This window comes from Crinia signifera, chromosome 2 (assembly GCF_055691185.1).
Source record: "Crinia signifera chromosome 2, ASM5569118v1, whole genome shotgun sequence".
Classification (NCBI taxonomy): domain Eukaryota; kingdom Metazoa; phylum Chordata; class Amphibia; order Anura; family Myobatrachidae; genus Crinia; species Crinia signifera.
This window is the reverse complement of record NC_139218.1, coordinates 94,058,661-94,128,566: the sequence shown is the minus strand read 5'-3', so window position 1 is coordinate 94,128,566 and position 69,906 is coordinate 94,058,661. Positions and strand designations below refer to the sequence as shown.

General features: G+C 42.4%; 2 pseudogenes; one reads left to right on the top strand and one right to left on the bottom strand.

Annotated features, from left to right (window-relative positions):
- Positions 1 to 23,069: 23,069 nt before the first annotated feature.
- LOC146061794 (5S ribosomal RNA) lies at positions 23,070 to 23,189 on the bottom strand (annotated as a pseudogene).
- Positions 23,190 to 26,144: 2,955 nt separating this feature from the next.
- On the top strand, positions 26,145 to 26,265 carry LOC146060795 (5S ribosomal RNA; annotated as a pseudogene).
- Positions 26,266 to 69,906: the final 43,641 nt, after the last annotated feature.

The window sequence follows — 69,906 nt, the reverse complement described above, 5'->3', positions numbered from 1 at the left end:
CCGTTGATCAATACAAAGTGGGCACACTGCACTCACCCTGTTAGTCAGTTGGATGTTAGGCACTGCTCTGCCTTAAGGGTTTCCCAGACTCTTTTGGTTCATAGATAATGTTTGGTCGATGGGCATGAGCGCTGCATGTATTTGTTTGAAGTTATGAGTGTTTGAAGTTATGAGTGTAAGAAGTCGAAGAATAAGACTGAGATGAAGATTTGTCACGTTATAGTGTACAATTTACTCAATAAATCGTGAAATAAATATGTGTACATAGAAGTACAATCCAGAAATGAAAGTAGAATTAAAAAATAAATTCTGATTCAAACTGATAATTGTTTGGATGGGGTGGGCTGTGAAACAAATCTATAGGTGAAGGTGGTATGGATATTGTGGGCATAATTAGTGTTTTATACACCCACAGGGGGTCCCCAGTTGATGAGAAATTTTCACTTCAGTGTCACCATAGGGGTATTTCCAATTGGGGTTCAGGTGGTCTTTTAGGGGTCCCTTTACAATCCCGTTGGTCTCTTCTCCTGGAGCCTACGGTCTCCCTCAGTGATTGACTATCATTAAGGGAGACCGTAGGCTCAAGGAGGAGAGACCTACGGGATTGTAAAGGGACCCTAAAAGACCACCTGGACCCCAATTGGGAATCCCGCTATGGTGACACTGTGACCATGACACTGTACTGAAAATCCCATCAATTGAGGACCCCCTGTAGGTGTACCAAACACCAATTATGCCCACAATATCCATACCCCCCACCTATAGATTTGTTTCAAAACCCACCCCCATCCAAACAATTATCAGTTTGAATCAGAACTTATTTTATAATCCTACTGTCATTTTTTAATTGTACTTCTATGTACACGTATATATTTTTTCACAATTTATCGAGTAAATTGTACACTTTAACATGGCAAATCTTTATCTCAGTCTTATTCTTCAACTTATTACACTCCAAACCTTATCAATGCACCCATTTATGATTGCGATGGCTGGATCGGTGTATTGGCCCGTGGGTGTAGGGAAGAATTTGGCCCATTGCACCCGTTCCCAGTGGTGCATTGCAGTGGTGAGGTTAGCGTGCATCGCGTCATGATGTCATGTGGCCAGGCCCGCGGACCTGCTCCCACACTCAGTGGCTACCCCACTGTTTGGTAGAGATGCCCGGTGCATGTGCTTTACAGATCTCCAGACCTCAGAGACTGTTGCAGGCAGGATCGGTGAGGGGAGCGTCACTGGCAGGGAGCGTTGAATTTTTAATTAATTATGGCACGGTAAGTAATGCCCACCCCGGTCTCCACGCACTCAGTGCCTGTAATTACACACCCTAGAAACTGTACCATTGAAAGTATAGAAATGGAGGTGTGGCCACGTCCCTTTCTGATTTTGTACCAATTTCTGACCCTCCGGTGTTGGAAGGTAGGTCATAGGTGCTAAATCTCAGGAGAGGATGTGGAATTCATCAACACATACAAGTTATCAACTCAGGAGCGTTGTGTTTCAAACAACAACACCACACCTGATTTCATTGCCATCATTGAGTATCAATGCAAACACATTCTAACATTATGGTGGAATCTATAACAAATTACAATCTTAGGTCTTTGGCACAGCATACTGTAAGATGACATTTTTCAGCAATTTTGGAAATAAAAAAACCCCAAGGTTTTCCCGGGCAACGCCGGGCGGGTCAGCTAGTATATATATATATATATATATATATATATATATATATATATATATATATATATATATATATATATATATATATATATATATTGTAATAATAAGTAGTGTTGGCTTTTAATTAATTTTTAATTTTATTGATTATACAGATGGAGCCTCTCTCAGTCAATGACGGTTCTCACCAGAATGTCCCCACTGGAGAGCACTGGCTGAGAGGGACTTACACACATGTGCATCCCAGTCACTCAGTGGCTGGACAGCGGAACCTTGTTCACATTTCCACTTCAAGAAGACGGGGAAGGTTAGGGGGTGGTACGGGGGAGCAACAGCGACTGACTGGGACTGGTGGCGAGGCGTCGGGGACCGACGGGGAGCTCCGTTGGAATGAGCACTGTTTTAGCACTGTTCTTATTTTGTGCTATTTACCTTTGCATAATAACTAAACTTAAAGTGCAATAGAATTTGCTGCGCTATATAAAAAACTGTTTATAAATACATTTCTTGATCATCTTCTCTCAATTTAACAGGCTATATTGCATGTTTATTCCTTTCAGGATATTACGCAATTGTTACACTTTCCAACATAGCCACGCCCATGAAATGCTCGTTGTCCATGTCCACCCCGAAACATCCCCTGGCTGCCAATCAATGTGCGAACATCCTGTTGAGTGAAAATCTCACCGAAGGCATTCACAGCAGGGTTTTGCACATTTGCATTAGTGCCTTTGTGCATGTGCAGACCCCACCATCAAAGACGGAGCACAATTTGGACCTTAAGTGCAGGTGTGTAACAGCTCCTCTGTTTCCTACTAAAATATGATTTACATGCTAATAATAATGCACATACCTTAAGTGAGCACATTACCAAAATTGGCCATCTCCAGTGGAAGTAATATTGGGGCAGATGTATTATTGTGCCCTTTTCGACTGCAAAATAATGGGTCCTGCTTCTCCTGCATACTTATGTGAAGTGGGCACCCATAGCAGCCAAATGTATTAACCCCCTAGCAGCCGAAAAGAGGAGCCGAGATGCCCAGCATTAATGGCTCTACTTATCGGTGCCCCCTCTGGCCTGTGCATGCACATTTCTTTTTAAAGTCCCCCTCCCCGATTGGCTGCCCGGGCATGAACAAGATTTCGCTTTTATGACGAGATCTTGTGCGCAGCCTGGAGCCAGCAGCAGTGCTAGCATTGTCCCCGCACTAGGGATAGGACAACGCTATCACTGAGCTGGCAAAGCAGCCGGGTGATTTATGCCTGTTAATACAGTACAATTATAGGGGTGGGGGATTGTAGGGGACAGCGCCGCCGAGCAGTACTCAGTGAGCTGTCCCTAGCACACGTTAGGTATGCTTTTAGTATATCTGCAAAAAATTAATACCCCCCCCCCCAGTTAGCTAGCGTTAAGTGCAGAAATGCACCTAATGCTATTTCAAACTGTACGTCTGCCCCATTATCACCTAATTACCTTATTAAATATTTTTATTGGACTATAACCTCTTTAAAAAATTACACTATATACAATAATATGCTATGTCAGTTTTATGTCTGTTTTTTTAAATAATGTTTACTATCTTTATCCAGTAGCAAAAGCATCTACGCCAATACTGTCACATAAAATTGTTGATGTTTAACTCTCTCTTTTTGTTAAGAAATAGGATCAAATCCATGGAGACAAACCCATTGATCAGCTATTCAGGTGGGATACACATGAAGCAGGAGGTAACACTGAAGTGTTGCACCTTGGAACTTGAGAGACCTTTAGGGATTCTTACTGTGCTGCATCAATGTCATCCAAAACACAAATTCTATCTGAGATGATTTGCTCTCAGAGGAAATCTGAATCATCTTCTTTTCAATGGTGAAACTAAATCCCTACTTTTGTTATAAAGAATATATTTAAAAACTCATAGGGCCTTATTCTACTTGGTGCGTTTGGACCGTCTGCCGTCGGATCAGGGTTTTTTTTGTTCTGCGCATGCGTACCTTTCGCAATGCGCAGGCGTGGCGACTTCACAACGCTCACGGACGGGTCTTTCCGTGCTAAAAAACCTGTCCGCAAGAGTACGGTCATTGTGGGCGGCATAGGGGCGTGTTGAGGGGGGGGCGAAATAATGAGGAAAACTGGGCGTAAACATTGGCGTACACAGGGGTGTGCACCAAAAATTTTCGGTGCTACAACCGCTCGATCGGCGAATGCACCGTGCATTTCGGACAGAAAACAGGCGGACGCCAACGATACCTCCAGACCACCCCTAGAGATACCGTATGAGAGCGGACGCCTGGGTCTGCTAATTAACGCTGATTACTACTCAAACTCATACACCTGAATGTAATAAAAAATGCTGCAGCCTATTAAGTGAAAACCATTATTTCACTACCTGCAAGCCACACACAGCCCACAAACACATTGAAAGCATATCTTTCTACACTTCTCTACATGTAAAGGTTGGTTTAGTTTTAGGTAAGATTCAATTTAAGACCTGCTTATATATGTCAAGGTAGTTAGTTTATAACCATCTACACACATTCAGTAAGTGTTTTTATATACTTTAAACAGCAGGACACTCAATCTACAGAAGTCGACATGTGTCAACATTTTCACTCTAACACCAACATAACTTTATTTAAAAGTAAAAGCAATGTGGGGACACATAGATAGTGATTAAAATGCAACATTAGAACATAATAAATATACATGTAATGAGGGTAAAAATGTATTTTTATTAGGGTGTTCATTAAGGTAGACAATTGAGGTAAAGAAAGCAATAATTGAATAGCAATTAGAATAATTCATTTAATTGCCTTAATCATAGTTGAAAGGCTAGATTAGCAGGGCCATATATGTGAAGGGTATGCCAGCATGCACGGACGTACGCTCACTCTCACGATCGGTGACATACGCTGAGTTTTCCATTGAAAACAGGCGAGACCCGTCCGTGCACGATGGCGTATGCTCAGATAGCCGCAAGATGTCAGTGGGAAAACGGCCGAGAGACGTCCGTAAACGGTGGCGTACACTCTGTTGTACGCCAGTTATCAGTGTCTAAGAGGAGATCCGTCCGTGTCCGTTGGCGTACGCTCAAGTGTATGCCACTCCCCTTTGTCGTTGTTTGTGACCGCCTGTATGCGGATGTTTTGTGGGCGGACTTACACTCACCATCCGCGTACGGGAAACATACGGTGAAACGGACCGTACATACGTTTGGCCGACCGAACCAGAATAAGGCCCATAGTGTAGTAATTCCACATTAGAATATATGGAAATATATATTATATGCTATAATGTAATGTTATAAAGAGTATGAGTTATTTTTCATTATCCAAATGGATTCACCAGACACACTTTCATTGCTCCTGTAACTTCTCTCTTTTGCAACTCACCTGTGAGGAATTTGGCTGACAATATTCTTGCATGAAATGGGGCTCCTGGTAATAAGAACTCACAGTGTTTCCTCTCCACTAATATTTTTCCCTGTCCTCCTACAGTATTCCGCCAATATTTACTTATTTCTTCTCTAACTCACACATCATATAATACTCCCTGATTCTAGTATTCCTATAAGGCAGGGCTGGGACATTGGACAGGGAGCAAGAAGCAGAGGCATAATGGGTCATGGGGGCTCTAGATCAAATCTGTGGCTTCAGTCTCACTTTATAGCTTTCTCATACCCTTAAAATGCTATTGGTTTATCAGTCTCCTACTCTATAGTACCCTCTGTTTATCTATATCTTCTCCGCTTCCTGTTTCTTTTATCCATCCTTTATGTGATGCAATGATAGCAACTCCCTCCTAGTGAGGTACGTGTGTTTTAGAGAACTGACTGGTATGATTTGCAAACTGTTCATTCCTGGGGCAGGTGGTTCCTCAAACTCAACTCAGTAAATCTCACAATAAATCTAAAAAAAAAAAATATTCAATTTATTTACCAGGAACTTTTCTACTGTTTCTGGTACTTTAAGCACAAATCCACAGTAATAATACAGTACACACTTTAACACAACAACATATACAACATATAAATATGTAAGAATACCAATACTTTATATTTGCTACACTCTTAGGTAAATGTAATGTAATAAGTTACCACACTGAGGTTGACCCTTAAACAACCTTCAATAGTAGGCTATGCATTCACTCTTTTGTATATAGAAACAATTTACTTTAAAGCTCTAAAGTTATTTGATCTAAATAACCCATAGAATAATAGGCCCTACACACATAGCGATGTGCTTCTACAGTGCTGACGCTCAGCACACAGCGCTGATAGCCCACACACAGTACGAGCTGTCAGTGCTGTATGCTGAGCGAGTAAACGAACAACCAGCAAGATTGATGGTCACTGACCATCAATCTTGGCCAGCAACAGCTACGTGCGGGGATGCGCATTGCTGTTGCTATAGCCCCTACACAAGGGGTGGGGAACTTCAGGCACGGGGACCGTATGCACCCCCCGTAGGCTGTCTGAGTGGCCTGCCAACCCGCCCAGTTGGTTTGCTGGGAGTCAAGTACAGGGAAAATCTCGCAATAGGTTGGTAGTTCTCCTGAAATTCCTCTTAATCAACAGCAGCCGGAGACTGTCAGTCCTACTCAGTGGCAGCCGCCGGAGCGTGGGATGGCTGCAGCAGGACAATTTATAAGAGAAATGTTTACATATGGCCCCCAAAAGATTTTTTCCCCACACAAACAGCCCTTTGGCACAAAAAAGGTCTCCCACTCCTGCCCTACACACACACCGATGAACAGGCATTTTCAAAACAACTTTGCCAAACTAAGCAAAGTTGCTTAGAAAATGCCTTAATATCAGCAAATGTGCAGGCCCCATTAGTCTATGCACATGGCCATATACGTTGGTGCGCTTGCAGTTATTTTTGTAATATTTTCCAGAAATAATAATCAGTTTATTAGAGAACGCTTTCTGAGATTCATGTCATATGGAAGGTGACCGTTTACTTAGAGCAATCCCACCCTGCTAACTGTCTACACTCCCTTATGTAGTTACTGTCAAATGGGTAGTTCATTTTCTCTGAGCACCTCAGTTAATGTTATTATATAAATAGCGATGCTGGTTCTCCTAGCCATGTGAGAGTGCTATGGTCTCCCTGCAGTCTCTCTGTGCTGTGGTTACACTGGTAGTCACCAGAGGCGCTGGAACGTTTTTAGGTTGGGGGGGGCAAGATATAATCTCATTTTGGCGCCCCCTAAATTGCTGTATGTTACCCCCGGGCACTATACACACTGGCAGCGGCATATATGCATGGGCATTATACACAGGGCAGCGGCATATATGCGTGGGCATTATACACAAGGCAGCGGCATTTACGTATGGGCATTATACACAGGGCAGCGGCATATACACGTGGGCATTATACACCGGGCAGCGGCATATACATGTGGCCAGAGACACCAGGACTGACATTAATCCAGGGGTTGTCATTTACTCGTAAAAAGTGGAAAAAGTGTCAGTGTCACCCCCAAACAGATTTATGTGATTTTGTCTGATTATGATAATCAGACATAATTACATAAACCTGTTTGGGTGTGAATCCAGGGGTAAATGACAACCCCTGGATGTGTCAGTCACTGGGGAAGGGAGGGTGAGAGAAGCAGCATTGGCGAGCGCACATCTTCCCTGCCACCTGCCCGGCTATATTACTGATTAATCAGCTGCCCACCCGCCCGCCAGGCTATATAACTGATTTATTATCAGCCGCCCGCCCGCCCGCCCCTATATTACTTATGTATTATCCAGTGGTGCAGCTAGGTGCCATGGTGCCCGGAGCAAGGGCATGTTTTGCGCCCCCCCAATTTGTCGTAGACGGGGCATGGCTTAACATTATACCACACACCCAGGGGCAAACGCAGGATTTCTAAAGAGGGGTTTCTCTATGTACAACCCTGACTCATATAAAAATACATACACATTTAATGAAATCTCCCCTTCAACTACTCACACACAACACCCCTCTCAACCCACTCACTGTCCACCCTGCAGCACTTTCCCACCCCATTCAAATAACCCCCCCCCCCCCCCCAAAAAAAAAGCACTCTCCCTGGCCCTCCAATATTCACCCACAGCATACACAAAAGTACCTTTTCCCTAATGTAGCTCCTGGAGGACTTCTTGCTCAGCCTCCGAGTCCCAGCAGCGACACACAGCAGGCAGCCTGTCAATGAGGGGAGCCTAGGGTGGCTGCTCGGACAGACAGGCCGGGCAGACAGGCTCCTCTGTGCCCATCTCCTTCCTGCCTCCAGCAGCCAGCTGCAAACAGTGTGGCCAGGGAGATGAACGTGCGGGGGGCTGAATAAAGGGCTGAGCGGGGGAGGTGATCGGCTGGGCAGCTAAACTGGTGAGTCTGCCGTTGCCTGGGACGGCTGTCCCCTGTAACCCTCTCCCGTGCCGCTGGTATTATCATCCGCCCGCCCGCCCTCCTTTATTACATACCAGGCGCCGGGGATGGCTGCTGCTGCTGCCGCCGGGGAGATGTGTAGAAGACGCGCCCGCCAATCACAGTGTATGTGGAGGGGATGCGCCGGCAGTGATTGGCTGGCGCGTCTTATGCACATCTCCCCGGCGGCAGCAGCAGCAGCCATCCCCGGCGGCTGGTATGAAATATAGGCGGCCGGGCGGATGATTAGGCGGCCGGACATTCTGGCGCCTCAGTAATTTTGGGGGGGGGCAAGCTGCCCCCTCGCCCCCCCCGTTCCGGCGCCACTGGTAGTCACTATCACTTATACAGCTCCCTCACAGGCAGAGGCACGTTTTTGTCTCAGTGTACCTCCATGTGTGTTTCCCTGCCACAATGTAATGCTGTGTACACACGGTGAGTTTCCCTTGCTATTTGACTTAATATTGTCTACCACAATTGCTGGTGGCTGATGAAAATGGTACACTGAGCAATATATTACTGAGCAATTAATATATTGCTGAGTGACATTAAGCCAAAATTGCTCAGCGACCATAATGCACAATGTGTACACACCTTAATTCATTGTCTGTGCTCCCCTTGTACTGACCTTTTTATGTTCTAATTAAATGTATTCTCTGTACTCTTGTAGTCCAAGCAGGGGACAAGGCGACATGGCAAGTGCCACAGACTGGGAGAGGTGGGGAGAAGTTGTGGTAAATTCAGTGCCTGATTCAAACTGTAGATGAACACTAGACCAATTAATGTGGTTTCCATTTCCAGTGCCTGCCAAAGCCAGCACCTGTGTCCTTGGATGAAGCCACATCAGCCCCAGCTGCTTAATTTATTTTTTTTGCATTCCAAATATTGCTGTGTATGGCTAAACAGTCACTGTGGTGTATTTAGAAGTTTGGAAGCCCCTTATATACTCTCAAGGTGGGCCTTCTATTTTATTTCTATAAACCCTCAAGTCTACATACTGTATACTATATAGGTACCAGCAGAGCCAAAAAGGCAACTTGCAGATAAGGGTGGAGATGTACAGAATGCTGGTCAGATGCACTACCAGGTGAAAAGTACAGCAACATGACACACCAACATACAGCCAATGATATACAAACATAGACAGCAACCTCAACACGTGTACTCCAACAACAGAGGAACCTCCTAATGTAAGTAGCAGGCAACAAGGGGTCAGATGGGTCTAGCACAGCGGTTCTCTTGGACCCCCAACAGTGCACGTTTTCCAGCTCATCTGGCAGGAGCACAGGTGCACTCATTATTCACTGGCACATTTTAAAAGGTGGAGCTAATTATTTCACCTATGGTTCTGTGTGGAGACCTGGAAAACGTGTACTGTTGGGGGTACTTGAGGACCAGGGTTGAGAACCACTGGTCTAGCAGACAGCCAGCATGGTCACAGCGGACTATTATATGATTTGATGTTTTTGAACTTTCAGTTTGATGTACAGTATATACGTTTTTAACAAGTTTTTTAATTGCTTTATTTTTACCAAAAAGATAAGGTACCCCTGAGGAAGTCTTTAAGACAAAATGCTTTCGGTAATAACTTTAGAGACTTTTTTAAAGAAAATTGCTTACTAAACATACAGTTTGAACATACAGTATCATCCATTGAGATTTAAAGGAGCCCTGCCATGCTTTTAATTGCATCAATTGATGAATTAATATTCATGTACATTGTTTTAATAAATGTATTTACAGGATACATGGGTGTAATCTGCCTTGGGCTCCCAGCAAAATAATTGCACCACTAGCATATGGTACAAAATGCAGCTGGCAGGCTATTAACCAACCTCTCTCCATGAAGGAGAAAACGCTCTGTTCCTGGACTTCCCTGGTGATGTATGATTGCCATCACCTGTAGTGAAACACCTTGTCTATTACCTAGCTCCTTACAGGTGATGGCAATCATACATTAACTGGAATGTCCAGGAAAAGAGCGTTTCCTCCCTCACGGAGAGGGTCAGGTAGGCAAGTTTGTCATTGCAGCTTAATGATACACTACTTATACTATTGAAAACTAGTAGACATAATGTAGGGCCAGATTCACTAAGCTTCAAAAGTGATAAAAGGCAGAGTGATAAACAACCAACCAATCAGCTCTTGCCTGGCATTTGTCAAACACTCTAGACCAGTGGTAGACAACCCTAGCCCTCGAGAGCTACCAACAGTTCACATTTTCCAGACAACCTAGCTGCTGCACAGCTGCACTCATTAATCACTGACACATTTTAAATGATCCACAGGTGGAGCTAATTAGCTCACTTGTGATTCTGTGAGGAGACCTGCAAAACATGCACTGTTGGTAGCTCTCGAGGACTAGGGTTGGCTACCCCAGCTCTAGACAAACCTAAGCTAGGAAAGCCAATCAGGCGCAAATATTATAAACACCTCATGGAAAAAGTGTATTTAACATCAATTATGAGGACAAGCACAGTCTGCGACATGGCATGTAGAAGCTGATTGGCTGTTTGTTTATCACTCTCCATTTTATCACTTTTCGAAGCTTAGTGCATCTGGCCCATGGTGTGGCCAAACCTGTCCTAAATCTTCCAACAGTACATGTTTTTCAGGCAACCTGTGTATCTGTAGTACAAATGAATGCAACATGTTTAAAAATGTAACAGTTAGTAATGGCTACAGCTGTGCACAAGCTAGGTGATTTGGAAAATGTGGACCACTAGTTGATTGGCCACCCCTGTTCTAGACAATACACAGGGAGCATCAAGAAGCAGAGCAATTCTAAACCATTCTCTAGTATGATGACACTTTTGTGGAACACGCAAATGGAACCTTTGCACAGAATACAATTGTAACAATACACTAAGTCAGAGGTTCTCAAATGCAGTCCTCAAGGCACCCTAACGGTCCAGGTTTTAGGTATATCCATGGCTCAGCACAGATGATTAAATCAGACTGACTGAGTTACTAATTAAGTCACCTGTTGTCAGGTACGGATATACTTAATACCTGGACTTTGGGGTGCCTTGAGGACCGCGTTTGGGAACCTCTTCTGTAAGTATAAAGGTAATACAGTATATGCAGGTAACAGGTAGAAGTTGGATGGAGACAAAGATACAGGGGGACATTTACTGAGATGTGAGTTGTATTTCACATGGGATGTTGCTATAGGCAACCAATCAGAAACAACTTCTCATTTTAGCACCTTCTAGAAGATAATAGATAATATTTGATTGGTTGCCCATAGCAACATCCCATGTGAAATACAACTCACATCTTAGTAAATTTCCCCCACAGCAGTTTGTTTTTCCACTGTACCTTGCTCTGGGATATGTAATGCAGAGAAGATGCCAAACTGAAGGAGGTCTTAATAAAGAGATGCAAAGGATCCAATTTGTGCATCTCAGTGCAGGAATGCAATTAATTGATTTGCACAGTTGTCTGTGTAGTACAATTGAATGGTAAGTCCTTGGATGTTTATAATGATTTAGGTCAGTTGTGTTGAATATAATTTGTTTTATGGAGACGTTTAGGAGGTAGGACAGCCCTCTTGAGTGCAAGAACAACAACAACAACAAAATATACTGTAAATTATAGAATTATTTATGATGCAGGTGTTAATATGTTTCTTTGGATGATAACAATATAATTGTGTCTTGGTTTGTAAATATATTCATGCATGACCCATATACAGTATACTTCATTTATATTGATAGCAATTCAAAACAAGTACAACCAGGCTTTAATAAATGTCTCATGCTGAATAGAAAAGGTTGGTTAGCAATGATATAGCTCAGAATTACACAGGTCCTTATTCAGGTCCGTTCACAGATAGCCTGCGTTCACACGGGGGCCGATGTTTTGTTAGTGCTCATGCACCCAACACAGCGGGCAGGGAGCGGAGAGGGGCATGGGGCGCCGGGCAGCTCCATTACCATATGGGAATGCCCAGGGTTTCATGAGTTTCTGGGCATTCTCGTGCTAATGAGGCAGTGACGAGGGTGTGAAGGGTGGGGGGCGGCAGCAGCTGATATCACCGGATGTCAGCTGCCTGCCCATTTCCTCCCCAGCATGCATGCTGAGTCCTGGAAGAAGTAATAATATAGTGCAGTTTTTGAATTGAAAGCTATAAAGAGTTAGTACATATATTTGTATGTTGAACCATTTAGTAATTCAATATTTATTGTACAAAAAAATGACTGCCGTAAGGTTACATCTTTAAGAATATAAATATTACAAGAAATTGATTAAACCACAAAACATTTGAAAACTACAATACATAAGCATTTAACCAGGCCTTGTGGAGAAATCCCACCAATGTTATTGTTGTTTTTTATGCAGGCTTATCCTTATAATTCATTTTATTTGTTTATCTGGAAATATTATTATAAACTTCAATATGTACAATGGTGTTCTATGATTAAAAATGAGATACAGTACATGTGGAAACCAACCAGTATTTCACAAAATACACAAGTTAGTCTTATGGTGTGTACACACGGTGAGATGTGCCGTGCGATGCGATCCCCGATGCGATCAGATCGCATTGCATCGCACATCATGCATGTGATCGCATACAATTTTGACTATATAGTGCAGATTTTCAATATATAGTCAAGGCAGCCAAGACTTTCTGCCGTGCGATACGGGAGCGCGCACTGGGATTGCATCGGGATCGCAAGGGTTAAAACCCTTGCGATCTGCATGCGATCTGTGTTCGATACCGATGCGATTCTGACTATATAGTCAGAATCGCACGGTGGTTGTACACGTGTGTACACACCATAAGTCCTGTAGTTAGTTGAATGCAATGAAACTGTATAAACCTGTGCATGTAAAATAAATAATTGGAAATCTTTTGCAGACATTAGCCGAAATGTAATAGGGTGCATTTTTTCTGTACATGTGCGATTTTTAAGTTAAAACATCCGAAATGCACATTTACCAAAAATTGCACAGTAACGTGTTAATTTGAAAATCGCACATTCAATATCGCTTACAGATATTTTCTCATAGAAAACATCAAAATTGCAAATGTAATAGGGTGCAAATATTCAATTCGCACCCTTAAAATTACCAAAAATCGTAAAACAAACAGACCTGGTGCAGGCTGGTGAGTATTGTACTTGTATCAGGCACGTTGTACTTTTCTAGTGATTTATTGTATTATTTATTTACATTTTTTGTATGCTTGAAGCACATAGTAAAAGGTATAAAAAGTATTCAAGGTAATGATAGAGAAATGTTCTTCAGCAAAATCCATTACAGTATTATTAAACTGCAAAGCTATGACTAGATCATTTACTAAAAATAGACTAAAATGTTAGTCAAGATTCATTGACTAAATCTTGACTAAGACGAAAATTATTTTTTTACTAAATGTGACATTTAATTTTGTCAACTTTTAAGAAAGTGGCTAATGGGCCCGTCACACAGGGCAACATATAGGCATTTTTGAGTGATTTTACGAAATCACTCAGAAAATGACTGAAAACGCATGTAAATAGTTGTGAATCTGCCCAAGATTCAGAACGGCCCGGCCAGATAATTAAGAGCAGTCGCTCAGAAGCTGGGCAGATGAGCAGGGACTTCTGAGCTGGTGATGCAGCACCCCTCCCCCACCCACGGCACCTCTGCCCCCCTCCCCTTCCCCTGCCCATGGCACCCGATCCCCCCAGTTTAATAGTTAACAAATACATAGGTTTGTGCACATGACAAGGAATAACAGATTATTTAAGAACCATACATGAGGGACCTTAAGCTATATGTGTGAACCTTGAGCTGGGTTCCCACTAGATGACATTTTGAACAAATTTGCTGAGAACGACCATTCATCATGACAAATTCTTGAAATCACTCTTGCAGGGCGCTAGCGACACCTTCTCTTATCGGTACATGTAACACATTTCTAAATCTCGGTAATGACTAGGAGCAAGTTGTGCAGTGTTTACGCTACCAAGGACTAACAATGTGTCTTTAAGTATTTAAATTTGACAGAAATCCAACAATTTGTGTGCCAAACAATTCACCTATATCATTTGTAAAATCGCTTAGTTTGTACGGAACATATTATTTGTCTGAGAGTTCCAGGGAGTTCAAGGGAAATCGTGAGTGACATTGGGACAAATGTATCAGGCTACAAAAAGTGATAAATGGAGAGTGATAAACAGCCAGCCAATCAGCCCGTAACTGTCATGTTACATGCCGGGTTTGAAAGATGACAGGGAGGAGCTGATTGGCTGGTTGTTTATCACTCTCCACTTTTTTTTTTTTAACATCTTTTTATTAAAGCATTCACAGATACAAACGGTATACAGTGTACAGGAATACAGAAAAGATTGATTGTTCAGTTCCGAGTACATGTACAAGTGTCTTGTTGTTACCTTTGTTCACATTACCCCTATTCCATAGCTTATACAAATAAAGAGTATAAAACATTGGAGTTATTCTTGGAGTTCTCTCTGCCGCTTATTATGCATTTGTTAGTGTAAAGCAATCATTAAGTTCGCCAAGAGGGTGAGCAGTCTGTTTAACAGCGTACAAATAACTAGAAGCTTGTCAACCTCCCCTCCTGCGCTAGTTTAGCAGCTTGACTGTACGTGATTTGAAACATCTGTATCAAAGGAATAGGTATACCTAGTATAGCAGTGTCTCTCTCCCACTCCCCCCCCGCGGAGCCCCAACTACCCGATGAAGATCGGGGGATCGTTCGCCACGGTCCGCAGTAGATACCATGAGGTATCTTTCAGGCTTTTATGTATTTGTCGACGTACCTCCAGGGAGAGTTTATTAATATATTGTTCCCACATGGCAAATAATTTCTGGGCCTTGGCTTCTTTGGTTAGAGTTGTTTCTACCCAGTCCATCCGGAATAGGTGAAATAGTTTATACTTAAATAAAGGGAGAAGGGGGGCATCTTTTTGTGTCCAGTCTTGTAGGATGGTTTTGCGTGCTGCTGCACTTATCGCTAGTAACAATCTACGACCTCCTTTGGTGGCTCTAAAGTCTAGGGGGACAATTCCGAAAATCGCCCATTCAGCTGTAAAGGGGACATGGCTTAGTAATTGGGTTTCTGCATATCCCTTCACTTGAAGCCAAAACCGCCTCACCAAGGGGCATGACCAAAAGCAATGGAATAGGTCCGCCTCCAAGGCTCCACATCTATAGCAGGCACTGGAGGGGAGGTGGCCCATCAAGAAGCTTCGGTGCGGAGATAGATATGCCCTATGAAAAATATTTAAAAACATTTCAGTGTAAGAAGCGAAAGGCATCAATTTGCAAGATTTAGTCAAAGCCTTAAGAAGGTCCTCCGTGTCAAGGTTAGGAAATTTGACTAGCCATTTTGCAAATCCCTGTTTATCTTTAGAATAGTCTAAGATTGGTCTGAAATGCTGGTAAAAGCATGATATGGCTTTCTTTTCCGTTGCCGGTCGTAAGAGCATGGTGTCTAATACATTGGACCAATCTTTTTCTGAGAAGCATCGCGTCACAGAGTCAACATAATGTTTTGCCTGGAGGAGGGCCATGGGGTGTGCCGACATACACTCTCCACTTTTTAAAGCTTGATACATCTGGCCCTAAATGATTAAGAAGTAGAATTTGATCTGCTATGGGCAACATCCCATTTGCAATAGAACTCTATGTTAGAAAATGTACGTATCACCATCAGAATGTGGAGTGCTTGAGCAATATGGGAAAAGAAAAATTTGTATACGGTAAACAAAAAGCAAGTAAAGATGACATTGCAGAATATACTCCTCCTTATTAAGTGCAGTGTAGTACCTATATTAGGAGAAGATATACATTCTCCCAATTTTCTCAATGTTAGGACAACAGAATACAAGAACATTTTAGTTAATATGATGCAGAATCTGATAAATGTGAGTGGTTGGGGGACATTTACTAAGATGGGAATTAGACTTCACATGTAATGTTGCTATGGGCAACCAATGAGATCCTGTCTACTATCTTCTAGAGCAGGCATTCCCAACCACGGTCCTCAAGGCACACCAACAGTGCAGGTTTTAGTGATATCCAGGCTTCAGCACAGATGGTTTAATCAGAATCACTAAGGTACTAATTAAGTCACCTGTGCTCAAGCCTGGATATCACTAAAACCTGCACTGTTGGTGTCCCTTGAGGACCGTGGTTGGGAATGCCTGTTCTAGAGGGTGCTAAATAAATAAGAAGTAGATTCTGATTGCTTGCCCATAGCAACATCCCACGTGAATTCTAATTCCCATCTTAGTAAATTTCCTCCGTTGTGTGGCATATTCACTCTCAAAACATCATCCCATATATTAGCCTACAGTATTGAACCAACATTGCCTGTAGCTGCAAAAACTCAACCTGGGAAATTGACTACTGTACACTGGTTTTAGAGGGCAATCTTAACATAAGAGATATGTTTAAAAGGTGAATTTGTTTAAAAAAAAAAATCTCTACTGAGAGCTGGCTCAAGGCCCACTTTCTAACTAGAGTTTATTTTTTTGTTGGTAAGAGCTAGACCGCCAGCCAAAAATGTCATATTTTGTACATTTTGTTTTTATCCTATTCACAGCGTGAAAATCTGTACCTATTTTCTGTCATATGCTAGTAATAGGTGCTGTGCTTAATACTTACTGTACAAAATACACCGTACAAATACAACATACTTTATTTTAAATAATTAAGTTTACCTTTGGATTTAGAAGCATCTAAAGTCATTAAATAAGGATTGGAGACTTAATTATCTTAATTATTAAGGAAGCGTGGCGAGCAGCGGTGGAACGCGTCCTCTGACCTTTTTCATACCCCCACTATCCACGTCGGCATGGAGTTGATCGTAGATAGTGTGGCAAGCGCAGCGAGCCACCGAGCCTGACATGTGGTGAGCATGTAAAGTAATACATGTAAAGTAATCTGCGTCCCTCGTGGGGCTCGCCACACTATCTAAAATCAACTCCACGCCGACTTGGATAGTGGGGGTATGAAAAGGTCAGAGGATGCGTTACGCTGCGCTTGCAACGCTTCGGGGTGGCATGGATACTGGGGTTGATGCTAAACAATGGCGTAGGTGCAGTTGCTTACAATTGTAAGCACCCATCACATCACATACTATGCACCCATCCCATCTCATTGTAAGCACCCATCACATCTCATGGCATGGGTGCTTGGCCTTGTACAATGAAATATCGCATTACATCTCATCGCACACATCGCATGGTTAAAACGTACCATGCGATGCGATGAGATGTGATTTCACTACTTGCACACGTAAGAAATCTGGGCGCCCTGCTAGGAAACAAGTAACGAATAAAGCAGCCAGTATTTACCCTGCACAGAAATCGAACACTCTCTGCACATGTTAAATCTGCCCCATCTGATATGCACATGGTTTTGTACATTACCAAACTAATGCCCTGATTCTCTTTCACTTGCAAAAGCAAATTCACTCTCTAATGGACAGAACTATGTGCATTGCAGGTGGGCCAGATGTAACGTGCAGAGAGAGTTAGATTTGGGTGTTATTTTGTTTCTGTGCAAAGTAAATACTGGCTGCTTTATTTACACATTGCAATATAGATCTCAGTTTGAAGTACAAACCCCACCCAAATCTAACTCTCTCTCTATGGGCCTTACTCTGGTTGGTGCGTGAGGACTGCGTTCGCACGGTCCAGAGTTTTTTTTCAACTGTGCATGCGTACCATTCACTATGTGCATGTGCGGCGATAGCACACCGCATGCAAACGGACCTTCCCGAGCAAAAAATCCTATCCGCTATTGCACGGTCACAGTGGCCGTGATGTGGGCGTCTTTATGGGAGAGGACAGAAAAGTGTGCAAAACTGGGCGTATACCTGGGCGTACACGGGGGTGTGCACTCAAACTGCACGGAGGGACAACCGCCTTGCTCGGCGAGCGCATAGTGCATTATTGGGTTAAAACAGTCGGACGCCAAAGAGTTCTCAATACCACTCTTAGAGTTTCCGCCTGAGTGCGGACGCCCTGGTCTGCTAATTAACGCCAATTACAATTAAATGGCATACACCTGACTGCAATATTAAGCAATGCTGCAGCCTATTAAGTGAAATGCCTCATTTCAGTACCTGCAAGCCAGACACAGCCCTGAAATACTTTGGAAGGTTCTCTTTCTACACTTCTCACCATTTAAAGGTTGGTTTATTTTTATTTAGAATTAATCCAATTACACATGTTTTAATATGTACATGTATTTATTTTGTATACATCTACACCCTTAATGCAAGTGTGTTTTCCATATTTTGAAAACGGGATCCACAAATCATAGGAGTCAACACGGTTTCACTGCAGCACAAACATACAAGTCACATTACTTATTTTCACACATCTATCACGTCTAACACCGACAATGGGGTTTATTCTAGTTCATTCTTTCTGACAAAATCCTTCTTAGATGGACAAAACCATGTGCACTGCAGGGGGGCAGATGTAACATGTGCAGATAGAATTAGATTTGGGTGAGTTATTTTGTTTCTGTGCAGGGTAAATACTGGCAGCTTTATGTTTACACTGCAATATAGATCTCACTTTGAAGGAAAAACCCCACCCAAATCTAATTCTCTCTGCACAAGTTACATCTGCCCCACCCGCAGTGCACATGGTTTTGTCCATCTAAGAAGGATTTTGTCAGAAAGAATGAACTAGAATAACCCCCAATGTGTTTTTGGGTCACCTTTTCTACTTGCAATGTTTGTTAAATGTCTTATTCTCATGGACACGCTGAGTCTCCGACCGAAAAAGGCTGAGAACTGTCCGAGCATGGTGGCGTACGCTCATATGTACGCCAGATGTTGGTGGAAAAGGCTGAGATCCATCCGAGCACAGTGGGGTAAACTCATGTGAACGCCACTTCCCATTGTCGGTTGCTGACTCCGTCCATGCACGGCTGTGCTGTGGGCGGACTCACACTCTCCCGAATTTGCTCGGACAAAACACGCGAACGCGGCCATCCCGCACCAACCAGAATAAGACCCTATGTTACATCTGCCCTACCAGAAGTGCACATGGTTTTGTCCATGAATCATACCCTAAATGTGCTTTTCGAGGCAACTTGAATCACCCCCAAAATCGAATAGCCTGCAAGAGGTCAGAAATGCGTGCCTTTGTGCGAGAGGGCAGCAGCAGTCATTTATAAGGCAAGACCAAGTTTGTTTTGTCTTGTAAATAATTGCTGCTTTAAACATATGGCACCACCGGCTTTGCTCAGGCTATTTTATTTAGTCTTTCCTACTCTCAGCATTCATCAAATAGGGGTAAACTATGTTCACCGCTGTTTGCCCTGTACCACTTTTGCTATCTATATATGGCAAGATCACTACTGTCCCCATTGCCAGCAACAAGGACCCAGTGTTGCCTTTCCTGGTGTCACATGATGTCAGCGCCCACCATCGGCCATCTGAAGAGTAATGCTTACTTTTTAGACCGAAGGATGGAAAAGTCATTAGATGGTGAGCAACCAACGAAGGACTTCTCCTCTTTGAGGCCACATGCCAAGGGATGTGTTACTGTACACATCCTCTCGCATGCTACCAAAGGGATTTGCGTGGCGGGGGGGCAGACTGAGTTTGCTTGGCTGTGATTACACTCTGCCTAGTGCACAGGTTTGAATCAGGGCTTATTAGAAATGGCTGCTTACACCTCACGTGCAATTGACGGACATTCCACCTGGAAGCGGCAATTGCTAGTGTACCCACCAGCGCTGTGGTAGAGCATCATATCTGTTCCTGCCCGGTTGTGGTTTTTATGGGATTAAAAGTTATTGTTTTAACTTGACTTCTGGAGTTCTATTCAAAAGATACCTTTATGGGAGTACAAAAAGCCTGTCATATATAAGCATACATTTGAGCACTCTTACATATCTGAGGTGACCCCATAGATTACCCTGGAGCTTTTGGAAATTTTCCTTTTTTTCCATTCACCTAAAAGGAGAACGTTTTATTGCATTATTTACAGTTATTTATCATTGTATGCTCTCTTTTTTTCTTCATGTATTCGAATTTGGGAGTAAAAAAATAATTTTGAGTCACGTGGAGGATCATCATTCCTTTTGGATCATACTTTTAGCGCATGTGGGTCTATTCCTTTTTCCTTTACATACACTAGCATACATATGCTTACACAGATACAAACATAGCACGTGTGGTGTCTAGGTACACAGAACCCTTTCTTCATGCATGGGACACTGCGACCCAGCAGGACAGTATCCAATTAGTAATCGGGATAGTTGGAAGGAATGTTACTCTCACAAGGTGATGGATTTGAATGACTGCCACATAGATATGGTCAACTTTGAATTCTGGCAAAGTTCCATGTTTATTTCTGAGCACAAACTGTTACTTACTTTGCAGCTGACTTGCCTGCAATTCTGAATTGTGCCAATATTGTATTAGCTATAAGCAATAACTGCATGTTTTTCCATATTTGTTTTTATTAATTTGACAACATAATATATCATTGTCAAACTGCATAGGAGCTGTGACCCTACTGCAAGATTGTTAGCGAAAGTAATTACTAACTTTTGGAAAAGAAAGTACAGAAAATGCTTATTTCATATTTAGTGTTATACTTGGCATGAAATTTACTGTTGTTGCACCTTTCCAGTTGAATTATATGCAAGTGCCATATTTTAACTGGTACTTGAAATAGTTTTTTTTCAGGAGGAATAAACATTGCAGTAATTTTTGCACATGTGTTGACATAAAGTCATCTCTCACGCACAAACATGGCAATTTCAGTCATTATGAAATAATTAGTTAACAGCCTGTCAAAATGACGGAACAACATAGAATTTATGTCATTGCCGGTGGCTGTGTGCACTTCAATGGATACACACTTAAATTGCTCCGGCTGGTGCAAAACACTTCAAATACCCCATAGAGGTGAGGCTCAGCATTAGCCTTTTATTCTATTGGATAATTACATAATTAAATGTTTAGATCTCTTATGCACTGGTGAAGCCAGCCTCACAGCCTCACAGCCTTAGTGCCATATTTGGCCTCAAAATGCAGGCAAATTCTGTAGCTGATCATTGCTTTGAAATAAAATGTGACTTTTTCTAGCTGTTGCTGTAGCGCAATGTACATTGGCCCTTATTCTGGTTTGCGAACTCACCCATACATTTGCACGGGTAGTTTGATGTTGAAGTTCTGCGCATGTGCATATTCCCTTATGCGCATGTGCAGGGCTTCTATTGTGAAGGTATAACATCTACTTTAAGAATCACAATAGGGCAGTAATTTTAACAGTGCTGTAAACTGAATCTTTTCCTGGCTTAGGCAAGTCAAAACTTGAGACTTCCACATCTCAGGAAGAAATATCGCAAAGTCTGTGACCTTATTTGTCATGGTTATCAAAGTAGGAACTGTGATATCCTGAAATGCCACATGGAAGTCATTAATAAATATGTCCAGGCCAGAAGCACTTTTACTCCTACAGGCACTGGTCAGACAGAAAAGATTCAATAGAAGGAAGATATTGATATAGAAGGGTTTAAAGACAAATATATATATGTATCTATATATATATATATATATATATATATATATATATATATATATATATATATGTACTGTGAATGAGTGGCGCCACTTGTGCTACGAGGAGATATATAAAATAATAAAAATAACAGTAATATTCCCTTATTTAATATAGGGTGTCAGCCAATCTTTAAAAAGAAGTGAAGGTATATCACTTAGAAAATGTGGACATATGGATAAAGATAGCGGCGACTAATTACTGTACGGATGAGACTGCAGTATAAATATAAAATCGTATTTATTTTGGTGATAAAATTTATAAGGACATAAGTAAAAAGGACATAAAATTACAAAAATACTACAAAAATACTACAAGGAGGATAGGACAAAAAGTTGTAAAAAATATATATGTATATAAAGATAAAAATAGGAGGACTTTCTATCTAAAAATAATGCATATACAAATATAAATATTTAGTAAAAAGTGCTTAACTCAAGATGGTAGGAGGTTAGGTTGCCCAACGTGTTTCGTTGATGTGACTTCATCAAGGGGTAAGGAGCAACTGAAGCCAGGCCGGTATTTATACCTGTATGCCTGCCCTGGAGCTCAATGACATCACTTCCTGTGACTAATTGATCATAGGGAGTTAAACTGGTTCAATCCAACTAAATGGATGTATATTGCACTCTAATTATATAGTACTAGGTGATATTCACACAATCGCCATCACACCATAATTATAAATACTTTAAAAAGTTCAAATGTAGACATAATTAGGAGCGCGCGGCACTTCCGCCATGTTTCCGGCGTCCATATAATGTTATTGCGCATGTCCGCCTGTTTGTAATGTTCAGCAATGACCTTCTCCGTCATTGCGCATGCGCCGGACGGAGACGATCCCGGCGAGGCTTCATACAGGATTCTGTCTTTGTTCCTGTATGCCGGGAGCCATTTTCTTAGTGACATTAAGCCCGATATCAGGTCTGTTTCTCATGGCAGAGATCTTATTGTAGTTTTCGCAGTGTATTTAAAATATGGAGAAGCAAAAGAGACACAGTAACTAAAACATATTAAAAAAATTGCGTATGATTGGGAGTTGTAATAGGACTAGCTGTTTGTAGGGGGACTCGCTACTCATTGTTACATATAACACATTAGACGTGATGTGTCCTTAATATTAAGATGATTATTTAAAGAAAGTGCTGTGTGTCTATAAGGTTATAATGTGCTGGTGTCAGAAAAGTTGACAAAAAAGCTGGTTAGCAATAGGACAGTGTGTACATTTCGCACACTACATTATTAGTGGAAAGTGACAGATATGAGTGTATATAGAATATACGCATATAAATATATAATTAATTCATTATAGTGTACTAGATCTTCAAGGGTGCTGAAAGATTATAAGTGCTATAGTGTTAAAGTGCTAAGTGCATTCCATAAGGGGTGTGGGTTGGGTCATGTCTCTGACCCAAGTGTTCCATCATTAGTCTTTTGCTACTACAGCACCGGGTTTTCCCAAGGGGTCTCCCTTCTTGGTACTAACCCGGCCCAACACTGCTTAGCTTCCAAGATCGGATGAGATTGGGCGTAACAAAGTGTGGTTTGACTGTAGATAAGAACGATGACACCTTTGAGAGATTTATTCGTGACCTTTTATTATTATTATCAGGCACCCATAAGGTACAGGTTACGTGAATACATAGAGTGAAATCGGTGATACTACAGAGGGAAAAACCTTATAAAAAAAGGTGCGATTTCATACCTGTCATTGAAACCCAGGGGATGCAGAGTGTTCAATTCGTAGATCCAGTACATTTCCCTTTCAAAAAGTTTTTCAAAACTAAGGAAAAGAAATTCCAGAGAGACAAACATGACTACGATCAAGGCAAAGTGAAAAACTGGAGTAGATTTTCCAATGCACCATATCAACAAAATAAGTATCAAAGACAATCCAACCAAACTACTAGAAATAAGATCAGAGTGTATGACTCTCCTAATACACCACACTGGAGGGCATCCAATCGCTACACACCATTACAGAGGCTCAAATCAACCGAAGACGATTTTTTATCCACAGACACAGCCACCAGAATACGGGAGACTGCAAGAGGAAGTGTGAAGGAAGACGTGAAAATAGAATCCCCCCTGAAAAGAAGATTTACAGAAAAAGAGGAAAAAGGGGCGGCAGGAGGGAGAGAACCCAAGAAAAGAACGATCCAATGAAGATTCAACCGAAAGGCATATTCAACCTTTCAAAACACACACTAACCGATGCAGAGACCACCCTTCTAAATAGAGGCTTATCCTTTGCTCCAACTGGAGGGATGAATAAATTTGAGACGTACATAGACTTGAACAAATTCGTAAGGAAATTAACATTAAAAAGACACTTTGCAAGGAAAGAGAACACAAGCATTCAAAATTATGAAAACACATCCAAATCGGGATTAAAACCAACATCAAAATATTATCCCATAGAATCAAAAGGTTACAACATTGGGATCTTTTATGATCTAGTGAAAAAGGACCTATGTGACAAAGAAAGTTAACCAATCATACAAAAAAATCTGTCAAATGCAGAAAGAGAGGCTCTCAAAAAACTTAGATAACCCTGAGATCATCTTGAAACAAGCTGATAAAGGGGGTGATTGGTCATTATGGACCGTGAGGCATATATATGCGAAGCCAACAGGCTATTGGGCGATAAGGCATCCTACACAGCTCTTAACCAAGACCCAAAGGACGTATTCATAGAAGAATTGAGACTACTATTACTACAAGGATTGCGTGAAAAAGTCCTAACAAAAGATGAGTATCAGAATCTCATGAGGTCCAATCCCATCACCCCTATTTTTTACTTTTTGCCCAAGATTCATAAGTCTTTAGTGAACCCACTGGGACGCCCCATAGTGGCAGGGATTGACTCCCTGACCTCTAACTTATCAGAGTATGTTGATATCTTTTTACGCAAATATGTGACAAACCTGCCGGCCTACCTAAAGGACACCACCACAGTTTTAAATCTTTTTAGAAATTTTACATGGAAGGATTCTTTTAATTGGGCCACAATAGACGTCCAGTCGCTGTAAACATGTATCGAACACAAAGTGGGAATTGAAGCGTGCAGAGAATTCCTGGAGGAGGATGACACAGTAACCCCTCAGCACAAGAATTTTATATGTGATGTTATGAAATTCATCCTGAGTCACAACTATTTTAAATTTTTGGATCAGTTTTATCTTCAAAGATGTGGTACAGCAATGGGCACTATTTTTGCACCCAGTTTTGCGAATCTTTTTATGGGGAGTTAGGAAAAACGTTTTATCTACACGGACCATGCTTTTAAAGACAACTTCATATTTTATAAAAGATACATTGACAATATTTTAATCATATGGGAAGGAGATGAAGACCAGTTTTCTGAGTTTTTAAATTACATCGGAAATAACCAAATGAATCTGAAATTTACATCCAGCATTAACAAAGCAAAAATCAATTTCCTGGACTTGATATTGCTGGGGGAAGGTACCGAAGTACACACACAAAACTTCATCAAAAAAGTGGACACAAATAGCTATCTACACTTTAAGAGTAACCACTTACACAAATGGAAAAAAAACATCCCTTACTCCCAGTTAAATCGTATAAAAAGAAACTGTAACAAAGATGAAGAATGTAACGTTCAACTCGAACTATACAGAAAAAGATTTGAGGAGAAAGAATACCCCACCCAAGTCCTCCATAATGCACTAACAGGAGTTAACAGTATCTAAAGAGAGGATCTGCTGGAATACAATACAAAAAAAAAGAAAAAAGACACACAGTGGCCTTCATCACCACATACAATCAACATGAGACAAAGATAAAACAGAGCCTTAAAAGACACTGGAACATATTACTTATGGATCCGACTCTGAAAGAAATCCTACCACCCAACCCTGAGGTAATCTTTAGGAAATCCAAAAACCTAAAAGACATCCTGGCTCCAAGCGCCTGATAACATCCAAAAGCCTACAGACAAGTTCCGGAATGCACCGGCTCCTATAAATGTGGAAGGTGCAATATATGCAGGTTTGTTCATCCAAACAGAAAGCGGTTCACCAACTATAATGACACCAAGGACTACATCATTAAAGACTTCATGAACTGCAACACAACATCCGTGATCTACCTTCTTGAATGCCCATGTCACATGAAGTATGTGGGGAAAACGAAAAGACCATTAAAATTGAGAATTCAAGAACACAGCAGAAACATCAAGAACAAGATAGATAGCCATGCCATCTACAAGCCTTTCGAGAGTCATCACAATGCCAATCCTGAGGGACTAACCTTCAAGGCCATAGAATGGGTCAAAATTTCCCAGAGGGAAATGTACTGGATCTTTGAATTGAACACTCTGCATCCCCTGGGTTTCAATGACAGTTATGAAATCGCACCTTTTTTATAAGGTTTTTCCCTCTGTAGTATCACCTATTTCACTCTATGTATTCACGTAACCTGTACCTTATGGGTGCCTGATAATAATAAAAGGTCACGAATAAATCTCTCAAAAGTGTCATCGTTCTTATCTACAGTCAAACCACACTTTGTTACGCCCAATCTCGTCCGATCCTTGGAAGCTAAGCAGTGTTGGGCCGGGTTAGTACCAAGAAGGGAGACCCCGTGGGAAAACCCGGTGCTGTAGTAGCAAAAGACTAATGATGGAACACTTGGGTCAGAGACATGACCCAACCCACACCCCTTATGGAATGCACTTAGCACTTTAACACTATAGCACTTATAATCTTTCAGCACCCTTGAAGATCTAGTACACTATAATGAATTAATTATATATTTATATGCGTATATTCTATATACACTCATATCTGTCACTTTCCACTAATAATGTAGTGAGCGAAACGAACACACTGTCCTATTGCTAACCAGCTTTTTTGTCAACTTTTCTGACACCAGCACATTATAACCTTATAGACACGCAGCACTTTCTTTAAATAATCATCTTAATATTAAGGACACATCACGTCTAATGTGTTATATGTAACAATGAGTAGCGAGTCCCCCTACAAACAGCTAGTCCTATTACAACTCCCAATCATACGCAATTTTTTTAATATGTTTTAGTTACTGTGTCTCTTTTGCTTCTCCATATGTCAAATACACTGTGAAAACTACAATAAGATGGCTGCCATGAGAAACCGACCTGATATCGGGCTTAATGTCACTAAGAAAATGGCTCCCGGCATACAGGAACAAAGACAGAATCCTGTATGAAGCCTCGCCGGGATCGTCTCCGTCCGGCGCATGCGCAATGACGGAGAAGGTCATTGCTGAACATTACAAACAGGCGGACATGTGAAATAACAATATATGGACGCCGGAAACGTGGCGGAAGTGCCGCGCGCTCCTAATTATGTCTACATTTGAACTTTTTAAAGTATTTATAAATATGATGTGATGGCGATTGTGTGAATATCACCTAGTACTATATAATTAGAGTGCAATATACATCCATTTAGTTGGATTGAACCAGTTTAACTCCCTATGATCAATTAGTCACAGGAAGTGATGTCATTGAGCTCCAGGGCAGGCATACAGGTATAAATACCGGCCTGGCTTCAGTTGCTCCTTACCCCTTGATGAAGTCACATCGACGAAACGCGTTGGGCAACCTAACCTCCTACCATCTTGAGTTAAGCACTTTTTACTAAATATTTATATTTGTATATGCATTATTTTTAGATAGAAAGTCCTCCTATTTTTATCTTTATATACATATATATTTTTTACAACTTTTTGTCCTATTCTCCTTGTAGTATTTTTGTAGTATTTTTGTAATTTTATGTCCTTTTTACTTATGTCCTTATAAATTTTATCACCAAAATAAATACGATTTTATATTTATACTGCAGTCTCATCCGTACAGTAATTATTAATATATATATATATATATATATATATATATAATTAATAATTGGTAAACTGATCATTAATATAAGCAGGAATTTAGTGCCAGATGAAGAAAATAATCTTTAATTGTTTTTTTAGCTATATACAATTCATGATCCAGTAATCTCCAAGCAGTACAGTAGTACCAACTGAATAAAACTTCTTATGTAATGTACAATTTTTCATGTACAGTAAGTAGCTTTTGGAATTGACTTCTGATAGAAAATTAACCATTATGGAAGCTACAGAAAGATGGGACGTTTTATGCTCTACAAACTCCAGGAGTCAATCATCCAGGTAGAATGGTATTCCTTTTAGGGCAGTATTCAATGCTCCCAATTCACAGTTTTTTTTCTGGCGAATCGGGCTGTTTTCACTCCTTGCAGTGAATCTTTATCACTGAAAATCTAATCACCCTATTCAATGTTCACTGTTCGCCAAAAGCGAACAGTGAATGCCGGCCAGTTCTCCGTTTCATGCTCACTGCAATTCGCAGGTGTATTTCAATGGGGTTATCACTGGGATTCGCCGAGAGTGTATTCAATGCTAGGATGGAGAACTGCTTTCAGCATGATTTTAGACATGATTCACCGTTTTGCATTTGACATTTTTTTAAGGTGAACTGGAAAGTGATCTTTTAAAATAGTTTTTTTTGTGTCAAAAAATCTGACATTTTTTTCTGTGAAGGGGTATGCTACTTTTATTCATGTACTTGCAGCACATGAATATATATATTTAATTTAAAAAAAAAACTATTTTTTTTTACACATTCACCAGCAAGAGGCCGGGAGCCGCTCATTAAAAATTCACTTCACACTGGTCCCACTCATTACATATGCATGAGCGGGACCAGGGAAGTGTCTCGCTACCCATGTCCCCTGCCAGCTCTCCACGGGGGGGGGGGGCAGCCTGTGTCCCCGGGAGCCCTCTCCTTCTCCCCCACAAATTCTGGGATTTGCATCTCCCTGCCTGCCGCCATCCCCGGATCCCTGGGGCATCCGCCGCAGGGGTTAAAATTCGCCATCAGGGGCAGCGAGCCCCTGCGGTTTTGAATAGGGTGACAGGGAGGGCTGGAAGCAAACGCTGCAGCCCTCCAGAACCCTGCAAATTTTAAACAGGATTTGCTGCACATAGTGTCATTTGTCATTGAATATTGCCCTTAGTGTTTTTCTAGACTAGCTCTGGCTTAAATGACTTATTTCCTTACCACTGCCTTAAGGACACACCAAAAACTTAATATAGATGTATTGGAGGGAGAATTAACTAGAGATTGCTTTGTTGCAGGATCTTGAAAAAGGTGAAAGACCTCCTAAGGAGCAGGTTTGTGCTGTATTCCACACAGTTACTAAATATGGGGGCTGACCACCTCCCTGCATTGGCCACACACCCTCACATTACCTGCTGTTAGTGCCCCTGACTTTAAAACTTAGGTATGGCAGCAGATGACTGTCAAGAGTATGAATAAAAGAAAGAAAAATAACTCCCATTTCTGGGGGGCACTTTTATAAAACTTACCTTTTAATTATCAACACATACTGTATGCTAATGTAATATTCGGGAATGTAGGCCTTTAACATTTAAAAAGAAAGTTTAATTTAAAGGTTGCCAGTGCTTGAAGATACGGGTATTTAAATCTCCTTATGCATAACACTCATTCAGCTTGAAAAAGTGCAGGTCGAAATACATTGGAAGAGAGGAATTGGTACATCTGTCAGAATGAACTTAGGTCTACAGGGTAGGCATCACAATATTGTGTTTTATAACACTGACTCAATTATTAAAAAATAATTATATTATATTATATTAGGCTTTAAAGGAAAGGCATCATATAGAGATACCAGCGTGATTCCAAAAAAAAAAGATTGTATGATAAGCTGACTATAACTGTTTTTTTTTTTTTAATAGAGTATTTATTTATTTATATTTTCTTATTTTATACATACAAATATCATATATAAAAGTACAACAGTGGTACTATAGACATATACAAATACAAATATTTTGCATATATTCCCTCTTAAAACCTACCTACACATGACTTTTTAATGATATATTGTGTTTTTCACCTCATGTTATATGACCTTCTATTCCTTATTCCCCCCCCCCCAGCCCCCTCCATCCCCCAAGTGGTGTCTATCCTTGTGCCGTTCTTACTTCTCCTTCCAACTGATCTTCTTTAACCTCCTTCTCTCCCTGCCTACTTTCCCTACCTGCATCTTCCCTCCCTTCCGTCCATGTGACCCTCTATACACCTCTGTGCAAAAATTTTGTCCTATGTACTTTTGTCACACTTATAATACTTTGATGCTAACCATCCATCCCATACTCGGTGATAGTTATTTAAGTTTGTGCATTTTATATACATATATCTCTCGTGCCTAATTGTGCTGTTTACTAAATTTATCCAGTGGGCAAACTTGGGGCTCTCCTGCGTCATCCATTTCTTAACTATCAGTGTTTTTGTTAGTGTTAATAAATTCTCTACTAGTTTTTGATCGTGCTTATCTACTCCCCTCTGTGGCATAATATTCAGTAACCCAGACTTCTTATTTAAGACAAAGTTCCCTACACCTAGTTGTACTATCACTTGGCCCACTTTCTCACACAGTTGCTGGACCTTACAACATTGCCATATCATATGTACAAATGTACCCCTCTCTACTTTACATTTTGGACATGTATCGCTCTTACTTTTGTCATATTTTTAAGTTTGACCGGCGTCACGTATACCCTATGTAGTATGAACAGTTGTATCTGTTGATACCTGACAGAGGCGGTGGCCCTACTTGGGGATGATAATGCTTTATTCCACTCCACTTCTGTTAATTCCCCAATGTCCACTCCCCATTCCATCCTATTCTTTTCTACCTGATTATTTTCAATTTGATTTAACAGTATCTTATACAGTATATCATCGACACTCTCACGTCTCCATCCTTAGCCAGTAGTTGTTTTATTGGGGATTCTTTTATTATAACATCTCTACTTCCATATGTAGCATTCAACCCCTCTCTAAGTTGTAGGTATCGAAAGAACATTATTTTCTCCACCTGATATTCGCCTGCTATTTGTTTAAATGTTTTTACACTCCCTCCTTCATATACCTGTCCGATGTTCACTATACCATATTTCTCCCAGCACCTCTTGATCTCACTATTTCTGATCCCATTATCTATCTTTCCCCCTTTTATTGCCCAAATTGGCACTTCTGGGTCCACCCCCTGATGTTCCAATACCTTATTCGCATACTCCCAGCACTTCTTTGCTTGCTTAATAATTGGGGTCTTAATATGCCTTCCCGTATTCTCCAATAGGATCTGTTTCGGGGTGTATCATTTTTTTTCCTGTTCCACCATAACGTTTACATTTATTTCACACTCCTGTTTTATCCATTCCCTCAGGTGCCATATTTGGGCGGCCGTATAGTATAGTTTAAAGGAGGGAAGCCCCAATCCTACTTGGCTTTTGTTTCTTGTTAGTGTCGCTATTTTAATTCTCGCCCTCTTCTTACCCCATATAAAGGACGACGTGATACTGTCAATACTTTTAAATACTCTATTTGGGATGTATATGGGGGATTGCACCAGGATGTACAGGAACTTAGGGAGGACTACCATCTTTACTAGGTTTACTCTTCCTGTTACCGTGAGGGGGAGTTTTACCCATGTTGCTGTTTTACTTTGATACCATTTGATTAACGGATCTATATTTAGTTTAACAAACTCTTTTGGATTGTTTGATATGTGCACCCCCAGGTACTTCATATTTTCCCTCCATTTCAATGGATCCACCCTTCCTTTCGTTCCCGGGACCCCTCCCTCCACAGGTATTATATTTTATTTGGACCAGTTTTTTCTTACTCCTGATGGTTTACCAAAGTCTTCTAATCTATTTAATATAATTGGCACTTCTACTTGATAGTTCCCCATATATATCAATATGTCATCGGCATATAGTGATACTAATTGTTTGTTTATTTCCCCTCCCCGTAGGCCCTTCAGTTCTGAACACTGTCTGAGACTACACGCGAGCGGCTCTATTGCCAGGTTGAAGAGCGCCGGTGACATCGGGCACCCCTGTCTCGTCCCTCTTGCTAATTCAAAGGGTTCAGCAACAAATCCATTCACATGTACTCTTGCTCTAGGTGACCGATACAACAGTTTTATCCACCCAATGATCTTACTTCCAAACCCAAATCTTTTTAACACTTCCCATAAATACTCCCATTCTATACTGTCATAGGCTTTGGCAGCATCCAGGGACAGGACGGCCGCCATGTCACCCAGACGCTGCTCAACCTGGACATTTACATGGAATCTCCTTATATTTATTGCCGTACTTTTCCTTTTCTGGAATCCCGTTTGATCCCCATGGATAACACTTGTCGCCGCCCCCTCCACCCTATTGGCCAGCACCCTTGCTAATATTTTGGTGTCCATGTTCATTAATGATATGGGCCTATACGACTCAGGTTCACTCAACTCTTTCCCTTCCTTTGGGATTAATACATTTATGGCCTCAATCATAGATTCTGGGAGCTTTCCTTCCTGTATGCTTCTATTTAATGTTTCGGTCAATTTGGGAGCTATGAATTCACAGTATTTTTTATATAGCTCTACTGGCAATCCATTCCCCCTGGGGCTTTGCCAGCTGGCGCAGATTTAATCGCCTGCTTCACCTCTTCCACATCTATGGGTTGTTCTAGCCTTTCAGGTGTCTCACTATTTATTCTGGGCAGTTCTATCCCTTCCAGAAACTCATTAACCACTATCAAACTACTTTCCCCTGTAGAGATATCTATGTCCTTAAAGTATTTAACAGACTTGGGCTATTTCTGGTGTCGTCCCCACATTATTTCCCTGTTCATCTCTCATCTTGTTATATTTTTTGATGTTCTATCACCTCTAGCTAGATTTGCCATAAAGCTCCCTGGCCTATCATACAATATATATTTATTATGCGCTCTGAACTCTTCTTGTCTTATGGCATGGTTCTGTACTTCCTCCATCCATACTGCATTTATTTTTAGCCATGCTTCCTTTGATTTGTCTGTTTTATCCTGCCAGTACCTGCTTTCTAGTGCTTTATTTTCTCTTTCTAATTCCACACATCTTGCCCTCGCTGATTTTTTATCTGGGCAATTCTCTTAATTAGAAGGCCCCTGATATTTGCTTTCCCTACATCCCACACTATATTCTGTGGGGCTGACCCCTCGTTGTTTTTGAAGTATCCATCCCATTCCTTTAGTACCTCTAAACCTTCCCCCATCTGCTCTAGCCATGATGGATGACACTTCCACATCCTACATCTCTTGTCTTGTCTTTGAACAATATGTACTAAAATTGGTGCATGGTCCGATATTCCTTGGGGGAGGTATTCCACCCCCTCTATCTGGGGCATAAGACTGTCATCCATCAGGGCCATATCAATACCCTCCCTAGAGACTACCCTTGGGGCAATAGCTTTTCAAGATCACCCTCACTAGTGTTCTCCCTGACATGACTTCTCCTTTTCCTTTCCACTTCCTTCTCCTCCCGTCCAACAGCGTACATTAAGTTTGTGTGGGCAGCAGACAATCCCAACACAAAAAAAACCCTACTTGAACCATATAGCTTAACCAATCCTCCCTTTCCCACCTCTCTCTTTTTGTTTTTACTGTATGTCTGGGGCATATCACCCTACCATCTGGGGGGGTAAGGACCCCAATCGCTCATGGCCCAACGGGGGAGAAGGAAGAGAGGGAAGAAAAAAAAAACATATATAAAAAAGGCACCAATCCTCCCTTTCCCACCTTGTTTAACTTTCGCCTGTTCAACTCCCATATAGTACCTCCCTCTTCTTGCTTTTACTGTATATCTGGGGCATATCACATTACCATTTGGGGAGGGAGGGACACCAAGGGCTCATGGCCCAATGGGACAAAACAAAAAAATAAAAAAAATAAAGGGTTTACTTTAACTGCTTATTATACTTAGTTTAAATTCTATTCTGCACCACCACCACACATATTATGTCTTTGGCTCTGTTCTTTTCCCTGGTGTTTTACGACCATCCAACCAGGCAGAAGCTTCTCTGGGCTGTTAAAGAATTTTGACTGTCCATCATCAACAATTCTTAATTTCGCTGGGAACATCATAAAGTATTGAACCCCTATTTCCCTCAGTCTCCTTTTGATGTTTACAAACTTAACCCTTTCCATTTGGACATCTTTAGCAAAGTCTGGAAAAAACATAATATTAGAGCCATCCATCGTAATTTGTTTTAAATTACGGGAAGCCCGAATTATACTGTCCCGGTCTCTATAATTCAATATTTTTGCTATCATTGTCCTGGGTGCTGCTCCCGGGGGTTGTGGTCTTAATGGGACTCGATGCGCCCTTTCCACACAAAACTGTGCTGAGAAGGTCTCTTTTCCAAACTGGGTTGTCAACCATCTTTCCAACCATCCCTCCGGATCACCCCCTTCTGTTTTCCGGGTATCCCAATTATCCTTATGTTGTTACGGCATAAACACCCCTCCATTTCTGCTACTTGCTTGCGCACCATTGAGACAGCCCCTGTAAGATCTTTAATTTGTGCCACTAATGGGCCCTGCGTATCCTCCAATTGTGAGATTCTTGTTTCAGCTTCTGTGACTCTCAGCTGGATATTCTGGACTGACTGCCTCATTAGGACAATTTCTGCTTGTGTCTGTTCTATTTTATCACCAAGCCTTGCTTTGCTTCCATTTATGGCCTCTAACAGCTTTTGGAGAATTGTCTCAGGTATGGGGTCTGCTAGGGAGGATTTGGATAAACCTGATTTATTTGGCTACAGGGACTCTCTTGCTTCATTATTGCTGGACTTTGATTGGCCTCCGGCATTTCTTGCAAATCTTTCTAATTTTGCCGCTGCACCTGTTTGCCCTGTTTTCCCCATCTCCACACCTCCTACAGGGTACTAGGTGGCTTACAGTTCTTTCGTGCTTTGTCCGTTTATTCTACAGTTGGCCTTGTCTGTGTACACCTGTGTACAGCTTCCCCTGCTGTGGCCTTTTCACTACTTGTGTCTGGCGGCCCAGTCCTTATTATGCTTAAATTGCCACCCACTGACACCTTTTTACATATATCTCCCAGTGTTTACAGACCCCAATACCTTAATAGCTTTGTGCGCTGTCTGGCCAGTTGCCTTCTTCCGGAGGTCAGTCACTACGTCTGTGTTCCTGGTGATATGCCTGGTGGGGGGTCCTGTTGGATCACTGCAGCCCTGCTTGATATTCCTCCACCACGCACACCTGAGGGTCTTCACCCCGCACCACAACCAGGCTGTTAGGGACTCACTGCTGGGGAGGGGGGTGAGGTGCTGCTCACTTCCTCCGTACACCAGCTCCACAGTCACCCGGGCCTCGCAGCCCCCACACCCGCCGTCTCTCTCTCCGTCCAGTGACTCCTCTTCCGGGTCTGCGTCTCAGTCTCACCCAGCCTGCACTCTGAGGATGCCGCGCTATGCTGCGCACCGCTTCACCTCCATGCGCTTCCTGCTCCCACGCACCCGCTTCTCTCCGGCTCCTACTCAACTCCTTCAAGCCGTGTCCAGAGAGGTATACTGCCACAGTCTCTTTCGGTCGCCTTGCTGCTTGTGGGGATTAGTTTAGAGCCCTTTACTGCACGCTGTTTTCAGGATTCCGTGTGTCAGCATGTCAGGGTGATCGGAGGCTCCTGCCCTACGTGGAGACTTCCGTGATCCCGCCCTCCAAGCTGACTATAACTGTTACATCATTTGGGGTACATAGGTTGCATTATTACATGTGGTGTAGCAGTCTTAAAGAAACCTTTATATGCCCTGGTTGCTTCACTGTGTATAGTACGCTGACTATACCTATGACTAAGCATCACTTAGGGTGAATATATGATTGTTTTATTACACATGGTGAAACAAATTGGTTGGTAAAGAAACCATTGAATCCACAGGTTACCTTACCTTAATCTTTATGAAAAAGTCCTATTATCCTGCACTTCCAATTTTATCCATGGTGTTTTGGGTTTTAAATTGCATAGTAAACAATGAATTGTCTTTTTTCTTTTATGTGTGTGAACATTATAAAGACAAGAATGAAAAAGGGTAGCTAATCACACTGTGATAACTGACATTTGCCATTTGGATAAAATATCATCTATGGACTGAGTATTATTCAAGCTTTTGCAATTTTGGTACTTGTTTCCTAGCACGGCCACACCGATTTCCATCGGGGTGGTCGTATCGGAAAATTCACGTCGATCGCATCGCATGCGATTTGGTCGCATGCGATGCGACCGACGCGACCGACCCGATTTTTTTATTGAATCAAATGTGAATAGGGTCCCTGGGACCCGATTTTACATTGGATTCAATGTAAAATATTCCCTAGACCCCCAATTTTACAGCGTAAACCCCACCCCACGATTGACGTGAACCCGAAGCGTGGCGAGCGCAGCGGTGCGCGTCCTCCGACCTTTTCATTCCCCTACTATCCACGTCGGCGTGGAGTTGAGAATATATAGCGTGGCGAGCGCAGCGAGCCACCGAGCCCGAAGCGTGGCGAGCGTACGCGTATAACTTCACAGGTATACGCGTCCCCTCGCAAGGCTCACCACGCTTCGGGCTCGGTGGCTCGCTGCGCTCGCCACACTATATATTCTCAACTCCACGCCGACATGGATAGTAGGGGAATGAAAAAATCGGAGGACGCGCGCCGCCGCCCCTCGCGGGCTCGCTGCGCTCGCCACGCTTCTGGTTCACGTCAATCGTGGGGTGACGTCGGGGCCATATATAATGTGAAATGGGTCATATTGGCCCATTTCACATTTTTTACTATGTGAGATGGACTTAATCAAGTCCATCTCATCTTGTGCCATTATAATGGCACAAGACCGACGCGATGCTCCCGATTTCAATGTTAAAAAATATTTTAACATTGAAGCCTATGGCAAAATCGGGGGCATCGCGTCGGTCGCGTCGGGGCCAATGTTAATGGTCCCGACCGACGCGATGCCCGCGATTTTCCCTTTGACGGCAAAATGGACCTGATTTCAAAGGAAATTGGGTCCATCGCGGCCATCGTGTACCTTAACTTAAAGGTACACGATGGCCGCGATTGCGGCCGTTCTAGGAAACAAGTACCGCAATTTTTTATATTGTATGTGGAACTTGACTTAGTACAGAGACTTTATTTGCATGTTTCAATGTTGTAGTTGCAGAGTTTTTTCGTGGACCTCATCGCACAAGAGGCTGCCAAGTGACAGATGTACATTGGATCTCATATATTGTTTTATGATATAATTGGGACAAGCCTAAAGAACTGAGGAGAAAAAAAACACAGAATCTGAATCAGATCAAGTGCAGCTCTAGAGCTGCTAGTTAACTTGAAGGGATGCATTGAGAACATTTGTGGTCAGAAGACTAAAAAATTGTTTTAGAACTCAAGAGGACTCTACATTTAAGGTGGACCTATCAGTTGGAGCTCAACTACATTGGCAGGAAAAAATGGCAGAGCATCAGTATGTTGCATATCCACCAGATACACAGGAAGGTTAGATATAGGTGGGTCTAGGTGTGAAGAAAAGGTTCAGCTGGGCTGTAGACAGCCATTAGGTTGTGTTGAAGATGTAATGTAGGCCACGGGTGCTCTACTGGGTCAACGCCACAGTCTGATGTGAGCTACTGGAGATCATAGCATCAAGGTGAAGAAGTGCTGGAGAAACTCTATGGCCAACATTGAATGCCATTGATTCACTGCTTTTTTTTAGCGAAACCGTGAATTTTTTCTCCAAAAATTATATTCAATGTATTCAATGTTCACTGTTCACCGAAAGCGAACAGTGAATGCCAAACAGTTCTCCGTTTTCATAGTCGCTGCAATTCGCTGGTGTATTTCACAGACAGTGTATTCAATGCTGGAATGGAGAACTGCTTTCACCGTGATTTTCGCCAAGTTTCATCATTTTGCATTCAACATCTTGTGTAGGTGAACTGGAATGTGGTCTTTTAAAATAAAGGTTTACTATTAACTTTTTGGGGGTCAAAAGTGTTTTACTTATTTGAAGGGTTTTGCAAATTGTATTTAAAAATGAATATATTTTTAATTTAAATTGTTTATTTTTTTTACATGACATAGGCAAGGGTGGCAGGGACCCGCTCATTAATATTCACTGTTCTTGATCCCCGCTCCTCCCTGCCTGCCCTGTCTCCTCTCCGGCCACAGAAGCCTCCCTGCCAGCCCCATCCTCCTCTGCCACCCCCCCCCCCCCCCCTCTGCTGTGTGGTCCTGGTAGGGAGACTGCCATCCCCCTGCCTTATGCCGTCCTCCATTCACTGGGTGGAATTTTGCGGTCAGGGGCAGCGAGCCCCTGACCAGTTGAATAGGTTGGAAGCAGGGTGGGCGGCAAAACGAGGACCCCGGAGAATCACTGGGAGCGCACAGCAAATGGAAAATGCTGTGCGCTTGCTTTAGCATTGAATACGGGCCTAAGTGTGTTCGGAGACCCTGATAAGTGGACAAATGTTTGCTCCTAGACATTACCAGATTTTTATTCAATCCAATCAGATAGTACAGATGTTGGTGAGAAAATTGTATAGTCTATACCCAGCTTTAAACTATCATAGTCATTATACATTTTTATTTACATTACTGAAAATACTGTTAGCATAGAAGTTATAGTTATATAACATGACAGTTAGACAAATAAATAATTACAATTATATCATCTGTTTTTGTTGCTAATGCACATGATATTCATTATTAAAACACTTAAATCTTTTCTATGCTACTGAATGTGCCTTATAATTAATATTTCTTGTTCCACAATTCAAGGCTTTGTGGGCAGATGGATAGTGTTAGCCATTAAAATCAAAATATATAGTATTGATGTTAACTTATTGTTTAAAGTACAGTACTTATCAGTGTTTCCAAGGGTTGCTCGTAAAACATGAGAGTCTCTAATTGGCACAGTGTGTTATGTTCCCAACCAATGTGGGAAAAACATACCATGCTGGGACACAGCATGTATGTTGCACTAATTCAAGACTTATCTTTGTTGCTAATATTCTGAAGTGATGGGTCAGTGTATATATTTGATAGAAAGTAATAGCAGTGTGACTCTGTGCTAAGTAAACACAAAAGATTTTGATTTGCAATTATAATGAGGACTTCGTAAAACTGGGTATCAAACATGAATATGTATTTTAAATTAGATTGAGTGAAGCAATCAATTTGAGAAAAAAATGCATTACTTGGCTAGGAAATAGTTTTTATTTGATATCTGGAAGACAAAACACACATCATACAGCAGGTATTAATTAGAGATGTGCGGGCTCGGATTTCGCGGATCCGAGAGCCGCTCGGAGCTTCCCTCCTGACTCGGATCCGGGCACGCAGGCAAAACGTCATTGCCCGGCGCCGGATTCTCACGAGATCCAGACCTCTATATGATCCATGAGTATCCGGCGACATTTGTCACTCGTGAGTTGAACTGAGTAGGGAAGGGATAGTCATAATGCCACTGTCTGCTCTGCTGGTGTGTGCTCTGCACTGCCAGTGGCTGCCAGCCCATCCAGTACTATCTGGCCACTTCATTGTATATGTACACTGTTGTTAACCACTTGTATACCAGTCTACTTGTGCATCTGCTGTATATTATTATTAATACCTCCTGCTGGTGCATTTACTGCCCTATATAACTAAAGTAAACTATAAATACTCTCTGCTGGTGCATCTACTGCCGTATATAACAAAAGTAAACTATAATTACTCTCTGCTGGTGCATCTACTGTACTGCCATATAAATATTAATAATACCAGTGTACTGGTGCATCTATTGCCGTATATATAATAATAATACCTCTCTGCTGGTGCATCTACTTTATTGCTATATATACCAGTCTCCTGGTTCATCTACTGCCGTATATATAATACCTCTCTGCTGGTGCATCTACTGCCGTATATATAATATCTCTCTACTGGTGCATCTACTGCCGTATAAATAATAACAGTATACTAGTGCATCTACTGCCATATATGTATAAAATATCTCTCTTCTGGTGCATCTACTGCCATATACATAATACCAGTCAACTATACTGGTGCATCTACTGCCGTATAAATAATATGTCTACTGGTGCATCTACTGCCGTATATAATACCTCTCTGCTGTTGCATGTACTGCCGTATATATAATGCCTCTCTGCTGGTGCATCTACTGCCATATATATAATATCTCTCTGCTGGTGCATCTACTGCCATATAAATAATACCAGTCTACTGGTGCATCTACTGCGGTATATATAATACCTTTCTGCTGGTGCATCTACTGCTGTATAAATAATACTAGTCTACTGGTGCATCTACTGCGGTACATATATTATCTTTCTGCTGGGGCATCTACTGCCGTATAAATAATACCAGTCTACTGGTGCATCTACTGCCGTATATATAATATCTCTCTGCTGGTGCATCTACTGCCGTATAAATAATAACAGTCTACTGGTGCATCTTCCGCTGTACATATAATATATCTCTGCTGGTGCAACTACTGCCGTATACATAAACCAGTCGACTCTACTGGTGTATCTACTGCCGTATATCTAATACCTCTCTGCTGGTGCATCTACTTTACTGCCATATAAATAATACCCGTATACTGGTGCATCTACTGCTGTATATACTTGCACTCCTGTGATACTGTCCTGTGGTGTAATATATTGCATTTCTCCACAGAAATAATGGAGATCCAAAATATGGAGAATCAAATAGGGAAAGTTGAAGGGCCACTTCCTCCTAATTAAATAAAATCATTGGAGGAGAAACATAAAATTGCCAATGTGCCATTTACGACATGGAGTGGCAAAGAACAGTTAAGGCCCTGGCCTGTATTCATGACTGGTGGTTCAAATTCACATGACCATGCAAGCCCTCCTACTCCCCCATTAGAAATATTAAGAGATTTCACCTGTCATCAACAACACAGCAAACATCTCTGCCTACTAAAGAAGACAGGTTATCACAAACCTCCAAGGAGAGACCAAGGGTGTTGAATAAAAATTCATTAGAAGTGCACTTCAAACATAAATATATGTTTATATGTATAAATTGTTATATATTGTTTTTTAATAAATAATTCCATTAAGGAAAATTATTATTGTTATTTTTTTCTGAGTACAACTGCGCTCCTTGGGTATGCATGCAGCCTAGGCAGCGTGCAATTTCCTTGAATTGTTGTAGAAGCAGCTGGAGAAAGTGAAGGAGGAGCTAAAGATTCTGCAAAGCATGTAGCTCTTGTGGATGAAGCCCTCCAAACGCTTTGCCAGGATACAAGGGTGGTCAGTCTGTTAAAGTCAGACGAATACATTCTGGCCACCGTGCTCTATCCCCGGTTTAAATCGTTTGTTGTGTCTCTGTTTTCTGCAGACACAAGTTTACAAAGGTGCAAAGTCCTGCTGGTCAGGAGACTGTCAACTGAAGGGGACCGTGACACGCCCACAGCTCCTCCTTCATTTTCTCCCACAACTGTGCCTGCGAGGAAACAACTGATTTCCCACACAACCCCCTGGCAGGGATGTAGGGCAGGCAGGAGGGAGTTTGGACATCTAGTCCGGACTTAAGGACCTGCCAATGATTGCTGACACGTCAACAACTGTCATTGCATTGGATGCTGTCACCATTGAAAAAATGGTGGAGGATTACTTTAGTGACAGCATCCAAGTAGACATGTCAGACAGTCCTTACCTGTACTGGCAGGAAAAAAAGGTAGTTTGGAAGCCCTGTACAAACTGGCTCTATTATATCTGAGTTGTCCCCCCTCCAGTGTATACTCCAAAAGAGTTGTTAGTGCAGCGGGGAACCTGGTCAGTGATTGCCAAAGGAGGTTGCTTCTGCAAAATGTGGAGAAGATGATGTTCATAAAAATGAATTATCAATTATTCAATGAAGACCAGGAATGGCCTCCAGAGATTATAAAGGGACCTGTGATTGTGGAGTCCAGCGGGGACAAATTGATAATCTGTGAGGATGTACACACTGAAGGGGGCAAGGAATCAGAGGAGGAGGATGACAAGTGACAATGACATCTTGTCTCTGTAGAGCCAGTTTATACAGGGCGATATGCTATGATCCTGAGGACAGCATAACCACCTCACGGAGACCACCTCAACTACAGCTTGGAGGAGTGGGAGCTATCCCAGATATGTGAGTGACATTGACTGTTTCTCTCTCCCCCCATAATTATCGTGGGGTGCCACATTTGAATAAATGCCCACAATCATAAATAAATAAATTTGTTAACAATCTGATGTGTTTGAGTTCTTTCCTCAAACAGCGCAGTTACAAAACTTTTTTCTCCCCAGCATTTATGCTGGCCAGGAGGACAAGGCAGGGTTGCCCTCTCTCCCATGTTCTGTTCGCTGCGGTGATTGAGCCTTTGGCTTGTATTTTAAGACAGCATACAAATATCAGCGGCTTTAGGGTAGGGGATGGAAGAGATACAGTGTCATTATGGGCAGATGACCTGTTTATATATTTATCACATTACACTACATCACTTCCCTTAGCATTGAAATTAAAACAATTGGTGATTATTCCGCATTCAGAATCAACTGTAATAAATCCCATATCCTCCCTGCTAGTAAGATAGTAAACTATTCATCACTTCCCCTTCTCCATCTGAAATGGGCCACAAAATTTAAGTATTTAGGGATTTGGATCTCTAAGGATCCAAAGGCATTTACCCAACTTAATATTCAGCCATTATTTGAGTACCTGGAGAAAAAACTTAATTCATGATGTACATTACCATTAACAGTAATTGGCTGTATAAATTAGTGAAGACTATAGTCCTTCCAAAGTTCCTGTATGTAATACAGTAGTCTCTGATCTACCTCCCTAAATCACTATTTAGGAAAATCAATAGTATGCTATCCTCCTTTATCTGGAACAACTCCCGACCAAAGGTTCAGCTGAATAATATAATGAGGGAAAGGGAAGAAGGGGGCCTCGGGCTACTTGACTTTAGAAGATATTATGGGTGACATTCTATGGGGTGAGATAAATAGACTTTTGCGTTTTTTTTTGCAAAAACGGCCGAAATCGCATTTTTTTCCATTTTCGCATATTTAATGAGCTCCGAAAATGTGAAAAAAATGCGATTTTTGCCAACAAGTTGGACACACTGGAAATGCGATGGCTGCTTTTCGCAGCACATCGCATCCAGATGTTTTTACATGGAAAAGTATACAAATCGCATATTTAATGGTATGCGATTTGTATAAAGTGTGACTATAATTCGCCCAAAAATCAGACCAGGTTCTGTTGGGCGAATTAGCCAGAACCCTGCACAGATCGCAATGTTCTGTGCAGGTTTCTGGTAAAAAAAAAAAAATAAACAGTTAAAAAAAAAAAAACGAGCGCGGGGTCCCCCGCCAGAGCATAACCAGCCCCGGGCTCATTGAGCCGGTGCTGGTGACATAAAATCAGGGTCCCCGACAAATAGGGGTCCCCTTGATTTAATGAAACCAGCACCAGGCTCAAGGTCCGGCGCTGGTTCCCAAAATACGGGGGACAAAATGACTAGGGGTCCCCCGTATTTTAAGAACCAGCACCGGACCCAACCAGCCAGCCAGCAGGGTAATGCCACAGCCGGGGGACACTTATTATATAAGGTCCCGCGGCCAAAGCATTATCCCCGTGGCTGGTCAGCATGGGCAGGGGTCCTGGGGAAGTGGGGACCCCCCCAATGAAGGGGTCCCCTCCCTCCAGGACTTACCAGCCCATGCTGAAAGTCCGGGGCTGTCCCCGATGCCCCTGGGTGGTGGGCATCGGGCTGATGGATTGTGTAAAAAAAAGAAGATAAACTATTGTCTTATGCTGAAGAACTATGAGTCTCAGCAAGCCTACCCCGCATGCTGGGACTTGGAGAACCACAAGTCCCAGCATGCGGGGCATTAAAGGGCCCGCTGGTACTTGTAGTTCCATAGTACAAGAAATAGTTAAATAAAACACACTGACACCCTGAAAAATAAAAGTTTAATACATACACAGCCCACACACACTGATACTTACCTACCTTGAGCCCGTAGGTCGGTCCCTGGATCCTGGGTCCGGGCTCCGGGCCTCCAGGGCAGAAGAGTCCGGTTCCGGGGCCTTGGTCCTGGTTCCGGGGCTGGTCCTTGGGTTCCGGGGCTCCAGGGCAGAAGAGTCCGGTTCCGGGGCCTTGGTCCTGGTTCCGGGGCTGGTCCGGGGTCCAGGATCCGATGAAGTCCACAGGGGTACCTGAGGAAGGAAATCCTACTCACCTGGTCCCCGGCGACGACATCGGCATCCTCTCCGGCAGACGCGCTGCTCCCGGCTGCTGTGGTACCCGCTCTCGGACTGAAGAGGCGCAGAGATGTTTCATCTTCCGCGCCTCTTCTCAGAATGATTCCATTGGCCGGCTAGCCGCCAATCAGGAGCCGAGAAAGTCGGCACCTGATTGGCCGCTAGGCGGCCAATAGAATCATCCGGAGGAAAGGCGCGGAAGATGAAAATCTCTTCGCCTCTTCAGTCCGAGAGTGGGTACCACAGCAGCCAGGAGCAGCGCGTCTGCCGGAGAGGATGCCGATGTCGTCGCCGGGGACCAGGTGAGTAGGATTTCCTTCCTCAGGTACCCCTGTGGACTTCATCGGATCCTGGACCCCGGACCAGCCCCGGAACCAGGACCCCGGCCACGCTTCGGGCTCGGTGGCTCGCTGCGCTCGCCACAATATCTAAAATCAACTCCACGCCGACGTGGATAGTGGGGGTATGAAAAGGTCGGAGGACGCGTACCGCCGCCCCTCGCGGGCTTGCTACGCTCGCCACGCTTCGGGTTGGCGTTGATAGTGGGGGTGGCGTTAACAATGGCGGTGCATTTAACATTGTAAGCACCCATCAGGGTGATTGTACAATTACAAATCAAATCACTTCACATGCATCGCATGGCATGCATCACATGCCACTATATTGCATGCGATGCACTACGATGGAAATCGGTTGTGTGCAAGGTTTGCAATAATGGATCAGCATGCAAATTGGCCGGAAAAAGTGAAAAATCGGTCGAAAATCGGCCGAAAATCGGCCAAAAATCGGCCGCAAAATCGCATCCGATTTTTCCATGCGATTTGCGGCCGATTTTCAGCCGATTTCGTGGGCGCCGTTATAATACATAAGTACCACACAATCCATCAGCCCGATTACCACCGCCCAGGGGCATCGGGGACAGCCCCGGACTTTCAGCATGGGCTGGTAAGTCCTGGAGGGGGGGGACCCCTTCATTGGGGGGGTCCCCACTTCCCCAGGACCCCTGCCCATGCTGACCAGCCACGGGGATATTGCTTTGGCCGCGGGACCTAATATAATAAGTGTCCCCCGGCTGTGGCATTACCCTGCTGGCTGGCTGGTTGGGTCCGGTGCTGGTTCTTAAAATACGGGGGACCCCTAGTCATTTTGTCCCCCGTATTTTGGGAACCAGCGCCGGACCTTGAGCCTGGTGCTGGTTTCATTAAATCAAGGGGACCCCTATTTGTCGGGGACCCTGATTTTATGTCACCAGCACCGGCTCAATGAGCCCGGGGCTGGTTATGCTCTGGCGGGGGACCCCGCGCTCGTTTTTTTTCTTTTTAGTTTGCGCTTTCCTGCAAACTAACTAAACTGACTAAAGACATCGCACCACCTCGCACCTATTCGCACTATTTGGCCCGTTTTTCGCATCTCATTAAATATGCGAAAAACGGCCCAATCTTGCGATTTGAAAAAGGGCGAAGTGGTGCGATAAAAAAAACGCGCATTTATCTCATCCCATAGAATGTCACCCTATATCTCTACTCAACTGGCTCAATTAAGGGCCTGGGTAGCCGATGACCAGGGTAGCAACTTAACTGTGGCCCTGGTTGCTCTCGCCACTGAAGACAATAAACCTTACATAGAATCTTACAGGACCATACTTTGACTCTAGACCCCCCCTTTGGTAACAAAGGCTATTAAAATATGGCATGAAGCGAATACAATAATGGAGGTGGAATTTAAAGCTCTAGAAAACTCTATCAATGATTTATTTACATTTAAGGAACTAAAATAATTACCAGTGAAAGAGTTTTGGAGGCCCTATTTAGTGATCACTCTCAGTCAGTTATATAGCTCTGGTAGACTAAAGTCATTTTTAAAATTAAAAGATGAGTTAATTTTACGCCGGTCATATATATTCCATTATCTGCAGTTAGGAAGTGCCCTTGAGGTACAATTCCTCAGCTCCCCCCCCCCATTGTTTGGTGAATTCTCGATTAAAATTATATTAAAAATGAGAGACAATAGAAAATGAGTCTCCAGGTTATATAAAAGTCTAGGCAAGGTGAAATTTAGTGATGGTTTGATGACACTGAAGGGGAAGTGGGAGGAAGATGTGTGGTCTTTGCGGGAAGAAGAATAGCATATGCTAAGTCACCAGTACTATAAGCTTCTAACACTTTTTATTCTTCATAGATCATATATGTCAATGATGAGGATTTGCTGGGAGGACTTTGGTAATGTGCCCTAAGTGTAAATGCAACCCTGGCACTTTCTTTCATTTGCTTTGGAAGTGCCGGTTGGTTGCTGAATACAGTGAAAAACTCACAAAAAAATAGTAGACACAGGAATACCCAGAGACATTTTTACATTAAAGTATTGCATTCTGAGTATAGTTGGAGACAGATTGATACAAATGATAAATGGTATTATATTAATTTGTGTTAACTGGCAACGGTTATAGTGGCAAGATCTTGAATGTCAAGTACAGGCCCTGATGCCAATTGTTAGAAATACTTGGTTAACTACACGGTTAGACAAGAAAAATATGTATATATAAGTAGAAACATTACATTTACAGTAAATATGAGAACATTTAGTTTTACTGGATAACCTCTATATTTTGCAATAATGATAACACTAACGGTCACTGATGATGCACGATGTAATAAGTAGTTGGATTAGAAACCCAGCCCTGAAGAGCAATTATCTATATGTCACAGAATCAAACATAAGATTATTTAGTAGATAGGTTTAATACATAAGAATAATGTAAATACAAGATATTAGTAATTACACCTCTTTTGGCACAAATTTTTAGTCTCACTATTTAATCCACGCTGAGTTATATAGTTAGGTTAACCAGGGTAAATAGTAACAAATTGCAGAAGGGCTATAAATTGTAGATACAGATTTAGACCCCAATAGGACTGTACTACATAGTGGTGTTAGTATTATTAGAACCATCTAACTCTTGTTCTAAGATAAAATTTTAATATTGCATAGGAGTCTCAGCGGATTCACCACAAGATAGTCTGCACAGTATTTTCATTTTAATGTTTTGTTTGTATTTTGTCTGAGATGGGACCAATCTGTATTTTTTTTTAAGTTTTGCTCAAACCTTTTATTAAATGGTCATGTCTTGCTTCTGTAATGTGTATAAGTAAACTTGAATAAAGAATCCTATACCAAAAAAGTAAGTTCTGTAGTGGGTAATGACAAATCCAGAAGCTGCAACCAGATGTGTGCTCTAGGGCTGCTTACCCATGATTCAGCTCTTGTCCAAGGGACTTCCATTTGTCTCAACTATGTCCCATAATTCATGTGATACATCAGTCGACTTGTATGAATTTAGTTACAAATTACGAGTGTGTGAACAGTTAGTGACTCCAAGATTACCAGTGCAGTATCCACACTAAGAAACTATCTACTATACATATGATCCTGTGTATTACAACCCCAGTATAAGGACATTCACACGTCTTGTCAAGAGAGACTTACAGTCCACTAAACAACTGAGGAAATATGATCATTTGACAAAAGCAGAGATGGAGGCTCTCACGACACATAAAAAAAACAGTAATGTGGTCATAAGATCTGCTAAAAAAAAGACGGAGCTGTAGTGCTACAGAACTGGATGGACCATAACAATGAAATTCTCCACCAGATAAGTGACACAACACTTAGTGATTGGTCACAAATAACCCAATTCCCACATTTGAAAGAAGGGCTGAAGGGTTGATGTAACACCTTACAATGTTTTGGTTGCATAAATAAGGAGACTTTTGATTTACTTTCTGTCGATCACCCTGTGTGTCCTATATTATACTCTTTGCCAAGCCTTGCACTCGTCCACCATGGAGGCCAATAATTCTGGCACAAAACTCTCTACTTCAGGTCATGGCTATCTGCACTGATTTCTACAGCAAACGGTCATCACGGTTGAGTGTATATCCATGAAACCACAGATGTTATGGTGAAATTATTTTACATTGACATCTCTGGTGAGTAGATTTTGTTAGTAAAAATGGACATTCACTCATTATGTATGTTGATCCCACACACCAATGGCCTTCAGACATTAAGAAACGCATTGGACACGTGTGTATCTGCAATTCATCCAACAGAATTCCCCAGTAAACTAGAAGAATTTGTCCTGACATGTAACCATTTCCTGTATTATGACACCTATTATGTACAGACAGCTGGGACACCAATAGGGTTAAACTTAGTCCCATCCTCTGCTTGTCTCTACATTATCAATTATGAAACTACCTACCATTTTCCAGCATTCCAAAAACACACCAGACAGTACAAGAGGTCCCTCGATGATGTCTTCCTATTATGCAAAGGCTCTATATCTGATTTTGGCCATATGATCTCCTTTTTTAATTAAATTGCTCCTCCCATATGATTCACATACCAAGTGGATGCTCAGTTAATAACATTTCTGGACATTTATGTCAGTGTCATCAATGGGAAATTACAGACAAGGATATACCAGAAAAGTACAGACAGGAATACACTGCTGGAGCTCCAGCCAACATCCTCCTACCCGGAAAGAACACCTACTGATCTCACAATGCATGTGGGTTATAAGTAATAACACTAACTTGGACCTCACGAAACAACACCTTGCTGTGATGGCCCTCAAGTTCAAAGCGCTTACACAAAGCAAGATTGAATATCTCTAGGGCCAGGATTGATATGTACGATGCGAGCCATTAAACACTGAAAAAAGATCATATCATATTTGTCAACACATACAGATGGAGCCCCTCTCATTCAATGCCTGCGCTTGCCAGAATGTCCACACTGGTGAGCGCTGGCTGAGAGGGACTCCAATAGACTGGGACATGCGAGCGTCTCACATGCATGTGCGTCCCAGTTACTCAGAGGCTGGGCAGGGGGGCCCTGCCATCTCCACTTCAGGGAGATGGGCAGGGTTAAGGGGGTGTGGGGAGAGGCAGCAACCGATGGGGAGCTCAATCGAAATGGGGCACGCAAGCACCTTGTGCGTGTGAGCCCTCTTCCGACGGATGGTGGTGCCTGGTGGCTGGTGGGGGCTGGCGATTCTGTCTCCAGCCGCCACAAGCATGAGGCCAGCTTCATCTGTATGACCACACATCCCATGGGGTACAAAAACGTTTCCACCAACCAATTGGCCTATTGTAGCATCTTATAATTGATTTAAGTTACAACACTATGGCCCTCTTATGATGGCATATAGGAAAGGTCCAATCCTTAAACAGATGCTCATGTGATCCACCATACATCCGACTACCTCTACAAATACGACTTGGCTCTAAAGCAAGAAGCCTAGTTGCCTTGACAAAATTTCACTCATCCTCGCTAAAAAGAAAATACAGTTTACATTGTCATTTGGACCACGTCATATATTTACTACATTGCTTGTGCGGACTAGGGTACAGTATGTAGGCATGACTACAGTATGTGGAAATTTCAAGAGGGGATGGCCAACCATTCTAGTGCAATACAAGCCACTCTGGAAACCCAGAAAGCTGAACAACCTGTACCCCGGCATTTCCTACAAAAGCAGAACCCAAGTTCTCCACTCTGCAGTGCCGAATGATTGACTGGGTCCCATGTCACAATTTGGAGGCAACCATTCTCTTCTACTTAGAAATGCTGAAAGGCATTTGATATTTTGACTCCACACATATACCATATCCCGTAGAGGGATGAACGAATATAATCTGCTTTCTATTTTTTTAAATAACTGCCCATATCATGACGGACTTCCAAATTGGAACATTATATTATTCTACAGGGATATTGTTTGGCATTGTTTCTTTGGGATTTTATGAATTCCTCAAAAGGGAATTTTCTTTGATTTTAGTGCAAATTAAGTTTTATTAGTTTTTAAATAAAACAGGTATATAAACAATCTTTGGTACCAAAGTCGTATGGTATGTGCATACCATAATGTGCATGTATAATTTGGTAAGGAGTTGTACAGCACAGTATAGAAAGAGAAAGAGGGGGAGAGCAAGGAAGAAGAAGGAAATGAAGGCAGAAGGGGGAGTACCCCGGATGGTTCTTAGTAGGAGTATACTAGTATAGTAAGTTTATCTTACCCATTGAGACAAAGATAGAGAGTAGCAAGGCATAAGGATAGAGAGGGCCTAAGAGGATTGGGACCCATGACATCCCTATAGGTCCTGGAGTTCCGGAAGACTAACCAGCGGGACAATGTATCCCTGAATTGGGCATATCTATCATCTACAGAGGACAGGATGTCCTCCATATCCATATAGAAATCTATTTTTTTAAACCAGTCTCTGATTGTTGGAGGAGAGGAGGAGCGTCATCTCACCAGTATAACTGATTTAGCAGCATTATTTAAATGGCACAGTAGGACTTTTTGTATCTCGAGAGAGGGGCGGGATAGAGGTGAAACAACCAAACAGCAGGTCTGTGGCAAGCAAGTCTCCCAGTATAATCCCAGAGAGTCAAACCAAAAGGGTATTATGAGAGGACATTGCCACCATATGTGTCATGGGTTACCAGGAGCCCCTGAGCATCGACAGCAAACATTGGGGACTCCGATTCCCATTTTGGAGAGGGTATCCAGGCACCTGTACCACCGGGACAGAAATTTGTATTGGGTCTCGCATACCCCCACACTAGTGGAGCACGTATGGGCCAAGCAGAATATTTTTTTTTCCAGTTGGTCTCACCCACCTCCTCACCCAGCTCCTGATCCCATGAAGAAGTGAAGTGGGGAAGTATGGAGCTGGTATCGTCCAGTAGGAGGTTGTAGTGAATGGAGATCGTATGGGAGAGAGGGGACGTATTGGATCAGAGGAGTTTGAAGGGTGTGAGAGACTTAGAGAATGTGGAGGGGGGGGGCAAGTGATTGTAGGTAGTGGCAGACCTGAATGTAATGCCAGTATCCCACATCAGGTAAGTTCCAATCAGCTTGGACCTTAGCAAAAGACGAAAATTTGTCCCCCACTCACCAGCTGTCTAACACGGCAAAGGCCCCCATCTATCCAGTGCCTGAAGGCTGTCAGATCTAATCCAGGATGAAAGCAGCTATGCGCCAGGAAGGGTGTATACAAAAGTTATGGATCTGGAGGAGATAGAGGGGGATTTCCATAAATGAAGGGTGGGCCCTATAGTGGGGTGATCGAGATTTGGAGGAGAGGGGAGCCACTGGGCTAAGTATACTGGCATAGGCATCACCTGCTGTTCGATCTGGACCCACTGCTTCAACAAAACCCCCCTCGTCCACTAAAGGATTCTGGATAATATGCAAGCCTTATAGTATCCCCGGATGTCTGGAAGCCTAAGGAACCCTGGAACCCTGGAGGTTGATCTATATAATAGGTCTAGTTTCAAGCATGGTCATTTCCCCCCCAAATAAAGTCCTGGATTTCAGACTGGACATCTTGGAATCAACACTGGGGAACCTTAATGGGCAGGGTTTGCAGGAGGTACAGGATTCTAGGAAGGAAATTCATTTTAAGGATCCCCAATCTCCCAAACCAAGAAAAAGGCGGAGCTCTCCAGGAATGCAGGTAATTTTGCAGCTTAGTCAAGAGAGGGACAAAGTAGGCCTTGAATAGACGATCTGGGTGTCTGGTGATGGCTACACCAAGGTATTTTAATTAGGAGTCATGCCAGGTGAAGGGAAAGGCGGATTTGAGTCCAGCAAGCGTTTGAGGAGGAGTAGTGATGTTAAGGGCAATCGATTTTGAGTAGTTGACCTTGAAGTTTGAGAGTTCTCCGAATAAGCATTATTCCTCTAGCAGGTTGATAAGGGAGGTAGTCGGGGAAGTTAGCATGGCAAGTAAATCATTAGCAAAAAGGGCCAATTTGTATTCTCGATCATGGATGGTGTAACCAGAAACATCTGTGTTTGATCTAATAGAGAAGGCTAATGCCTCCATGCACAATATAAATATTAGTGGTGATAGAAGGCAGCCTTGTCGGGTGCCATTCCTGATAGCAAAAGGGCTAGAGAGGGAGCCATTTACTCTGACTTTGGCTGATGGGTTACGATAAAGGGAGAAAATATGTTGGTAGAAAACAAGGCCTAGTCCCATCACTCTTTATGCTTGTATGTGCACTGTCTGTTTTGAAAATGCACAGCTGTACCTCTAATGACTTTACTTCTCCTGCTCTTCCATTGATAGTAGGTGTCCCCCAACATTTTATTCTCGGCTTCTTCTCTATCTGTACACATCCTCTCTGGGTGAGCTTATTTGCTCACTCGACTTCCACTATCACCTCTATGCTGATAGTACTAAAATCTACCTCTCCTTTCCTGATCTCTCTCCCTCTATCCTCACTCATATCTCCAACTGTCTCTCTGCTATCTACTCTTGGATGACCAAGCGCTTTTTTAGAATTAAAATATCAAGACTAAGCTGACCTCTTCCCACCCTCCTGCATAAAACCTTATTATCTCTCATCCTAACCTGTTTATTCTCACTTCTTTCCCTTCTGTGTAGCCCCTGTCTGTCTAACCCTACTCTTTAGAATGTAAGCTCTCATGAGCAGGGACTTCTCTCCTCATGCGCCTTTCTTAGAATATATAAACCTCTGTCACCCTGTTTATTGCTTCAGTGACCTGTCCCCTGATGTACCTATACATATTTACCATGTACTTGTCCTAAACTGTCTTGTACTGTAATTCGGTATGTGTTTTTGCTCATATGCTATGCTCTGTAAAGCGCTGCGTAATATGTGTGCGCTATATAAGAAATTGGTAATAAATAAATAATAATAAATAAATGTGTTGTAGCATGCCGGACATGAAGCACCAGTCAATTCTGTCAAGCACCTTCTCTGTGTCTGTAGATAGTACGATTGCGGGGACATTTGTCTTGGATATATGGTGGATGAGAGCAAGAACTTTAGAGGTATTATCTCGAGCTTCAAGTCCGGGGACAAACCCAACTTGGTCACTATGTATAATGGCTGGGAGAAGGACTTTCAATCTGTTGGCTAGGAGTTTAGAAAATAGCTTAACGTCTGAATTACGGAGTGAGATGGGGCGGTAACTGGGGCAGAGAGAAGGGTCCTTGCTTTCTTTAGGGATCACTGTGATATGGACTTCTAGGGACTGGTTTGAGAAAGGGGACAAGTCAGAAATCGAATTGAAGGCCTTCAAAAGCAAGGGGTGTAATTTGTCCCTGAAGGCTTTGTAATAAATATCGGTGAAGCCATCAGGACCAGGACTTTTCCCAGAGGGAGAGGGTTTTACAGCTTTCAGCTCAGTCAGCGTAAAAGGCCTCTCCAGATTCTCAATGTCAACTGGAGAAAGTTTTTCAAACCCCATCTTAGTAAGCTAATCACCTATGGCACGTTGTTTCTCTGTATCGTCAGGGAAGGATCTCAAAGGTTGTATAAGGAAGAATAGTAATACCAGAATGCTTCCGCAATTTTGTCAGTTTCGTGTTGAGCCCAGTCTCCCTTGTCCTTAATGGAACAAATAAAGGAAAGAGCTCTCTGCTCGTGGAGCGCGCAGGACAACATTTTGCCGGGTTTGTTACCCCCATTTGTAATATCTACTGCGGCATTTCCTATAAGAAAATTTGCCAAGATATAGCATATGGAGAAAATCACAGTGCATAAAAAAAACCTAGGTAATAACAAGAAGTGTAACGCAATCAGACGGGGCTTCAGTTAAATGTAAAAAGGATACAATCAACATCAGTAATGAATAACTCTAGAGGGCAAGGGCAAAAAATAAGGGCAACCAGATACAGATCACTGAGAGGCATCTGCATGGGGAGAGTTAGCCCCTCTGGGCTTTTTCTTGGAAGTCTCAACTTGTTCCCAGCAAGGGAACTGGGTGATGGCATGGAGGAGAGGGAGAAGGCCTGCTAATCCGGTAGCTGAATAGAGTCTAGGCCAAGTTCGGAGCAGAAGTCCGGAAGCTCAGAGGGGTCCTTTAGAGCAAGGGGTCGGCCTCCATGGGAGATCTGTAGGGAGAATGGGTATCCCCACCTGTATTTGATATCCTTTCGGCAAAGTGTCTCAGTGAGGGGCTTCAACCTCCTACGTTGCTGGAGTGTAAGCCATGAGAGGTCTTCGTAGATCTGTAAAAGAGCACCTGCAAATTCCACTCCCTCCAGACCACAGAACCTGTGGAGAATGTCCTCTTTCTGGGAGAAATAGTGAAGTCGGCAGATAACATCTCTGGGGCGGTCTGATGCTGAAACTCTCTGGCGAAGGGCTCGGTGGGCTCTGTCAAATTCAATAGAGTCATTAGGATCCAAGTTCAGGATTTCCCCAAAGATTTTGTTGAGTGCGTCCATGAGGCCCAAGGGGGGAACATCTTCCGGGAGGCCACAAACTCGCAGGTTATTCCCACACTCCCTGTTGTCCAGGTCATCTATTCTGCTTTGTGTTGCCTGCATATATAGGGACTGTTGGGCAAACGACTCAGGCAGGTGAGATAACTGAGAGTATACAGCGTCCCTGTCATCCTCTAGTGTATCCACCTGAGAGCCCTGACAGTGATGTCAGCCTGGACTAGGGATATTTGGGATTGCAAAGAATCATGGAGGTGGGCCTCCAGGGCTTGCATGTCCTGTTTGGAGGGAAGTGACTTGACATGTGAGAGGATTTCCACTATTTCACCACTTACCTGTGACATAGGGTTGCGGGTAGTCCCGGATGAGAGAGCAGCAGCCATGGTATGGGAGAAGGTGGCTTATTCTCTAGGGGGGGCCCCAGTGGAGGCTGCAGGGAGTGGAGTAGATAGGCAGGAGCGTAAATTCTGTTGATAAGAGTTGTCCCGTGGTTTCTGGGGGGTTTTGCTTTGAGAGCCCTTCCCTCTCTTACCCATTTATAAAAACAGACTGATAAGTTCACATTCCCCTGTTAGTGGAATGGCATGCCATAGAAGGGGTGCTCACATGCTTTGTGGCGCCTCAGTGCTAGGCAGGGTGAGTGCAGATAGGTGCGAGCCAGGATCTACATAAATGCAGGATATAGTGTAGTCTGAAGGCTGTGGGGAAAGAGAAGAATGTCCTTTTGTTAGGTGCACCTCAAAGAAAAGACTTTAAAATATAACTTTTAATATTTTATTAGTAAAAGGCTGCGAAAATTTAAAACCATATAACAGACAAGGGTGGGTACATACACATATAAAAATGGGGTGGCAGGCGGGTGTTTGCTGACGATATACGTTTATTAAAGCTCTGTGAGATAGCGGTGTGTAGAGTTAATACAATATCACTGGTGTGACGCTGTTTAGGCGGAGAAGGGTATTATTCCGCCCACAGGGTCTGGATGGGTGGCTATCTCATAGGTGACTCACTCTACTTTTTTACATACTGTGGTGCGTTACATGGCATGTTATATATACCTGCTGTCAGTGCTGTATTAACGCTTACAGACAGTGCTGCGGCTATAATAACCAAGATTCAATCAGTGTGTCTACTCCGTAAAATATCGGAGAGACCTCGACACTGGTGAAATGGTATATAAAGCCAGCAGGTATTGACAGAGGATGGTATTACCGGGGTTAATTATACACCCAGTATAAACTGCAAGGGCATATGAGCCTCCAGGCAGATACCACTCTGTATAGAAAGAGAGAGACCCAGTATATGGTATCTCTACTGGTAGCACATCAGTGGGTAGGAGCCCTAATAAGGGCTATAGAGTCACCACACCGCTAAGACATAAATCAAAATGCATTCATATGAAAAATAATAAATCAATCAGCAAAGCAGAACCGCCTGCGCACCGCTAGCCGGCACGCGCTTCGCAGTTAAGCTTCCTCAGGGCCAACCTGCCTGAAGATCTGTGAGGGTTTAAATACCCAGTGTATAATTGATGAACCAATCACAGCATGTACTCGTTTGGCGCCAAAAAGATGCTATTTGAACATGTAATCCAATCATCTTTTGGTATTTAATCCAATCATCTTTTGGTATTTGACACACCTCTGTGTGTCAGATCGTGCCTGCTATGTGTCAGCGCAAGTATAGCCTATCAGGTTCCAGGATTCGCGGGTGTGTAATCCCGTGATCGCGTCACGTGAGCGTGTCATGACGCTCTTGCGTCTCCAGCGTGTACACAGTAAGACTGTGTATTGTCCGTTGCTATAGTAGCGCGTCATCCGGCAACATGCGAGCCATAGGCGTGGCTGGAGCAGATCCCCCGAGCCAATGACTGTGACTGAGGGCGCTACAACGCGTTCGCGTCATGACGCTCCTGCGTCACCAACATGTATTCAATGGAGCTGTGTAGCCCTCGTTGCTATGGTGACGCGTTGTCAAACCAGGTATTAGGGTTGAGCTGGTATGTATAAAGTGGGCGTATTTGAGGTGTATCTCGCCGGTCCAATAAATCTGAATGGACTCATGTCAACGGTGACCTGTCAAATCATGAAGTTAGCTTGCATATAATGTCGATTCCGAATGTAAACAAACGGGATGAGATTGGAAATTATCTACCATTTGGGTAACAGCTAAATATGTAAGCCATCTGTATTAGAATGGCATACCATAACGCATTAGGTGCAGTTGGATTAGAATACCAAGACCTGTGTGACCAATTCTTACAACTTATGTTGTGATCTGCCTCTTATTTTGGCTGTTATGTTGTTGCATATTAACACCATCCATTACTATACACATTTTTGTATTTTTTATTATTTATTGTTTTATTTTTGTCAACCTCATAATTATATAATAAATAATAATAACAGAAATGTGGGTTGTGATGTTACTGTGATGTGAACAATATAAGTGATAAAAAGAAAAAAGAGGAAAGAGGAAATTGTGACCATGGTCGACATATGTGTAGCATCGTGTGTCGACCTTTATATAGAAATGGGGCAGTGAAGCCGATAATGTGTATTAAATATAGTGTGGGAAGAGGAGATAAGTGCTTAATTATGATGCATAGGATTCATTCGGAAAACACTGCAAATGTGAGAACTGAACCAAAACAATCATGTGTTAACAAAATAGAAAATAAATTCCTGAGGGTTGTGTGAACAAAGGGGGTGAAGATAAGTCATTGGATTTATACAAATAGTATTAGGACCTCACTGGTCATGCACCTCTCATAATGCGGTATTACCGTGGACATAAGTACGTGGTCAGAGTGGGGTAAAAAGAAAATAATGGAACAAGGAGAGATACGATTGACATTATGGCTGATATCCCCAGTGTCTCTAAAGCCCTAATAAAAAGGGCTGGTGTTATAGAAATTGGGTTATAGTATAATGACCCTGTTCATTATACATCCTTCATATTGGGGTTGTTCTGTAGTCCCATATATGTCAAAAATATGATAATGAAGGTAGGAAAAGGTGGGTCAAGAGTATAAATAATGAGGTAATAGACGCTGTTGAAGGTATACTGACAGTCTGGACCGGTATCTCCAGACAGTAGACAGTGTTTACTACAACACATAGCTGGGTGTGATGAAGTACCACATGTTGGATTAGAAACAGTAGGATTATATCTCGGAATAACTGGTCATTTGGGGGGATAGTTGACTAAGTGTCCACCCATCGGAGTGGTCCTGTAGAGTCAGGTCTGGTTGGCTCCAAAGATGTATTGAAGTTGGTGTGACAACAGGTTTTCAGAGGAAAGCAGAATAACTATTCTCCTCGTTAAGGCCCCTGGGTACCATGGTATCCATCATAAAAATCATCCGGGTTTCTCGTTTTAAGAGCTCTGTATCTAGGTCACCTCTTCTGATGCCCAGGTCCACCTGCAACATGCCATAGGCACGTAGGTCTCCCGGTTGGTTCTGGTGGTATTTGTGAAAATGTCTGGCAATGGGGGTCAGAACCTTCATTGCCCGTTTATCTTTCTCGGCATTCCTAATGCTTGCAAGGTGCTCCAAGATCCTTTTCTTCAGAGGTCTTTTTGTTTTGCCAATGTAGTGTTTATGGCATGGACACTCCAGGTTGTATACAACTCCTATTGTATTGCAGTTGATATACTGCTGGATCTTGTTAGTATGTCCGAATTTATCTGTGTATTCATGCTTTGGAACCATGGTTGCGCACGCTTTGCAAGACCCACATTTAAATGAACCTGTCCTTTGTTGTATGGATTTGTTTATTTTGTCCATGTGACTCTGGACCAACATGTCCTGAAGATTTCTGCTCCTTCGCCAGCTTAGCTGGATTCTGTTGTCCAAAATATCTGCCAAATCTGGGTCAGTTTTAAGGATGTGGATGTGTTTATCGAGAATGTTCTGCACTTGTCGCCACTCCTGGCAGAATGTGCCGATAAACCGTACCGAGTTGTTATCTGTGTCTGTGTTTGTCGTTTTTTTGGGGACCAGGAGATGTTCTCTTTTATAGTTTCGGGTGTCCCTAAAAGCCTTTTTGACACTCCTTTTACTATACCCCCTGTCAATTAGGCGGGAGCTCAGTTCATTTGCTCTTTTTTTGTAGGTGTCATCCCTAGAGCAATTCCTCTTTGTCCTGAGGAATTCACCCTTCGGAAGCCCTTTAATGACTGGTGGATGGTGGGAGCTCGTACTGTGTAGGAGTGAGTTCGTTGCGGTCTCTTTTCTAAAGAGGTCCGTTGTGAGGGAACCATCGTCTTCAATCGTAATACGCAGGTCTAAGTAATTGACCCCTTCTTTACTCATCTCATCATCTCCCCATACTCTCACTGACATACAAACCCAAGTGTTACAAAAAGGGCTGTCTTTTTCTCCCACCAGTTCCTTTAATAGGTTTGATACGGAGAAGGACCTCAATCTCTTCGGGCGTAAGCTATTGCTCAAAAAATTTTATTGTACAAAAACCCAGATGTCAGACACTAGTCTTCATGACACCTCTAACCCCACACCCTGCTTCCCATCCTCTTCCCTTGACAGCGAGGATACTCGTATGGTTAACATTCTGGAAGAATTACAAATGGAGGGACAAGTCGACACAGCTGACTCAGTGGTGACTCACCCCAAACGCCCTAACCTGCTAAAAAAGAAATCCAAATTCTGCCCCCAATTCCAAACCTGTCCAGTGGTCAAAACCTATATAGATCTAGTAAGTAAAGATCTAGACCAATTCGAGAATGATAAACACATCTATCATTTCGAAAATAACATGTGTCCTGCAGAAAGGCAAGCCCTGAATGAAATTAAGTGCTGGAACGACACCATTGTCAAACCATCTGACAAAGGTGGCAATATAGTCCTTTGGTCCAGAACACTCTATATTGGAGAGCTAAATAAACAACTAGGTGACACCACGTGTTACAAAAAATTAACTTTCAATCCCACAGACAATTACCTATCTCTTTATTCCAACATAATTAAAGAGGCAGCGTACCAAGGTACCATCACAAAATCGCAGGCAGACTTCCTTCAAGTGAAAGAGGTGAGGATTCCTACCCTCTACCTCCTCCCCAAAGTTCATAAAAATGAAAGAACACCACCCGGCCGACCGATAGTGTCCGGCATAGGTAGTCTCACAGAGAGAGCCAGCCAGTTCGTGGATGTACACTTAAGAGAACACGTTCTAACCCTCCCATCCTATGTACGTGATACTATGGAGGTACTGAACAAACTCCAAGATGTTGTTGTCAGCAAAGACACTTGGATAATAACTTGCGACGTGGAAAGTTTGTACACGAGCATACATCACCAATACGGTCTGGAAGCAGTAAAATACTTTTTGAAAATGGGGAAGGATGATGATTTCCAAGACTTACTGATCAAACTACTCCGATTTGTCTTGACAAAGAACTATTTCGTCTGTAACGAACAGTTCTACCTCCAGGTACGGGGGACTGCGATGGGGAGCACTTGTGCCCCCACGTATGCGAACCTGTACCTGGGGTGGTGGGAGAGGGAAGTTGTCTTTAGTGATGCCAACGAAAAATACACTGACCACATACTGCTATGGGTGAGATACATAGACGATCTCCTCATCCTGTGGGAGGGAGATCAAGATCTGTTTGTGGAAATGATTGGCATCCTGAATAAGAATCACCTCAACTTACATCTCACTTATGAGATGAGTAAAGAAGGGGTCAATTACTTAGACCTGCGTATTACGATTGAAGACGATGGTTCCCTCACAACGGACCTCTTTAGAAAAGAGACCGCAACGAACTCACTCCTACACAGTACGAGCTCCCACCATCCACCAGTCATTAAAGGGCTTCCGAAGGGTGAATTCCTTAGGACAAAGAGGAATTGCTCTAGGGATGACACCTACAAAAAGAGAGCAAATGAACTGAGCTCCCGCCTAATTGACAGGGGGTATAGTAAAAGGAGTGTCAAAAAGGCTTTTAGGGACACCCGAAACTATAAAAGAGAACATCTCCTGGTCCCCAAAAAAACGACAAACACAGACACAGATAACAACTCGGTACGGTTTATCGGCACATTCTGCCAGGAGTGGCGACAAGTGCAGAACATTCTCGATAAACACATCCACATCCTTAAAACTGACCCAGATTTGGCAGATATTTTGGACAACAGAATCCAGCTAAGCTGGCGAAGGAGCAGAAATCTTCAGGACATGTTGGTCCAGAGTCACATGGACAAAATAAACAAATCCATACAACAAAGGACAGGTTCATTTAAATGTGGGTCTTGCAAAGCGTGCGCAACCATGGTTCCAAAGCATGAATACACAGATAAATTCGGACATACTAACAAGATCCAGCAGTATATCAACTGCAATACAATAGGAGTTGTATACAACCTGGAGTGTCCATGCCATAAACACTACATTGGCAAAACAAAAAGACCTCTGAAGAAAAGGATCTTGGAGCACCTTGCAAGCATTAGGAATGCTGAGAAAGATAAACGGGCAATGAAGGTTCTGACCCCCATTGCCAGACATTTTCACAAATACCACCAGAACCAACCGGGAGACCTACGTGCCTATGGCATGTTGCAGGTGGACCTGGGCATCAGAAGAGGTGACCTAGATACAGAGCTCTTAGAACGAGAAACCCGGATGATTTTTATGATGGATACCATGGTACCCAGGGGCCTTAATGAGGAGAATAGTTATTCTGCTTTCCTCTGAAAACCTGTTGTCACACCAACTTCAATACATCTTTGGAGCCAACCAGACCTGACTCTACAGGACCACTCCGATGGGTGGACACTTAGTCAACTATCCCCCCAAATGACCAGTTATTCCGAGATATAATCCTACTGTTTCTAATCCAACATGTGGTACTTCATCACACCCAGCTATGTGTTGTAGTAAACACTGTCTACTGTCTGGAGATACCGGTCCAGACTGTCAGTATACCTTCAACAGCGTATATTACCTCATTATTTATACTCTTGACCCACCTTTTCCTACCTTCATTATCATATTTTTGACATATATGGGACTACAGAACAACCCCAATATGAAGGATGTATAATGAACAGGGTCATTATACTATAACCCAATTTCTATAACACCAGCCCTTTTTATTAGGGCTTTAGAGACACTGGGCATATCAGCCATAATGTCAATCGTATCTCTCCTTGTTCCATTATTTTCTTTTTACCCCACTCTGACCACGTACTTATGTCCACGGTAATACCGCATTATGAGAGGTGCATGACCAGTGAGGTCCTAATACTATTTGTATAAGTCCAATGACTTATCTTCACCCCCTTTGTTCACACAACCCTCAGGAATTTATTTTCTATTTTGTTAACACATGATTGTTTTGATTCAGTTCTCACATTTGCAGTGTTTTCCGAATGAATCCTATGCATCATAATTAAGCACTTATCTCCTCTTCCCACACTATGTTTAATACACATTATCGGCTTCACTGCCCCATTTCTATATAAAGGTCGACACACGATGCTACACATATGTCGACCATGGTCACAATTTCCTCTTTCCTCTTTTTTCTTTTTATCACTTATATTGTTCACATCACAGTAACATCACAACCCACATTTCTGTTATTATTATTTATTATATAATTATGAGGTTGACAAAAATAAAACAATAAATAATAAAAAATACAAAAATGTGTATAGTAATGGATGGTGTTAATATGCAACAACATAACAGCCAAAATAAGAGGCAGATCACAACATAAGTTGTAAGAATTGGTCACACAGGTCTTGGTATTCTAATCCAACTGCACCTAATGCGTTATGATATGCCATTCTAATACAGATGGCTTACATATTTAGCTGTTACCCAAATGGTAGATAATTTCCAATCTCATCCCGTTTGTTTACATTCGGAATCGACATTATATGCAAGCTAACTTCATGATTTGACAGGTCACCGTTGACATGAGTCCATTCAGATTTATTGGACCGGCGAGATACACCTCAAATACGCCCACTTTATACATACCAGCTCAACCCTAATACCTGGTTTGACAACGCGTCACCATAGCAACGAGGGCTACACAGCTCCATTGAATACATGTTGGTGACGCAGGAGCGTCATGACGCGAACGCGTTGTAGCGCCCTCAGTCACAGTCATTGGCTCGGGGGATCTGCTCCAGCCACGCCTATGGCTCGCATGTTGCCGGATGACGCGCTACTATAGCAACGGACGATACACAGTCTTACTGTGTACACGCTGGAGACGCAAGAGCGTCATGACACGCTCACGTGACGCGATCACGGGATTACACACCCGCGAATCCTGGAACCTGATAGGCTATACTTGCGCTGACACATAGCAGGCACGATCTGACACACAGAGGTGTGTCAAATACCAAAAGATGATTGGATTACAAGTTCAAATAGCATCTTTTTGGCGCCAAACGAGTACATGCTGTGATTGGTTCATCAATTATACACTGGGTATTTAAACCCTCACAGATCTTCAGGCAGGTTGGCCCTGAGGAAGCTTAACTGCGAAGCGCGTGCCGGCTAGCGGTGCGCAGGCGGTTCTGCTTTGCTGATTGATTTATTATTTTTCATATGAATGCATTTTAAATTATGTCTTAGCGGTGTGGTGACTCTATAGCCCTTATTAGGGCTCCTACCCACTGATGTGCTACCAGTAGAGATACCATATACTGGGTCTCTCTCTTTCTATATAGAGTGGTATCTGCCTGGAGGCTCATATGCCCTCGCAGTTTATACTGGGTGTATAATTAACCCCGGTAATACCATCCTCTGTCAATACCTGCTGGCTTTATATACCATTTCACCAGTGTCGAGGTCTCTCCGATATTTTACGGAGTAGACACACTGATTGAATCTTGGTTATTATAGCCGCAGCACTGTCTGTAAGCGTTAATACAGCACTGACAGCAGGTATATATAACATGCCATGTAACGCACCACAGTATGTAAAAAAGTAGAGTGAGTCACCCATGAAATAGCCACCCATCCAGACCCTGTGGGCGGAATAATACCCTTCTCCGCCTAAACAGCGTCACACCAGTGATATTGTATTAACTCTACACACCGCTATCTCACAGAGCTTTAATAAACGTATATCGTCAGCAAACACCCGCCTGCCACCCCATTTTTATATGTGTATGTACCCACCCTTGTCTGTTATATGGTTTTAAATTTTCGCAGCCTTTTACTAATAAAATATTAAAAGTTATATTTTAAAGTCTTTTCTTTGAGGTGCACCTAACAAAAGGACATTCTTCTCTTTCCCCACATGTCTATATTTTTGTCCTGAGGTAGCACACCCCTACCAATATATATTTAAGATTGCTACACAGGGGTCCTCTTTATTTCTGTGTCTTGTGCGATCACCCCTAAACCCTCCCCCTTCCTAGTCTGAAGGCTGCACTGGGGCTTATCCCCGCATGGTAGTTTTCCAGACTTGTAGTGGGCTAGAGAATGGAGCAGGTGGGGGGCTACAAAAAGGGCCCCTGTGATATGGGGGGACAACCAGTTGAAACAAGTAAGGGGAAGTAGCAAGGGTATGGAACTATTTTAAGAGGGGACAAGCAAGGTAGATCCTTGGGCACAGTGGTAATAATTATAGTAGGAGAGCTGGAGCACAGCAAAAACGCAGCCTCTCTCTTCACCAGCCATATCTTTGATTTTGAGTGATGAACTCTTTTTGATTGTGACACCCGTAACAATAGGCGTTTACAGTTAATACAATTTTTCTCAACAAGATTTTTTCTACAAATACAACTGGCCTTATCATGATTTTTCTTTATTACTACTCTAACTTTGGACTTTTCATAATATCCCTTTTTTATATCAATTAGATTTTATTATATACATTTTTTATTTTTTTCTAATTTTTTGTCTATTTTTGAGTGTGCACGCATCGTATCATTTTTGTGTAATCTGAGTCCCACTATTAACAGCTTCATCATATTTAGTCTGTGGCATATGTAACTACTTGGTAAATACCTCACCCGGACATATTCTTTATTCTCCACACTATATTGTGTTTATGACACAATAGTTTCAATGGTGCCCTACTGGCTGGTTCCCATTTTCCATAGTGCGCATGCTTCAGTTCCATCTTTGTTTTTCTGGACACCATGGCTGCCATCAGATGAAAGTGTTTCAGCGACACACAAATGTTAAAGTATAATTTGTCATTAACAAGTTTCACATTTCCCTTAAAGCAATGTTGAATATTCTCCCTAATTGTAAGGAATTTAGAAACTCATTTGGATACATCACAGCTACATTTTTCTCTATTACAGTATTTATTGATTAGTACTTTTTAGCAGTATTGTAATTGATACAGAAGATTTTAGATTTCATTTTATATATGAATTCATTTTTGAAAGCTAATATTTTAGAAATTTTAGATTTAAAGTTAATTTTATTCATACTGTAAATTTATTTATGTGCAGCCTTTCCAGTTACAGAAAATAAATGGGTACTCTTTACCTAGCACGGCGCCCATCGCGGTCATCGCGGGCATTGAATGCACTAAAAAATCGGGTACGACGCGACCGACGCGATGCCCGTGATTTCCCATAGAGACCAATGTTAAATTTCTTAATTGACCCGATTTTACTGTTCAATGCCTCAATTGACACGATTTTTCCATAGGAATCAATGTTAAATGGCCCACAGAGGCCAAATAGCCACCCTGAAGTGTGAAATGGCCCCCACAATTGTTAACGCCACCCCACGATCAACATGAACCCGAAGAGTGGCGAGCGCAGCGAACCCGCGAGGGGCGGCGGTACGCGTCCTACGACCTTTTCATACCCCCACTATCCACGTCGGCGTGGAGTTGAGAATAGAATAGTGTGGCGAGCGCAGCGAGCGGACGAGGATACCTGTGAAGCCCGCGAAGGGACGCGTTTACCTGTGAAGGTATCCGCGTCTGCTCGCCACGCTTCGGGCTCGGTGGCTCGCTGCGCTTGCCACACTATTCTATTCTCAACTCCACGCCGACGTGGATAGTGGGGGTATGAAAAGGTCGTAGGACGCGTAACGCCGCCCCTCGCGGGCTCGCTGTGCTCGCCACGCTTCGGGTTGACGTTGATCGTGGGGTGGCGTTAACAATTGTGGGGGCCATTTCACACTTCAGGGTGCCTATTTGGCCTCTGTGGGCCATTTAACATTGTTTCCTTTGGAAAAATTGTGTCAATTGAGGCATTGAACAGTAAAATCAGGTCAATTGAGAAATTTAACATTGTTCCCTATGGGAAATCGCGGGCATCGCGTCGGTCGCGTTGCACCCAATTTTTAGTGCATTCAATGGCTGCGATGCCCGTGATTTGTTTACCTACGATGCCCACGATCAAAATCGTGGGCGCCGTGCTAGGTAAAGAGTACCAATAAATGTTTACAGTAGATCAGAGTAAGCAGAAATCTGTAAATCGTAAAGGCTTTTTACTACAGGTATATTGCCCATGCTTGTCAGAAGTATAACATTTAAATTCGATTCATCCACACAATCTCTATTGTAACTAATTTCCAGCAACATACACACAAAGGCCAGTATATCATTGTGTACATGTACTCTCATATTAATCAGCATTTTAACTTTTCTGTATAGTTGATTTTAATCATACTTGTATTACTCTGCTTTAGCTCATTTTAGAATGACTGGTAAAATGTTTTTTAAATCATGTTCCAGAAAAATCCATTATTGCCAATAAAATCTTTTAAAGTACAGTATGATTAAGCACCTCAAGGGCATGGTGGTGTATAATTGTGCATAAATCCCAAATCAAAATTGCATTTGCTACCGACCGTACATTGGCTGTTTGGATTAAATGCACCACAGGGAGCATCCAAAAAAAATTCTTTGTTTTGTGTATTGGTAGTTCAGCTTTCTCTGCTTTATCAATGCGATTTGGATTGTGTTTTTATTTAGTGAGCTCAACTGTCATCTAACAGTTTAAAGCCAACAACAGACATCCAAAAATTTAAGATTTAAGTGTTTGGTGGACAACACATACATCATGGCAGTCATACTGAGTCTGTCCTTTATATAAACTTTATTCAGTTTTAAGTATTGAATATGTCTGTTATGAAAAGTGCACATCTCCCATCATTTTCTACATACATGCATCCACTGAGTGCTCATGCATACATTATTTCTTGGTCTTCCTTTATATGAAGATTAATATATTATAAGGCAGCTTTTAAAGCATTTTATGTATTTTTGTCTAAAGCAGTAGCATGTCTTAAATCTCAGTACTTGGAGGCCCATTGCACTGAATAAAGTTTCATTTAAGTGAATATACTGTATCAAACTTTCAGGTTCTTATTTGGCCTACATATACACAATACATTGTAAAAAAAAAAAAAAAAAGTGGATATTTTTGTCTCAAACCATTATGCAATATGCATAGTAATATTTGGCTGAAACATGTTTTATAAGGCTTTTTTATTTTACGATTGATCTGTTCATTTGTTAACGAATATTATAGCTTCAGAAAATTTTAAGTTATTGTAAGGGATAATAGGATCTGTTAATCTCCACGATCTACTTATAAAATATATCAATTTTTTTGCAGTGCTACTGTATATGTCATGGTTAACAATTTAGGTCCTGATTTTGAGGTGGGATTAAAGCAATGCAGGGTAAATACTGGATGCTTTTACATGTAGCCTACAAATAGCAAATCTATTTTTCCACATTTCATTTTGAGTTTGTATGTACCCCTCTGAAATCTAAATCTCTCTGCACTTTTAAAAAGGTGCACAGTTACTTGCCCAGAAAATGGTGCAGAGTACTTTTACTATTCTATAGTATGTTTGATATTACAGTCTACATATTGCTTTAAACCATTTTTAAAATCACATTTATTTGTTATTCTAAATTAAATCCTGTTAATCAGATTATGTCTATCATTTCTAATTTGCATCATAGAAAGTGATTGACAGAATCTGACTGCTTTCTATGGCCAAGATCACCTCTTTTAGTTTTTTGAAAATGTAGTAAATTTTCCCCTTTATGACTCATGCGCAGACAGATAGTGTACATGTGCAGGCTTACAGCCTAAGTCAACTGCATGAGGAATTAACACTAAATCAACATCTGAATCTTGCTGTCCTGCTAGGTTTGTACTGTACTGATTGAACGTGGGTGTATTTGCACCAAATGTGCACTTTTTGCTGATGATAACTGCCAGGTGCTACACATTGTGCTTAAGAATGTTAACCCAAAATATATATACAGTAAACACAATCCAAACCAATACACTCACCCCTAATAGCTACATTAACAATGATTGATTACAGTTTACAGTTCTCAGAGATGCAGTACAGAATAGGTACTGTAAGTGAATTTTAGTGGCCATTTTTGGGAGGTAACTGAGGGCTGGCTAAGCTGAGTAGGCCATTAAGACATTTCGGTAATGAGGATGAAGAGTCACTAAAATGATTACATTTGTTGGAACAGTACTCCTATCGGGGGCGTAACTATAGCACCGCAGCCCCCGCCACCGTGGGGGGGGGGGCGCTGTGCATGTGGGGGTGCTGGGGGTTGCGGTGCTATAGTTAAACCCCCCCTCAATCCCCCGCAGACTTACCTATCACGCTGGTCCCGGCGGCTCCGATCTTCTGCTGAGGACCACCACAAAATGGCCGCCCCCATATAGCACACAGTTCTCTGAAACTGTCTGCTGTATGGGGGCGGCCATTTTCTGGTGGTCCTCAGCAGAAGAACGGAGCCGCTGGGACCAGTGCGATAGGTAAGGCTGTGGGGGATTGAGGGGGGGGTTGCATGGGCGGCGGGGTAGGGGTGCTCGGCGGGGCGGCGGGGTGGCGGGGTAGGGGTGCTCGGCGGGGCGGCGACGGGGGGGGGGGGGCGCCCCCCCTAATGGCGGGGGGCGCCCAAAACGTAGCTACGCCACTGACTCCTATACCCCCACCTATTGGACTTTCATAGACATTCCAGATAAGCATTTTTACTTTCATTTTCTTTTTTCTTTGTATTTTAGGAATGCCATTTTTTGTCTCGTTATTGTTCCTGTGCCACATTGCTGTATGCAATAAACCATTGTAGACCTTTTTGTTATGTGAATACAGTCATTTTGGAACATCACATTATATACTACCGTTCGAAAGTTTGGGGTCACTTAGAAATGTCTTTATTTTTTAAAGAAAAGCACAGATTTTTCTATGAAGATAACATTATATTAATCAGAATTACACTCTGTACATTGGCAATGTGGTAAATGACTATTCTAGCTGCAAACGTCAGGTTTTTAAAGAAATATCTACATAGGTTTATAGAGGCCCATTTCTAGCAACCATCACTCCAGTCAATTAATGGTACACTGTGTTTGCTAATCACGTCAGAAGACTGATGGATGATTAGAAAACTGTTGAAAACACTTGTGCAATTATGTTAGCAAAGGTGAAAATGGGTTTGCTCATTAGAGAAGCTATAAAACTGGCCTTCTAGTGAGAAAGTCAAGTATCTGAAGCATCACATTTATGAGTTCTATTATACTCTAAAAAGGGAGAAAAAGAGAACCTTCATGTGAAATTTGACAGTCAATTCTTGTTCTTCTAAATGATTCCATGCGATACATTTCTAAGAAACTGAACATTTGCTACAATGGTGTTTACTACTCCCTTCAGAGAACAGAACAAACAGGCTCTAACCAGATTAGAAAGATACGTGGGAGGCCCTAGTGTACAACTGAGCAATAAGACAAGTACATTAGATTCTCTAGTTTGAGAAATAGATGTGTCATAGGTCCTCATCTGGCAGCTTCATTAAATGGTATCCGCAAATCACCAGTATCAATATCTACAGTGCTGGCCTTCTATGCAGAGTGGAAAAGAAAAAGCCTTATCTGAGACTGGCCAATAAAAATAAACTATTAATATGGGCAAAAGAACACAAACAATGAACAGAGGGATTGAAAAAAGTGTTATGGACAGAAGATTCGAGTTTAAGGTGTTTGGGTCACAAAGAAGAACATTTGTGAGATGCAGAACAAGTAAAAAGATGCTGGAAGAGTGCCTGAGTGCCTGTTCCAGCATGAATGAGGAACTATGAGGGTCTGGTGCTGCTTTGGTGCTGGTAAAGTAAGAGATTTGTACAAGGTAAAAGAGATCTTGAATACGGAAGGCTATAACTCTATTTTGCAATGCCATGCTATACCCTGTGGACAGCACTTGATTGGAACAAAAAATAAATAGAAAGTCCCAAGGCGCAATGAAGAAGTCCGTGCTGCCTCAAAGTTGACGGAGGGTCACTGGTAAAACCTTCTTTGGAAAACACTGTGCTTTTGGAAAACAACAATGATGTAGCTTGACTCCAATTGAAGAGTGGTGGTAGTTCAATTTGATGTGGTGTGTATGAAATAAAGAAATAGAAAAAATTGGTGTCAGGTGATTATCAGATTATAACATATGAGTGAAGTAAACAGAGGTGGTGACTAGATTCGTACCGAACTCACAAGGTTAATTGTGAGACCCCGTGTATAAAGGTTTCTTTTAGATGGGTCACCTTCTGTGTAGAGGCACTACAAGTGGAAAATATGCCGCGTATCGTACTCACTAATTAGTGGATCTTTATACTCTCGTAGCAGTTTCTTTTTCCCCCTCGGATCATTAATTTAGGCTCCATACATGATTGACCATAGGCGTGTCAAAGTGATGGAAGAAAGGAAAAACGATATATGTAATTCAGGACCTTATTGAGTACACATTTACACTGGGGTATTCTAGGGATGTTTATGCATACCAAACTCACACAGGAATAAGTA